Source organism: Schistocerca cancellata, chromosome 3, assembly GCF_023864275.1.
Source record: "Schistocerca cancellata isolate TAMUIC-IGC-003103 chromosome 3, iqSchCanc2.1, whole genome shotgun sequence".
NCBI lineage: Eukaryota > Metazoa > Arthropoda > Insecta > Orthoptera > Acrididae > Schistocerca > Schistocerca cancellata.
In genome coordinates this window covers 438,343-509,156 of record NC_064628.1, presented here as the reverse complement: position 1 = coordinate 509,156, position 70,814 = coordinate 438,343, and the positions used below count along the sequence as shown (strand labels likewise).

The window sequence follows — 70,814 nt, the reverse complement described above, 5'->3', positions numbered from 1 at the left end:
AAACTGAAATACTTCTGATTTCGTTCGGTAATCAAGTTTCGCCAATTTTCGTTCCAGAAAAATTTGAGGAAGTCGCATTAACGCATATTGTGTCGCTCAAGGGCAAGAGAAAGGATGAGAGATAAACGGCCATGTTGCGCAGGTACTGAAAGTCGTGCAAAAGCATGCGCTAGTGCGACCCGCCAAAAATTTGCAAAATTTCGCCGATAGTGTGGCGATGTCTGAATCCGAGTATGTTGGGTCCATAAAAAGGTAAGAAAGTCCAAATCGGTATACAACTTGAGGGAGAATATAGCAAAAACTGTGTGGCCAAGGATCCACACCGTGGCATTTCGCTTGGTGGTGGGGTAGACGACACACTGCGGAATTAATACATCATCCACAGTAACAGTTCGAGTGTCCACCCTCTGAATCAGACGAATCATATCCCTGGCGACGTCCCGAACACGGCGGAAGCGGTCACACGCAAAGCGGTCTTCAAAAGTATCGTCGGCAGGATACGTGTCACACACTCCAGACGGGATAAGATGAATGGAATGAAGTTTGGAGTTGGTAGGGAAGGTGCGATGCACCACCTAGTACCACACAGCGTGTACGGAAGCCGGGAGAACTTCATTGGCGAGGTTGTGCCACACTGCCACCCAGTTGCTGCGTGGCAATCGATACTCCCACTTGCAGCGAATAGGATTTCCGCGGAAAGCATTGCAGACAGCGCTAACCGTGTGGGCGGAGACGTCACAAAGCGTCAGGTAACTATTATCGAGAAAGTAGCGGCGCACGTAAGAAAGATAAAACGGGATGTGCAACACAGAAACAGGTGCCACTTCAGAATGAGGACGGTAACGATTAAAAACAACCGCGGTGGGACTGCAAGGCGCCTTCTGCATAACAGCAGTAATTCGCTTCCAAAAGAGGGCCGCACATTTGGCGGAAAAGTCAACGAGTCCCAACCCGCCATCGGACAGGCCCAAGGTGCAGACAGCATGCGATACCTTAAAAATCTCCCCCCTCCATAAAAACCAATAAACCACCTGTTTGATGGCGCGCCCCAACTGCTTGGGTACCGGGAGAACCTGCGCAAGGTACCATGCTCTCGCCAAGATATTTACATTTATCAAATGCACCTTTTCCCGAAGGGCCAAATTCCGGAGTGCATAGATCTTGGCAACAGCACGAATCCGATGCAGCATAGGCCGCCAATTTAATGCTTCCATCTGCTGTGGGTTCGAAGATAAAAGGATCCCTACGCAGGGTACGTGCGTGGGCAGTGAGCGGTAAAAGAACAGTTTTCCGGGTATTGATAACCGCCCCCGTAGCTTGGTTGGTCGGTTGGGTTGGGGGATGAAAGGGTTGGTTGGTTGGTTTAAGGATGAAAGGGACCAAACTGCAGAGGTCATCGGTCCCTTTTTCCAAAATACTAAAAATATCCACAGAGAATAAAAATGTTCAACAGAATAGGAGACAGACGACACAGAATAAAAGAAACATAGACAAGGACCAGACAAAACGAAATAAAATCACACGGAGTGTGACGGTGGGTGGCCGACCATAGGAACAAAAAAAAGGACAAGCCAACCACCGAAAACACTAAAAACTTAGTTTAAAACCGTAGGCCAAATGCCAGAATCAACACAAAACAATAAAATAAAACAGAAACACTCAGATTAAACAATAAAAAACCCCTGCCCGAATAAAACGTAAAAGTAAGTCAGCCATAACAGGGTCATCAGATAAAAGGGAAGGCAGCGTATCAGGCAGCGCAAATGTCTGCCTGACCACAGCTAAAAGGGGGCAGGCCAACAAAATGTGGGCCACTGTCAAAGCCGCCCCGCAGCGACATACAGGAGGGTCCTCCCGGCGCAGTAAATAACTGTGTGTCAGCCGGGAGTGGCCAATGTGGAGCCGACAAAGGACGACTGAGTCCCTGCGGTTGGCTCGCATGGATGACCGCCACACAGTCGTCGTCTCCTTAATGGCACGGAGTTTATTGGCCGTGATCCGATCGCGCCATTCAGCACCCAAAGGGCAAAAACTTATCGGCGGAGGACTGCCCGCAAATCAGTCTCTGGGAGGCCAACAGCCAGAGACGGTTGTCTCGTGGCCTCTTTCGCCAGGCGGTCAACATGTTCATTGCCCGGGATACCGACATGACCGGGGGTCCACACAAAGACCACAGAGCGGCCGCAACGCGCAAGAGTATGCAGGGACTCATGGATAGCCATCACCAGACGAGAACGAGGAAAACACTGGTTGAGAGCTCGTAAACAGCTCAGGGAATCGCTACAGATAACGAAGGACTCACCTGAGCAGGAGCGGATATACTCTAGGGCTCGAAAGATGGCGACCAGCTCAGCAGTGTAAACGCTGCAGCCAGCCACCAAGGACCATTGTTCGGAATGGTCCCCTAGAGTTAGCGCATACCCGACACGACCAGCAACCATCGAACCGTCGATGTAAACAATGCCAGAGCCCTGATACGTGGCCAGGATGGAATAAAAGCGGCGGCGGAAGGCCTCTGGAGGGACTGAGTCCTTCGAGCCCTGTGCCAAGTCGAGCCGAAGGCAAGGGCGAGGAACACACCACGGGGGTGTACGCACAGGTGCCCGGAACGGAGGTGGAACAGGGAAAAACCCAAGCCCGCAGAGTAGCTCCTTGACGCGTACGGCGATCGGACAACCCGACCGGGGCCGACGGTCTGGAAGATGGACGACAGACTGCGAGAACAGGACACGGTAATTCGGATGCCCGGGCAATCTAAAAACATGGGCAGCATAAGCAGCCAGTAATTGTTGGCGTCGTAACCGCAGTGGAGGGACACCTGCCTCAACAAGTATGCTGTCCACAGGGCTGGTGCAGAAGGCACCAGTGGCAAGTCAGATCCCGCAGTGTAGTATTGGGTCCAGCACCCGCAACGCAGAGGGGGATGCTGAGCCATAAGCCAGGCTCCCATAATCCAGACGGCACTGGATTAACGCCTGGTAGAGCCGCAACAGGGTAGATCGGTCGGCGCCCCAGCGGGTGTGGCTCAAGCATCTCAGAGCGTTTAGATGCTGCCAACACGCCTGTTTAAGCTGCAGGATATGAGGCAGCCAAGTCAACCGGACGTCGAAAACCACCCCCAAAAACCTGTGTGATTCCACCACTGAAAGAAGTTCGCCGGCAAGATAAAGCCACGGCTCCGGGTGGACAGTGCGTCGCCGGCAGAAATGCATAACACAGGTCTTGGCTGCTGAAAACTGGAAACCATGTGCTACAGCCCAAGACTGAGCCTTGCGGATAGCACCCTGTAGCTGACGTTCAACAGCTGCAATGCCAGTAGAGCTGTAATAAAGGCAGAAGTCGTCAGCATACAGGGAAGCGGAGACAGAATTTCCCACGGCCGCAGCGAGCCCGTTAATGGCTATTAAAAACAGGCAGACACTTAAAACAGAACCCTGTGGCACACCGTTCTCCTGGACGTGGGAGGAACTATAGGAGGCTGCGACTTGCACGCGGAAGGTACGATACGACAGGAAATTTCGGATAAAGATCGGCAGAGGGCCCCGAAGCCCCCATCCATGAAGCGTAGAAAGGATGTGATGACGCCATGTCGTATCGTACGCCTTCCGCATATCGAAAAAGACAGCGACCAGGTGCTGACGGCGGGCAAAGGCAGTACAGATGGCCGACTCCAGGCTCACCAGATTGTCGACGGCGGAGGGACCTTTCCGGAACCCACCCTGAGACGGAGCCAGAAGGCCCCGAGACTCCAGTACCCAATTCAAGCACCGGCTCACCATCCGTTCGAGAAGCTTACAAAGAACGTTGGTGAGGCTAATGGGGCGGTAGCTGTCCACCTCCAAAGGGTTCTTGCCTGGTTTCAGAATGGGGATAACGATAGTTGCCCGCCATTGCGACGGAAACTCACCCTCGACCCAATTACGGTTGTGAAGGTCGAGGAGCCGCCGCTGGCAGTCCACTGAGATGTGTTTCAGCATCTGGCAGTGGATGCTATCCGGTCCAGGAGCGGTATCAGGACAAGCAGCAAGGGCACTGCGTAATTCCCACTCACTGAATGGAACATTGTACGATTCTGGATGGTGGGTGCGAAACGAAAGGCTCCAACGTTCCATCCGCTCTTTAATGAAGCGGCAGGCCAGGGGGTAATTCGCAGAAGCAGAACTCCTAGCAAAATGCTCTGCCAAGCGACTTGCAATAACGTCGGAGTCTGTACAAACTGCTCCATTCAGTGAGAGTGCAGGAACGCTGGCAGGGGTCCGATAGCCGTAGACGCGTCGAATCTTCGCCCAGACCTGCGATGGAGTGACATGGAGGCCAATGGTAGACACATACCGCTCCCAGCACTCCTTCTTGCCTTGGCATATAAGGAGGCGGGCCCACGCAGGCAGCCGTTTGAAGGCGATAAGGTGGTCGATGGAGGGATGTCGCTTGAGACGCTGGAGCGCCCGCCGGCGATCTTTAATCGCTTCAGCGATCTCAGGCGACCACCAAGGCACAGCCCTCCGCCGAGGGGACCCAGAAGAACGGGGAATGGCAGATTCGGCGGCAGTAACGGTGCCGGTGGTGACCGAGTGAACCACCGCATCAATGTCATCACGAGAGAGAGGCTCAATAGCGGCAGTGGAGGAAAACAAGTCCCAGTCAGCCTTATTCATAGCCCATCTGCTGGGGCGCCCAGAAGAGTGGCGCCGTGGCAGTGACAGAAAGATTGGAAAATGGTCACTACCACACAGGTCGTCATGCACACCCCACTGGACAGACGGCAAGAGGCTAGGGCTACAGAGCGATAGGTCAATGGCGGAGTATGTGCCATGCGCCACACCTAAGTGTGTGGAGGCACCGTCATTTGAGAGCGACAGATCGAGCTGCGCCAATAAATGCTCAATAGCGGCGCCTCGACCTGTTGCCACTGACCCACCCCACAGAGGGTTATGGCCGTTAAAAGTCGCCCAGTAACAAGAAAGGTGGCGGCAATTGGGCTATCAGCGCAGCCAGGACATGCTGCGCGACATCACCCTCTGGTGGAAGGTAAAGACTGCAGACAGTAACAGCCTGTGGCGTCCACACCCGAACAGCGACAGCCTCTAAAGTTGTATGTAGAGGGACAGACTCGCTGTGGAGAGAGTTAAGGACATAGATGCAGACGCCACCAGACACCCTTTCATAAGCTACCCAGTTTTTATAATAACCCCGATAGCCACGGAGGGCGGGGGTGCGCATTGCTGGAAACCAAGTTTCCTGAAGAGCTATGCAGAAGATAGGGTGAAGGCTGATAAGCTGTCGGAGCTCAGCGAGATGGTGGAAGAAACCGCTGCAGTTCCACCGGAGGATGGTGTTGTCCATGGCTGGGAAAGGCGTGACGGGACGGGGAAGGCAGATTACGCCTCTGGGTCACCTGCTGCCTCCGATTGAGCACCTGTGCTAGTGCTTTCCATGGCGTCGGAGGGACCGGCGAGATCGAGGTCCTCAGCGGATGCTAGGATCTCCACCTCATCCTCAGACGCAGAGTTTGAAGGTTGCGGTGGGACAGGTGCCACCGCAATGTTAGGATGCTTGGGAGCCTTTTTCTTCAACTGCTTTGCACGCTGTGCCTTTGGAGGGTCTGGCTGGGAGGGCCCACCGGGTCAGTCTCAGGGATTGACGACGAGCGGGAAGCCCTATGACCAGCGACCGGTTGTTGTTTCATAAATTTGCGGGTGTCCGCTTTGGCACTGGGCAAAGCCTGGGAAGGGAGGGCCCCAAGGGACCCCTTCCTAGCTAGAGTAGCCAAAGAAGCCTCACGCTTCTCTGGCTGGGAAGGGGGGACGAATGTCCCCAATGGTTGGGGTGGTGTTGCTTCTGGAGTAGATGGAGCAACAGAGGGGGAAGTGCCCCCCACAACCAAGGGGGCTGGTTCATCCTGACATAGCTGAGAGACAACAGTACGTGACGACATGGGAGAGGATCGGACCGCTGTTGCAGCAGCGGCATAGGTGGATATCATGGGCACAGGATGTAGCCGCTCATATTTCCGCCATGCCTCGGTGTAGGTCAGGCGGTCCAGAGTCTTATATTCCATTATCTTCCTTTCCTGCTGGAAGATCCTACAGTCCGGTGAGCAGGGGGAATGGTGTTCTCCGCAGTTAACACATATAGGAGGCGGGCACATGGACTATTGGGATGGGTAGGACGGCCACAATCCCGACAGGTGATGCTGGAAGTACAGCGAGATGACATGTGCCCGAACTTCCAGCACTTAAAACACCGCATCGGAGGAGGGATATATGGCTTCACATCACAACGGTAAACCATTACCTTGACCTTTTCGGGTAAAACATCACCTTCGAAGGCCAAGATGAAGGCACCGGTGGCTACCTGATTATCCCTCGGACCCCGATGGACGCGCCGGACGAAGTGAACACCTCGTCGTTCGAAGTTGGCGCGTAATTCATCGTCGGACTGCAGAAGAAGATCCCTGTGGAATATAACACCCTGGACCATGTTGAGACTCTTATGCGGCGTAATGGTAACTGAAACATCCCCCAACTTGTCACAATTGAGCAACATCCGTGACTGGGCAGAGGATGCCGTTTTGATGAGCACAGAACCAGAGCGCATTTTGGACAAGCCCTCCACCTACCCGAACTTGTCCTCTAAATGCTCCACAAAAAACTGGGGCTTGATGACATAAACGATTCTCCATCAACCCTCGTACACACGAGGTACCGGGGTGAATGGTCTCCACTGCCTTCTTTAGCAAGACGTTCCTCCCATGGAGTGGCTAGGGAGGGAAACGATCGCTGATCAAATTTCTTCACGTTGAGGTTAGACCTCGATCGCTTAGAGACAGCTGGTGGAGGCCCACCAGCGAGAGATGATGTACCACGCTTCATTGCGGGTCATCCGCCCTGATGCCACCTACTCCGACCAAGGGCCCTCCCCACGGGCGCCACCCAGCCGCAGCAATAGCCACCTGGCAGGATGGCCATTGCCGGGAGTCCTGATGCCCCAGGGAGACGGGCATCTACTCCTTGGTATACGTGGGGAGTTAACGGCGCAGGCATCAGTAGAGCGATCCCTGTGTTGTCAGGGGGCAACAACCAAGAGGGTACATGGCGGCCCCACCACAACGGACTGGCTACCGTGCTGGATCTTAGGTGCAAAACTGTCCAAGGTCGTCGTCGCAGTTAAAAGAAACACTGCAGAGGGCAGCGTGGGAATCGCACCCAGGGACGTATCCTCGCCCAAGAGATGGAAAACGAGCGGGACACCATTGCCACGACGAAAAAGCCGGCTAAAGGTCTCAATGCACGACGGATACAGTGCACCATGTAAGGCGCCCTTCCCCAATTGGCTCGCTCTTCGGAATAATGTAGAAAGATGGAGGTCAAACCCGAGAGGGGACCATCACGTAAGGCCGAAACATTTGAGACTCCTTTCAGTCGCCTCTTACGACAGGCAGGAATACCGCGGGCCTATTCTAACCCCCGAACTCGCAGGGGGCCCCCGTAGCTTGTTCAAAGTTGTGCAGGACAACTTGCAACCTGTCAACATCGTCTAAATGTTCAATAAATACGCCAATGTCATCAGCGTATGCTTTACAAACCAATCTGGTAGTCCCCATCTGAATGCCGCGACATTCCTGACTGATATAACGGAGGAGGAGATCCAGCGCAATGGCAAAAAGCGCCATGGAAAGCGGACACCCCTGCCGCACGGAGCGACCCACACGAAAAGCAGGAGTAAGACGACCATTGACACAGATACGTGACGTAGCATTTTGCAACAGATGCGTCACTAATTTGGTAAATTTATAACCAAACCCCATGCGTACCAAAACCTGACGCAAATAAAAATGACTAATGCGGTCAAAGGCATTCTTAAAATCAACTAATAAAATCGCCGCTGTTCGTAGCCGAGCACTTTGCACATAACCAATACAGTCCCTGTAAGCAAGGATAGCGTCAAAGATATTCCGATCGCGCACCGCACACGTTTGCTGATCACTAAGTACCGCCGGCAAAATGCTTTTAAGTCGCTGAGCGACGCAGCGCGTGACGATCTTGTAATCGACATTTAATAAAGTAATCGGACGGACAGCGTCGATATGTGGCACAGCATTGGATTTGGGAACGAGCGTCACAACCCCCTCAACAAAAGCAGTTGGTACAGTCACACCATTTTGAATATCATGCACTAAATTCACTAAAATCTCACTAAAAAGATGAAAAAATTTCGAATAAAATTCCGCAGGAATCCCATCGGGACCCGGAGACTTCCCTTTGGGACTCCGACGAACGGCGTCGAGAACTTCATCAGACGTAAAGGCGTCATTTAAACGATTCCTGTCCGGGCGAGTTAAAACACGTGGTACAGCCCGCAAAAAATCTCGCAACTCGTCGGAATCCACGTCAACAGCACGGAAAAGCGAATCGAAATGTTCAAAAATATCTGTTTCAATTTCCGACTGTACAGAAGTCCGACCGCCGTTTCGCAGCTGCCAAACATTAATGCTCAAACGTTCGCGGCGTTTTCGTTCCCGGTTTAAATGGTAAATGGACAGAGGTTCCCCAGTAACAAGTCCTGCAGGCTGACTTCGGACGGTCACCCCATCACCAACGGCACGCATGTCAAGTAAAAGCTTAGCTTGAAATTGCTTCAGAGTGGGCGACAAATCGGGGTGTGACGTCACTCGCAACGCCAAGTCGCGTAAACAAGCCTGGCGGAAGCGTGCCGTCGCCTGACGCCAGCGTGCCGCCTCGCGGCTGTAATCGATGAAAAAGTTCGGAATCGCCGGCTTAGCGATCCCAACCCACCACTCAATGGTGCTGCTATGACCGCCGCGAGTCCGCACCAACCTTTGCCACATACGAGTAAAACAAGTCACGAAATGGTCGTCATTGAGTAAACTACAATTGAACTTCCACAAATTAGTACGACGAGGAACACACAAACGAGGTAACAAAAGACGACAGGAATGACTGGAGTGGTCGGAAAATACGACAGAAGTCACGTCAGCACTACAAATACGGGCAGACAGCTGTCTAGACACACAAATGCGATCGAGACGGCTACGCCCCGTACCGTAAAAATAAATGAAGTAGGTGAAGTCTGGGTGTAAAACACGCCACGTGTCGAGCAAATGAAAACTAGTGACCGAAGCACCCAGTTCGTGACATTTGTTCGGACGCGGCTCCTGATCTCTGTCGTCTAAAACACAATTAAAATCAGCCCCGACGATTAAAGAATCGACATTCCTGGATAAAAGCTGACACAAATCTCTACCATAAAATTCAGCCCTGGCCGGTTTAACATTTCCCGACGGAGCGTACACATTCACAAAGACAATGCCAAAAATGGTACAGGCAACAGCGCGACCGTTCGGTAGAATATCCACGTTAGAGATAGGTAAGCCAGAACGCACTAAAATTGCAGTGCCCGCATCATGATCAGGCGCAACATTATCAATCACAATAAAATCGGTAAAATCATGCAAAAATAAAAGCGCTTCACAAGTCACCTCTCGTAAAAAAGCGACATGACAGTTATTATTATACAAAAAATTTTTAAGAATCATAGCCTTCTGCGGAGTTCGCAACTTATTAAGATTCACTGTTAAAATGATCCACTGGCTACAGTCGTTAACCATATACAAGTAAAACAGGTAAAAAAGAAGAACATAAAAACATGCAAATGTTGAAAACACGATAAAACATAACAACGAACTAGGAGGGGGAAGGACATACAAATAGTCAGACTAATGGTGATCACCAGCCTCAATGTCCTCCGACGAATCCCGTGATTGACTAGGAGGGGGAGGGGGGGGGGGCGGTGGGGTCCCAAAACTGTGACGGCACCTTCCGTGACGGAATGCTCCACGGGGGGCATGTCAACATCCGAAGATAAAGGCAGCACCAAGTCGTGGGTGGTAGGAGGGGCACGACGTTGGTGCGAATCTTCGGCCTTTCTTTTAGTGGGAAAGGGGGAGGGTGCCACAGGCAAAGGCGGATCCACCGCCATGCCGGAATCGGTAGCAGAAGCCGGTTGGCTCAGGAAAGTTTTCAAATGTTGCACCGCGATGTCACGTTGTTGCGCTGCAGTAACGACGTCAGCCTCCAGCTGAGTGCGGGAAGAGGTCTGCTTTTTCGCCTGGCGCCTGCCGCCGTCCCCCTGAGACGGGCGGTGGCCGAGGTCTACGCCGGCGCGCGTGGCCGGCTGTCGGGAGGTCGGCTGCCCGACCGACCGAGCTTGAGGGGGGGCAGGAGAACGCGCCACCGGAGACGGACTCCGATTTTTGTCCGAAAGACCACGCGTATTGAACGAAGCAGAACTACTGGCACTACGTAAACGTGGTGTGCCAGAAGCTCGAGCAACATTCCGGTCCCTCCGCGGCTTAGGTGCAGTAAAAGCTTCACCTCCTACGACAACAGCACTGGCAGCAGAAACACTGTCGGGGACGGTAGTTGGAACAACAGCCGATTTATCGGGTTCCGTATCCGGGACAGTATGCGGAACAAATTCGGCCGACAGCGGCACGGATTCCGGTGAGGCATCGTCCACTACCGGTTTTTCAGCAACAGATACAGTTGTCGCAGCCGCGAACAATGATGGCTCAACAGGAGGTACAGAAATAGAAACAGAGTCACTATCGGGAACAGACGTATCCATGTCGTCAGCGGTGGCCGGTACAGGGGGGGCGGCCGCGATTTGCACACGTGGGGGGGGGGGGGGGGCGGAACCTAAACTTGGTGCAGCAACAGAAGCAAAACTAGGCCCACCAAAAACATCCTCACGTGGCAACTGAACAGGCGGCCTGCGTTTAGGGCAGTTTTGTCGGTAATGACCAACAGCACCGCAAAAGGAACACGTCTGAGGTTGACCACTATAGGTTTTAAAAGCACGAAGACCGTTAACTAAGAAGAAGGACGGAATATGTTGTCGTACGACCATCTTTACACTCCTCACGCCATTTTCAACCTGGAAAACATAGGCGGAGGACCACTTCTCTTTAATGACAGATAGCACAGTCCCGTACGGCCGCAAATGACGAGATATTGTGTCATTCCGGATTTGGAAAGGCAAGTTAAACACACGAACATTTCTAAGGCCAAACCCGCCATGAGAAATAGTCACGTTACTAATGCGACCGTCTAGGTGTGTAAATTTACGGACAGCATCATTAACATTGACAACGGTATCACACAATTCTGGAGTCTTTAACTTCAAAAACACGGAATTGAGAAAAGTGTCAAACTGAACACCGAGAACGTCAGCGGTCGACAAACACAATTCCTCGAGTATCCAACGATGAATTGCGAAAGCTGACGGTTTCCCGACGGAACTATCGAATTCGCATTGCACGTTATTTTGGCGTTCTTCACTATCATCATGGAAACTGTCCATAACTTACGGACTGGATGAAATGCAGCCGCTAGGCAGAAGACAGAGGACACGCGTGGCGCCGCCGGCCAAGTCGCACGCGGAAGTACTGCTCGCCCGGCACCGAGGTGTTGCCAGGCGGGCAGCCAGCCAAGTACTAACCGCGCCCGATGTTGCTTAACTTCGGTGATCGGACGAGAACCGGTGTAGTCAACATGGTATGGCCGTTGGCGTCCTTATACTGTAGCCGCACCACGGAAGAAGCATTCGCCTCTTCTCCCAACACACGCAATCGCCGCTTTCCGTGGCACATTTGACGCAAAGCAAGTAGGCGAGACACACGTCACAGCTGCTCGTTGCACCGCCTGTCATTCCTTTGGTGCGCGCGGCCTGCGACACTCGCGGGCGACGCATCTTGTAGGGCGTGCGCGCGGCCGGCCCGGCCGGCGGGGGGGCTGCGCGGGGTGCGGCAGTGTCCTGCTGGACCGGCGGAGGCTTTCTCACCTGCCTGACACGCGCCTCGCTTCCAGATATTTGCGTAATTTGCGCGGTGCATTCTCGCCTGTCGTGACTATTCCCCGTCCGTCCCGACTTTGCTCGACTGCCGCTCGCTGCCGCTCGGGTCGCGGCCCATATGACAGCACAAGCGCGAGAAACATCTGCGAGACGCGCGCGGGCCTGACCGGCGTGTCCGAGACGGACACGCCGTGGGCGGCCGTTCGGAGCTACTAGAGCGGCGCTGTGCCGTGCCATGGAAAGGTGCGAAACCAAGGACAGAAGACACAGGCGGTTCGACAAAGCATCCAAAACAATAAGCCCTGTCGTATTCCGGAACATTTTCGCCGTTTCATACTGTTTTGTTACTTCCAGAGACACTTTGGAAATCTTCCTTGGCACACTCTTCTTCAAACTGAGTTTCTTAATATCGTACCTTATGCTTATTACAACAGTTTTAAATCATTGTGGAAACATCTTTGTCACATCGCAAAGGTAGCATGAAAAGAGCCCTGGCAGGGGTAGCGACAAAAATGCAAAAAATTAAGGCAGCCAGTGTTCCCAGGCGTACTAACGTAGTTGCTCAACTTCGGTGATTAGACGAGAACGGTTGATATTTTTTTAAATTTATTTATTTAGTTAGTGGAATGTAGCACTGCTACAAAACAGTAGGCTCTGACGTATTTCCGAACGCGTCTGTCGATTCATAGTGTTTCGTTATTTTCGAGGAATTCCTGGCACTCTTCCTTCACGCATTCTTTCTCAAACTGAGATCACTACCGTAATTTCGTATCTTACGTTTAATACAGTACTTTAAAATGCTTGTGGAAGCATCTTTGTCGACACCTGAAAGTTAGTATGAAAAGAGGCCTGGCAGATGTAGCGACGTAAAAATGAAAAAATGAGATAGAGCCAACAGCACCTTTTTTTATTTTATTTTTTTTTTTTCAATGGCTATAAAGGTACTGGTGGCTCCCTCGAGGTGAATCGGTGGACGCTGGCCAACGATCGCCTTCATCGGCGAATGGCACATGTGGCAATTAGGCATTGTGGCGTTCTGGACATGGAACAAAAGGGAAAGAGTCCTCCAATGTGTGAAAAACGGAAGTTCAGAATGCCTCCCATTGATACGCAAAAAATAAAAAGAAAAGTCGGCTTCACGCCGTATCAACCGACGGTGACGACAGTCCAAAGGGAACACAAAACATTCAAACGCAATCAAGACGATGCATCCACCGGAAAGAAAAGTCATTGCTGAACACCAATAAGAAAAACTCCATTCACGTTGGAAAATGAGAAAAACATCCGGTATCACCGGCACTCAAAACGAACGAGAAGGTACGAGACGTGGCATCCTCAGAAACACACTTAAACACACGGTGGGGTGTAGTTACCGTGTACGTGAAATGTAGAATCCAGGAAGAAACTTTGAGGAAAGCGCACGCCATTTTTTTTTTCGTATCGAATTTAAACGGTCGGGCAACGAGCGTGGCAGGCAGGCGGCGGCAATGAGGGCAGGGGTCAATTATTCTGAGGCTTGGCCACAGTGTCGCCCCCACACCCGTCATCACTCATAGTGACCGTAAAACAAATAATGATTCGTATCACCGGTGTGAAATTCCACACCGACAAAAAGTCCAAGGGTGTCGAGCACAGGCACGGGACGAGATGTTTGGAGTGCTCCACAATAAAAGAAATGAAAAAAATGAAGAAAAACGCAAAACAATCACCACCAGGAATTATAACTAAAACAGCAGTAAAGAATCTCGTCACGCCACAAACGGAAAAAAACTAAGAATACGGACACACATGCCAAACAAGAAGTTCGGCAATAACGTCCAGAAAAAACTGAAAAGACTTCTGATTTCGTTCGGTAATCAAGTTTCGTCAATTTTCGTTCCAGAAAAATTTGAGGAAGTCGCATTAATGCATATTGTGTCGCTCAAGGGCAAGAGAAAGGATGAGAGATAAACAGCCATGTTACGCAGGTACTGAAAGTCGTGCAAAAGCATGCGCTAGTGCGACCCGCAAAAAATTTGCAATATTTCGCCGATAGTGTGGCGATGTCAGAATCCGAGTATGTTGGGTCCATAAAAAGGTAAGAAAGTCCAGATCGGTATACAACTTGAGGGAGAATATAGCAAAAACTGTTGGTTGGTTGGTTGGTTGGTTTGGTTTTTTTTTTTTTTTTGGTTGGGTTTAAGGGCGCTCAACTGCTGAGGTCATTAGCGCCCAGTCACTGTTGTTAGAGCACATGGAAGCTAGTAAAACTCAAGGGGACGGAGGGGACACCAGAAGAGCCCGACAAAGATGCAGACAAAATAAGTAAAAAGATTAAATGTCTTTGGACAAGCCAGTTAAAGTTATAAAACGCAGAATACGAGCAGCTGCTCGAGCGTCATCAGCTAAAACATCCGGTAAAGTAGATGGCAGGGACAGGTCAACACGAAATTGACTAAAACGGGGACACGACAATAAAACATGGCGCACTGTTAATGCCTGACCACAAGGGCACTGCGGGGCTGGGTCACCGGAGAGCAGGTAGCGGTGGCTAAACCGGCAATGCCCAATCCGCAACCTGGTCAGAAGGACCTCCTCGCGTCGAGATGGTCGGGAGGAGGTTGTCCAAGCAGTTGGGAGCGGTTTTACTGCCCAGAGCTTGTTTCCTTGGAGGGATGACCAAGCATCCCACCACAACGACACAAGCCTCTTACATACATCCCCACGAACGTCGGATGACGGGACACAATGGGAGGCTGGCCGAGGCAGGAGGACTGCAGCCTTGGCTGCAACATCCGCAGCCTCATTCCCAGGCACTCCTACATGTCCGGGAACCCACAGAAAGCTGACAGAACCACCATTATCAGCGAAAGAATGGAGGGACTGCTGTATCCGTTGAATCAAGGGATGGACCGGATAGGGAGCTCCAAGGCTCTGAAGAGCACTGAGTGAGTCAGAGCAGAGTACATATGAGGAATGGCGGTGGCGGCGGGCATACTGAACGGCCTGATGGAGAGCAAAAAGCTCGGCCGTAAAGCTGGAACATTGGTCGAGGAGCCGGTATTTAAAGGTGGCGGCCCCGACGACAAAGGCACAGCCGACACCATCGTCAGTTTTGGAGCCATCGGTGTAAATAAAGGCGTGACCGGCAAGTCGAGCACGAAGTTCGACAAACCGTGAGCAATACACTGCAGCCGGAGTACCCTCCTTCGGGAGTGAGCTGAGGTCGAGATAAATATGAACCGGAGCCTGGAGCCAAGGTGGTGTCGGGCTCTCACCCTCTCTGAAGGTGGTAGGGAGGGCTAAATCCAATTGTCAAAGCAGGCAACAGAAGCGGACTCCTGGGGGCAGCAGGGCAGACACATACAACCCGTACTGACGGTCGAGAGAATTGGCGAAGAAGGACTTGTAAGAGGGGTGGTCGGGCATAGACGACAGCCGGCAGGCATACCGACACAGCAGTACGTCGCGCCGGTAGGTCAATGGTAACTCGGCAGCTTCGGCATAAAGACTCTCGGCAGGACTAGTGTAGAAGGCTCCGGTCGCAAGACGTATCCCCCGATGGTGGATGGAGTTGAGCCGGCGTAAGAGGGACGGCCGAGCGGACGAGTAGACAAAGCTCCCATAATCCAGCTTCGATCGGACTATGGACCGATACAAGCGAAGCAGGACAGTGCGATCCGCTCCCCAAGATGAACCGCTAAGAACTCTGAAGACATTAAGGGAACGTGTACAACGGGCCGCCAAATAAGAGACATGTGGAGACCAACACAGTTTCCTGTCCAACGTGAGCCCTAGAAACTTAGTTGTGTCCACGAATGGGAGAACAACGGGACCGAGATGTAAGGATGGCGGAAGGAACGCTTTATATCGCCAAAAGTTGATACAAACCGTCTTTTCTTCAGAGAACCGGAAGCCATTTGCCACCCTCCATGAGTAGAGGCTGTCTAGACAACGCTGAAGGCAGCGCTCCAGGAGGCATGTTCTCTGGGCACTGCAGTAGATCGCGAAGTCATCGACAAAGAGAGAGCCTGAGACATTAGGTGGAATGCAATCCATAATTGGATTGATCGCGATGGCAAAAAGGGCTACGCTCAAGACAGAGCCCTGAGGCACTCCGTTCTCCTGGAGGAAGACGTCTGACAATACGGAACCCACACGTACCCTAAACTTTCGATCCGTTAAAAAGGAATCAATAAAAAGGGGCAGGCGACCGCGTAGGCCCCACCTGTGCATAGTGCGAAGGATACCTCCTCTCCAACAGGTATCATAAGCCTTCTCCAAGTCGAAGAACACGGCTACCGTTTGGCGCCTGCGCAAAAAGTTGTTCATGATGAATGTCGACAAGGTCACAAGGTGGTCAACAGCGGAGCGGCGGCGACGAAAGCCGCATTGGACATTAGTAAGTAGCCGTCGAGATTCAAGAATCCAGACTAACCGAGCATTAACCATGCGCTCCATCACCTTACAGACAAAGCTTGTAAGAGAAATGGGGCGGTAACTAGAAGGAAGGTGTCTATCCTTCCCGGGTTTGGGTATAGGAACAACAACGGCGTCACGCCAACGCATGGGGACTTGACCTTCGGTCCAGACGCGATTGTAGGTACGAAGAAGGAAGCTTTTGCCCGCCGGAGAAAGGTGTGCCAGCATCTGAACGTGAATGGCATCTGGCCCCGGAGCAGAGGACCGGGACAGTGCAAGCGCACGTTCGAGTTCCCGCATAGTAAATGGGGCATAATAGGTTTCCAGATTCAGCGAGTGGAAGGAAGGTCGCCGAGCCTCTTCTGCCTCTTTCCTGGGAAGGAAGGCAGGATGGTAATGGGCGGAGCTTGAAACCTCCGCGAAAAAGCGGCCAAAGGCGTTGGATACAGCCACAGGATCAACAAGGACCGCATTACCTGAGGTCAGGCCAGGTACCGAGGAGTGGGCCTTAATGCCCGACAGCCGGCGCAGGCTACCCCAAACGACGGAAGAGGGAGTAAAACTGTTAAAGGAGCTGGTGAAAGAGGCCCAACAAGCTTTTTTGCTGTCTGTGATGACTCTACGGCATTGCGCTCGGAGTCGTTTGTAGTCAATACAATTCGCCAACGTAGGATGGCGGCGAAAAGTGCGTAAAGCACGTCGTCGAGCGCGGATAGCGTCCCTACAAGCCTCGTTCCACCAGGGGACAGAAACGCGACGTGAAGAAGAAGTAGTACGAGGAATGGAACGTTCGGCAGCATTGATGATAACAGCCGTGAGGTATTCGACCTGACTGTCACAACTGGGAAAATCGTGGTCCGGAAAGGTCGCCAGGGATGAGTAAAGTCCCCAGTCAGCTTTCAGTATGTTCCAGCTCGAAGGACGTGGGGATGGGGTGTGGTGCAGGAAACGAACGACACAGGGGAAGAGGTCGCTCGAATAGGTGTCAGAAAGGACATACCACTCGAACCGACGGGCAATAGTGGTAGAACAGATGAAGAGGTCCAAGTGGGAGTAGGTATGAGTAGAGTCCAAGAGGAAAGTCGGGGCGCCGGTATTGAGGCAGACAAGATTGAGATGGTTGAAGACATCTGCCAAGAGTGAGCCTCTTTGACAGGATGCAGGAGAGCCCCAAAGGGGATGATGAGCATTGAAGTCGCCAAACAATAAAAACGGCGGGGGAAGCTGAACGATCAGGTGCATCATGTCAGCCCGACTAACAGCAGACGACGGTGGAGTGTAGATGGTACAAACTGAAAAGGTAAAAGCAGAAAGAGTAATGCGGACAGCTATTGCTTGGAGTGGGGTGGTCAATGGGATGGGATGGTAATAGACATCGTCCCGAACGAGCAACATGACCCCACCATGAGCTGGGATACCGTCCACAGGGGTGAGGTCATACCGCTCCGAGGTATAGTGGGTAAAGGCAATACGGTCAGTCGGGCGCAACTTGGTTTCCTGGAGTCCAAGGACGAGCGGACAGTGCAGGCGGAGGAGCAGTTGTAATTCCTTCCGATTAGATCGAATACCTCTTATGTTCCAATGAAACAACGCCATCGCTAGTCAAAAAGTCGGGGGAACAAGACGGGGGAAGAGCTGGTCACCTCGACGGTCGCGGAGGGCCAGGTTGCGAGGGAACAACGCTACAACCGACGGGAGGCGGATCCGGTTCCATCGACTCGTCGCCAGCTGCGGCCGCTGTCCCTGGTTGTGTAGGAGGGGCAGCATCATTTGCCGACGAAAGGCCAGCTGAGCGCCTGGCAGCAGAGCGTCCCGGCGAAACTGAGGACGGCCGGGAGCAGCGACTCACGGATGGAGCGTCAGACGAAACGCGCCGGGGTGGAGAGGGGGATAGAGACTTCTTCTTGGAGGCCTTCTTGGAAGGCCGAGGAGGCATAGGGATGGTGGGCTGGACCCGAAGAAGGTCCTCTCGCGCGGGGTCCGTTTTGGAACGCCGGACCTCGGAAGCTGAGGTCCGGAACATTTCCCTGATAGACGCCTGAGAAGAGGATCGCTTCTCAGGTGGCGTGGGGGGAGAAGGAGGAGGAAGGGTGGCCCCTGGGGCAGAGGGGGTGGGGGCCACGGGGGAGGAGGATTTGGAAGGGAGGGATTTGGGAGGCGGAGGCAGAGCCCCCTGATGGGCGGAGGAGGCGGAGGGGGGACAGGATAGGGGTGAGGATACCACGGAAGGAGTGGACATAACTGAGGCAAACGAAGTGGTCAATGGCACGGGATGGAGGCGGTCGTACTTCTTCCTGGCCTCAAAATAAGAGAGCCGATCCAAAGTTTTGATTTCTTGTATCTTCTTCTCCTTCTGATATGCGGGGCAGTCTGAGGATCTAGGCGAGTGGCCACCAGGACAATTAACGCACCGAGGTGGTGGGGTGCATGTATGTTCCTCACGAAGAGGACGTCCACAATCGCCACAAAGGCGCTCAGCCTCACACCGTGACGACATGTGCCCAAAGCGCAAACACCTAAAACAGCACATAGGAGGCGGGACGTAGGGTGGCACGTCACACCGGTAGCACATCACCTTTACCTTCTCTGGGAGAACGTCCCTCTCGAAGGCGAGGATAAAGGCCCCGGTGTCGATGCGACGGTCTTTGGGGCCACGCTGGACTCGCCGGACGAAATGCACGCCTCGCCTGGAGCGCCGCCGACTGCGTGGCGGAGGTGGTCTTGATAAGAACGGACCCTGAACGCATCTTGCTGAGAGCCTCGATTTCCCCGAAGATGTCCTCAATGTGCTGAACAAAGAACATGGGCTTGGAGGTGGCGAATGTCCCCCCATCGGTTCAAGAACAGACCAAATAGCGGGGGAAGTACTTCGCCCCAAGCCAGCGGGCCTGTCCCTCCTCCCATGGAGTGGCCAAGGGGGAAAGGGCAGGAGAACCAGAACTAGAAACGGTACCTTTTCTTTTGAAAGACTCGGCCGCAGAGCGACCTGATACGTGGTGACGTTTCATCTGCGAAACGTCCGCCCCGATACCACCCACTCCGACCAGGGGCTCTCCCCACGGGCGCCACCCAGCCGCAGCAAGGGCCACCTGGCAGGATGACCATTGCCGGGAGTCCTGATGCCCCAAGGAGACGGGCATCTACTCCTTGGCCGACGTGGGGAGGGTGCAGCTCAGGTATCGGCAGTACGATCCCTGTGTTGTCAGGAGGCTACAACCTAGAGGGTACATGACGACCCCACCACAACAGGCTGGCTACCGTGCTGGATTTCTGGTGCCATGGAAAGTCCATCATGATCGCTGGTGCAGATGGAGATGCACTATGGGCGGAACTTTGACAACCCATCAGGCGTTTAGGCCCAATTTGAGGAATAGTGGGTATGGTTACAACGCCGGTGCAATGCTGAGTGCCAAGGTCTTAGTGCACTTAGGACCAGTGGTACACCACGTAAGGTGTCCTTCCCCAAAAGGCTCGTACTTCTGTAGAATTTTGAAAAATGGAGGTCAAACCCCAAGGGGGACCATCACATGGAAGGCCGAAATGGTTGAAACTCCTTTTAGTCGCCTCGTACGACAGGCAGGAATACCTCGGGCCTATTCTTACCCCGGACCCGCAGGGGGGTGGTTGGTTTGGGGGATGAAAGGGACCAGACTGCTATGGTCATCGGTCCCTTTTTCCAAATACAAAGAACACCCACAGAGAATAAAACCGAGGAACAGAATAGATCACAGACGATACAGAACAAGAGAAACTGAGACAAAGACAAGACAAAACGAACTAAAACCACACAGAGTGTGTCAGTGGTTGGCCGATCACAGGAACAAAAAAAAGGAAAAGCCAACGACCGAGAACACGTTAAAAACTCAGTTTAAAACCGTAGGCCAAAGGCCAGAATCAACACAAAACAATAAAATAAAACAAACACTCAGATTAAATGATAAAAAACCCCTGCCCGAATAAAATGTAAAAGTAAGTCAGCCAAGAAGAGTCATCTGTTAAAAGGGCAGGGAGCGAGTCAGGCAGGGCGAACGACTGCCTGAGCACAGCTAAAAGTGGACAGTCCAATAAAATGTGGACCACTGTCAAAACGGAGCCGCAGCGACATAAAGGTGGGGCGTCACGTCGCAATAGGTGGCCGTGCGTCATCCATGTGTGCCCAATGCGCAGCCGGCAGAGGACAACAGACTCCTTGCGAGAGACCCGAAGGAGGAGCGCCACACACCAGTAGGCTCCTTGATGGCCCGAAGTTTATTTCGTGAAGGCAGGGCGCGCCATTCAGCGTGCCAAATGTCGAGAATTTTGCGGCAAAGGAACGCTCGCAAATCTGTCTCCAGGAGGCCAATGTCCAGAGATGGTGTACTGGTGGCCTCTTTCGCCAGGCGGTCAACATTCTCATTGCCAGGTATCCCAACATGGCCTGGGGTCCACACGAAGACCACATAGCGGCCGCAATGGGCAAGAGTATGCAGGGACTCCTGGATAGCCATCACCAGACGGGAACGAGGGAAACACTGGTCGAGAGCTCGTAAACCGATCAGGGAATCGCTACAGATAACGAAGGACTCACCTGAGCAGGAGCGGATATACTCTAGGGTACTGAAGATGGCGACCAGCTCAGCAGTATAAACGCTGCAGCCAGCCGGCAACGAACGTTGTTCGCAATGGTCCCCTAGAGTGAGCGCATAACCGACACGACCAGCAACCATCAAACCGTCAGTGTAAACAATGCCAGAGCCCTGATACGTGGCGAGGATGGAAAGAAAGCGGCGGCGGAAAGTCTCCGGAGGTACTGAGTCCTTCGAGCCCTGTGCCAATTCCAGCTGAAGGCAAGGGCGAGGCACACACCACGGGGGTGTATGCAGAGGTGCCCGGAAAGGAGGCGGAAGAGGGAAATCCCCAAGCCCGGAGAGAAGCTCTCGGACGCGGACCGCGATCGGAGATCCAGCCCTGGGCCTGCGGTCTGGAAGATGGACGTGCGACTGTGGGAAGAGTAGCCAATAATTAGGATGCCCCGGAAAGCTGAAAACATGGGCAGCATAAGAAGCCAGCAAACGTTGGCGGCGTAATCGCAGTGGAGGGACACCCGCCTCCACAAGAATGCTCTCCACTGGGCTGGTCCGGAAAGCACCAGTGGCAAGGCGTATCCAGCTATGGAGGATTGGGTCCAACACCCGCAACGCAGATGGGGATGCTGAGCCATAGGCTAGGCTCCCATAATCCAGACGGGACTGGATTAACGCCTGGTAGAGCCGCAACAGGGTAGATCGGTCGGCGCCCCAGCGGGTGTGGCTCAAGCATCTCAGAGCGTTGAGATGCCGCCAACACGCCTGTTTAAGCTGCCGGATATGAGGCAGCCAAGTCAACCGGGTATCGAAAAGTACACCCAAAAACCTGTGGGACTCCACCACAGCAAGAAGTTCGTCGGCAAGATAAAGCCGCGGCTCAGGATGGACCGTTCGGCGCCGGCAGAAATGCATAACGCGGGTCTTGGCCGCCGAAAACTGAAAACCACGCGCAACAGCCCAAGACTGCGCCTTGCGGATTGCGCCCTGTAGCTGACGTTCAGCTGCTGCTATGCTAATAGAACTATAGTAAAGGCAGAAGTCGTCAGCATACAGGGAAGCGGAGACAGAATTTCTTACTGCCGCAGCGAGACCGTTTATTGCAATTAAAAACAGGCAGACACTTAAAACAGAACCCTGTGGCACACCGTTCTCCTGGACGTGGGTGGAACTATATCAGGCTGCGACTTGCACGCGGAAGGTACGATACGACAGAAAATTGCGGATAAAGATCGGCAGAGGGCCCCGAAGACCCCATTCATGAAGTGTAGGAAGAATGTGATGACGCCATGTCGTATCGTACGCCTTCCGCATGTCGAAGAAGACAGCGACCAGGTGCTGACGGCGGACAAAGGCAGTACGGATGGCCGACTCCAGGCTCACCAGATTGTCGGCGGCGGAGCGGCCTTTACGGAACCCACCCGGAGACGGAGCCAGAAGGCCCCGAGACTCCAGTACCCATTTCAAGCGCCGGCTCACCATCCGTTCGAGAAGCTTGCAAAGAACGTTGGTGAGGCTAATGGGGCGGTAGCTGTCCACCTCCAAAGGGTTCTTGCCTGGTTTCAGAATGGGGATAATGATAGTTGCCCGCCATTGCGACGGAAACTCACCCTCGACCCAATTACGGTTGTGAAGGTCGAGGAGCCGTCGCTGGCAGTCCACTGAGAGGTGTTTCAGCATCTGGCAGTGGATGCTATTCGGTCCAGGAGCGGTATCAGGACAAGCAGCAAGGGCACTGCGTAATTCCCACTCACTGAATGGAACATTGTACGATTCTGGATGGTGGGTGCGAAACGAAAGGCTCCGACGTTCCATCCGCTCTTTAATGGAGCGGAAGGCCAGGGGGTAATTCGCAGAAGCGGAACTCCTAGCAAAATGCTCTGCCAAGCGACTTGCAATAACGTCGGAGTCTGTACAAACTGCTCCATTCAGTGAGAGTGCAGGAATGCTGGCAGGGGTCCGATAGCCGTAGACGCGTCGAATCTTCGCCCAGACCTGCGATGGAGTGACATGGAGGCCAATGGTAGACACATACCGCTCCCAGCACTCCTTCTTGCCTTGGCGGATAAGGAGGCGGGCCCGCGCAGGCAGCCGTTTGAAGGCGATAAGGTGGTCGATGGAGGGATGTCGCTTGTGACGCTGGAGCGCCCGCCAGCGATCTTTAATCGCTTCAGCGATCTCAGGCGACCACCAAGGCACAGCCCTCCGCCGAGGGGACCCAGAAGAACGGGGAATGGCAGATTCGGCGGCAGTAACGATGCCGGTGGTGACCGAGTGAACCACCGCATCAATGTCATCACGAGAGAGAGGCTCAATAGCGGCAGTGGAGGAAAACAAGTCCCAGTCAGCCTTATTCATAGCCCATCTGCTGGGGCGCCCAGAAGAGTGGCGCCGTGGCAGTGACAGAAAGATTGGAAAATGGTCACTACCACACAGGTCGTCATGCACACCCCACTGGACAGACGGCAAGAGGCTAGGGCTACAGAGCGATAGGTCAATGGCAGAGTATGTGCCATGCGCCACACCTAAGTGTGTGGAGGCACCGTCATTTAAGATCGAGAGATCGGGCTGCGCCAATAAATGCTCAATAGCGGCGCCTCGACCTGTTGCCACTGACCCACCCCACAGAGGGTTATGGCCGTTAAAGTCGCCCAGTAACAAGAAAGGTGGCGGCAATTGGGCTACCAGCGCAGCCAGGACATGCTGCGCGACATCACCCTCCTGTGGAAGGTAAAGACTGCAGACAGTAACAGCCTGTGGCGTCCACACCCGAACAGCGACAGCCTCTAAAGTTGTATGTAGAGGGACAGACTCGCTGTGGAGAGAGTTAAGGACATAGATGCAGACGCCACCAGACACCCTTTCATAAGCTACCCAGTTTTTATAACAACCCCGATAGCCACGGAGGGCGGGGGTGCGCATTGCTGGAAACCAAGTTTCCTGAAGAGCTATGCAGAAGATAGGGTGAAGGCTGATAAGCTGTCGGAGCTCAGCGAGATGGTGGAAGAAACCGCTGCAGTTCCACTGAAGGATGGTGTTGTCCATGGCTGGGAAAGGCGTGACGGGACGGGGAAGGCAGATTACGCCTCTGGGTCCCCTGCTGCCTCCGATTGAGCACCTGTGCTAGTGCTTTCCATGGCGTCGGAGGGACCGGCGAGATAGAGGTCCTAAGCGGACGCCAGGATCTTCACCTCATCCTCAGACGCAGAGTTTGAAGGTTGCAGTGGGACAGGTGCCACCGCAATGTTAGGATGCTTGGGAGCCTTTTTCTTCAACTGCTTTGCACGCTGTGCCTTTGGAGGGTCTGCCTGGGAGGGCCCCACTGGGTCAGTCTCAGGTACTGACGACGAGCGGGAAGCCCCATGACCAGCGACCGGTTGTTGTTTCATAAATTTGCGGGTGTCCGCTTTGGCACTGGGCAAAGCCTGGGAAGGGAGGGCCCCAAGGGACCCCTTCCTAGCTAGAGTAGCCGAAGAAGCCTCACGCTTCTCCGGCTGGGAAGGGGGGGACGTATGTCCCCGATGGTTGGGGTGGTGTTGTTCCTGGAGTAGATGCAGCAACAGAGGGGGAAGTGCCCCCCACAACCAAGGGGGCTGGTTCATCCTGACATAGCTGAGAGGCAACAGTACGTGACGACATGGGAGAGGATCGGACTGCTGTTGCAGCAGCGGCATAGGTGGATATCATGGGCACAGGATGTAGCCGCTCATATTTCCGCCGTGCCTCAGTGTAGGTCAGGCGGTCCAGAGTCTTATATTCCATTATCTTCCTTTCCTGCTGGAAGATCCTACAGTCCGGTGAGCAGGGGGAATGGTGTTCTCTGCAGTTAACACATATAGGAGGCGGGGCACATGGACTATCGGGATGGGTAGGACGGCCACAATCCCGACAGGTGATGCTGGAAGTACAGCGAGATGACATGTGCCCGAACTTCCAGCACTTAAAACACCGCATTGGAGGAGGGATATATGGCTTCACATCACAACGGTAAACCATCACCTTGACCTTTTCGGGTAAAACATCACCTTCGAAGGCCAAGATGAAGGCACCGGTGGCTACACGATTATCCCTCGGACCCCGATGGACGCGCCGGACGAAGTGAACACCTCGTCGTTCGAAGTTGGCGCGTAATTCATCGTCGGACTGCAGAAGAAGATCCCTGTGGAATATAATCCCCTGGACCATGTTGAGACTCTTATGCGGCGTAATGGTAACTGAAACATCCCCCAACTTGTCACAATTGAGCAACATCCGTGACTGGGCAGAGGATGCCGTTTTGATGAGCACAGAACCAGAGCGCATTTTGGACAAGCCCTGCAGCTCCCCGAACTTGTCCTCTTTTTTTTTTGTTTATTTACTATGTGCAATTTAGCACTGCTACAAAACAGTAGGCCCTGACTTATTTCAGTACTCAACTGTCGATTCGCAGTGTGTTGTTATTTTCAAGGCGTTCTATCACTCTTCTTTCGCGCATTCTTGCTTAAACTCAGTTCATTACTGTAATTTCCTATCTTACGTTTGATACACTAGTTTAAAATGCTTGTGGAAGCATCTTTGTCGCGCCTGATAGTTAGTATGAAAAAGAGGCGTGGCAGGTGCAGCGACGTAAAAATGAAAAAATGAGATAGAGCCAACAGCACGCGGTGTTCCCAGGCGGTCACCCATCCAAGTACTAACCGCGCCCGATGTTGCTTAACTTCGGTGATCGGACGAGAACCGGTGTAGTCAACATGGTATGGCCGTTGGCGTCCTTATACTGTAGCCGCACCACGGAAGAAGCATTCGCCTCTTCTCCCAACACACGCAATCGCCGCTTTCCGTGGCACATTTGACGCAAAGCAAGTAGGCGAGACACACGACACAGCTGCTCGTTGCACCGCCTGTCATTCCTTTGGTGCGCGCGGCCTGCGACACTCGCGGGCGACGCATCTTGTAGGGCTTGCGCGCGGCCGGCCCGGCCGGCGGGGGAGCTGCGGCAGTGTCCTGCTGGACCGGCGGAAGCTTTCTCACCTGCCTGACACACGCCGCGCTTCCAGATTTATGCGTAATTTGCGCGGTGCATTTGCATTCGCGCCTGTCCCCCCTCCCGTCCCGACTTTGCTCGACTGCCGCTCGCTGCCGCTCGGGTCGCGGCCCATATGACAGCACAAGCACGAGAAACATCTGCGAGACGGGCGCGGGCCTGACCGGCGTGTCCGAGACGCCGTGGGCGGCCGTTCGGAGCTACTAGAGCAGCGCTGTGCCGTGCCGTGGAAAGGTGCGAAACCAAGGACAGAAGACACAGGCGGTTCGACAAAGCATCCATCTCTTGTTGCGACGAAAGATAAATTTTTGTTTACAAATTTGCGCATGTACACTGCTACAAAACAATAAGCCCTGACGTATTTCGCAACATTTCTGCCGCTTCATACTGTTTTGTTATTTCCAGAGACACTTTGGAAATCTTCCTTGGCACACGCTTCTTCAAACTGAGTTCCCTAATATCGTATCTGTTGCTTATTACAACAGATTTAAGTCATTGTGGAAAAATCTTCGTCGCATCGGAAAGGTAGCATGAAGAGAGGGCTGGCGGGGGTGGCGACAAGAAAGCAAAATATGAAGACAGCCAGAGGTCCCAGGCAGTCACCGATCCGATTACTAACGTTGTTGTTTAACTTGGGTGACGGCTCGAGAACGGTTGATTTTTTTTTGATATATTTAGTTAGTTTTCGGAATTTAGCACTGCTACGTAACAGTAGGCTCTGACGCATTTCAAGAACACATCTGTCGATTGGTAGTGTTTTGTCATTTTCAACGAGTTCCTAGCACTCTTCTTTCGCGCATTCTTGCTCAAACTGAGTTCATTACTGTAATTTCGTATCTGACGTTTGATACAGTAGTTTAAAATACTTGTGGAAGCATCTTCGTCGACACCTGAAAGTTAGTATGAAAAGAGGGCTGGCAGGTGTAGCGACGTAAAAATGAAAAAATGAGATAGAGCCAACAGCACCTTTTTTTTTTTTTTTTAACCAAAAATATTTATTTCAGAAAAAAAAGTAAGAACAACAAATAAATCATCTCTATGGTTGTAATTTACACGTTTTCATATTAGTTTTGATCATCTGTTTATGGTATTTGTTACTCTTATTTCTTTTGTGGGACATGCTGTCCATTTTCTAATTTTCCTTTCATTATTTTCGTTTTTAAACACTTCGATAAGTTTTTCCAATATTCGTTACTGGGCGTAGTCCATTTTCATTGCTATATGTTTATGTCCAAGTTTGTTATGGCAAATAATGATACGACTGGCATTTCTCTGATGTCACAGAGTTATTCACTTGCAATGTGCATATTTGCAATGTGCATATAAAGAAACAAACAAAAAAATGAGCATAGTTATTTAGATAGTGATTACATTAAATTAAATTCATTTAACTTACATATTGCATTTAAGGCATGAAAGGATGGTAGAAACAAAAGAGGTCCGGTTTTAGTTCGGCGTTTAAGCATGCATCACATATTATTTACATGGAAAGACAGATCTGACAGTTGAAGGACGAAGGTGAAAGTAGAGATGAGTGCAAAGGATTAGTACATGTTATGACTTTGTGGCACTTAGGAAGGGAAAGAACACTTTAATATGTACCTGTTATTCCGGTGGTGATTGGGAGGTTATAGCACTGAAACACTACACTCTAGGGGGTTCACACAGATAACACTTTCTTTTTGCTGCATTTCTTAAAACACTTTGGCGCACTTCTACTTTCACTTTCATTTTGGATTTGCACTATTTTACTTTTATCACTGCACTGCACTGTCGAGGTTGCTGCGGTGCTGTGGGGAGGCTCGCTGGTGTTCACGTGCCGCCGGGGAAGACGTCGTCGATGGCTGCCTGCAGGGGTATCCGGAGGAAGTTCTGGAAGTTCTCGTCGTACCGCCTTTTCTGCTGGGCTTCCTTATGTTCCTCCCAGAGGTCCATCAGGAAGTCGACGTGGTCCGTCTGCCGCTTCGTCACGATGGCGTGGCCTGTCATGCCGAGGATCCACAGGGTTGCCAGCCTTTTCGGCCTGGGAAATGGTTTGATGTCGGGCGCAGTGATGACTGTAGGTGTTATAGCTCGCTGGTCCGTTCTATTTATTTTTGCCACCATTCTCTGGCACGTTTCCCATATGCTCACCCCGTTTTTACATGTGAAGCGGTGCTCTAAGGTGTCGACACAGTTGCATGCTTCACATTTATCTGAATCTCTCAGTTTGATTCTGGCTAATTTTTCGTTTGTTGCTACCGTCTTGTTTACTATTCGGTACCAGCTCGCCTTCACGTGCTTTGGTAGCGTGGTTTCCGTGATGTTTTTCCATATCTGTGGCCAGTTGTGATTGGGGAACTTGTTTTCTATTTTGTTTCTGGCAGGCCTTCCCCTCAGCGCCCTGTAAATTTGCCTCGCTGTCCTGTGACTGGGATTTGCCACGGTTGTCAATGCATAGCTCTTGTCTATGTAGTATTGTCTTACGTGGCAAATCTTATACGGGATGTGGCTCGTGTTTATTGGCGGTTCTTCAGATGCAGGTTTCATTCTTTTTATCAGTGCTGCTGTGATGCTTTCTGGGTTCTTCTCCTTGATTTCCAGCGTCCTTTTTAGTAGAAGCGCCGCACATTTCGTTCTTATTTCCACAAGGCCGAGTCCTCCTTCCTCTATCGGTAGCGAGCATGTTTCCTGCGCCACTTTGAAGATTTCTCTTCGCCACAGGAGGTAGTATACGGCTCCCGTGATTGCCCTAGCTATTTCTTTGGGTAAGGTCAGGATCTGTGCCAGGTAGTAGGCTTTCGATAGGATCGTTGTGTTTATGAGGTCTATTCTTTGATGTAGTGTTAGTTTCCTGTTTGAATGCACTCTCGTGAGGCCTCGTATTACATGTAGTGCGTTCCTCCAGTTGTATGTTGCCATTTTTTGTGGGCAAGGCTGCATGAAGATGCCGAGTACTTTGTGGTTCTCGACTACTTCATACCACTGACTCGCTGCATTTATCTGCTTATTCCCAATTGGCAGTAGCACTGTTTTCTTTTTGTTAATTTTTGCACCTGACGCTTCTTCAAAAGTGTGCAGTATTTCTTCCACCGTTTTTATTTCTTCACGTTGTTGGATGAAGATTCCCACGTCATCTGCGTAGGCTACGCAAGCCACTGTTTTGTCTTCCACCGTGTAGCCTGCTATGCTATTGGCGATCTTCTTCAATAGCGGGTCTAGTGCTACTGCAAATAGAGCCATTGACAGGGGGCAGCCTTGCCTCACTGACCTGTTTAGCGCTAGGTATTTTGTTGTCCAGCCGTTTATGGCTATTCTGGATTTGCCATTCTTTAGTAGTTTTTCGACGATGCTGTTGAATTTTGGTCCGAATCCTAGTCTTTTTAACGTCTTCATTAAGTAGCTGTGATCGATCCTATCGAAAGCCTTGTTGAAGTCTACGGATATTATTGCTGCTGTATTCCTGTTGGTGGCTGCATATGCTATCACGTCTCTATAGGTGGAGGTAGCGTTAAATATACTTCTACCTGGCACTGCACACGTCTGCCACGGGCTTATTGCTTTGGTCATTGCAGTCTTCAAGTTGCTTGCGAGGCATTTGGCTATTAATTTATAATCGGCATTCAGGAGCGTGACGGGACGGTAATCTTCTATTCGTCGGGCTTTTTTCTGTTTCGGTATGAGTATGATGGTCCCATCCGTGAGCCTGGCTGGTATCTCTGCTCCGCCTAAGATCTCATTTACCATCTCCGTCACTTTCCCTCCGATTATGTCCCAGTACTCGATGTAAAACTCGGTCGGGATGCCGTCGGTGCCCGGTGATCTTCCTTTGGCGCTGCTCTTGAGGACTGCTCCGACTTCATCTTCGTCGAAGGTCTCCGTCAGTTTTGTTCTGTCTGCCTCCGTTAGCATCCGTGTTGTGTTTTGCAGGATTTTTGTTACTGCTCGTTGTTTTGTTTCTTCTTTTTGGAAGAGTTGTTCGAAGTGCGTCTCTACGTGTTTTTTAATTTCTGGTTTTGTTTTGAGAGATCGCCCTTCGCCGTCGCACAGTTCCTTAATGGTCTTGCTCGCCGCCCTTTCCCTCTCCCTGTTGATGTGGTGCAGGGTAGCGGGCTCGTCCTCCACTTCGCCGTACGTTTTACTTCTTGTGATTACTCCCCTCAGTTGCTGTTGTTTGATCAGTAGCATTTTTGCTTTGATCCTCCTCACTCTAGGCAAGAAAGATGGGTCGTCTAACGGCGCATTTAGGGCGTCTTTCAGGCACTGTTGATAAAAGTCGGCAGTGTTCCTTCTCCAGAACGCTTTTTCGGCGCAGAACCGAATTAGCAGTCTTCTTAGCGCTGTTTTCGTGCGCGTAATCCACCAGTCTATTGTGGTGCTGTGCTCTGCTCTCTGCGCCAAGCAATCTTGCCACGTGGCTTCTATCTCCTTTCTCAGAGCGACGTCTTGCAGGTGGTCGGTGTTTAGCTTCCAGGAGCTTCTTCCCGCTTCCGTCTTCTCTGTTTCCAAACGGATGCTGCACTCGTAGCAGGAGTGGTCGGAAAACATGACTGGGCAGACCTCCACTCGCGATATTTTGTCTGCCAAGTCTCTGCTTACGTAAATTCTATCCAGTCTGCTTCTTCCGTTTCTGTAGAAGTATGTGAACTCTGTGAGTGCGAGATTTTTCACTCTCCACGAATCCTCCAGTTTTAAACGTTTAATGAGTTCTTGTAATTCGGCGCACACGTTTGCCACTGGGATCTGGTCCTCTTGTGCGGTCACACAATTGAAGTCACCACCAATTATGATATTGTTGTTGTTGTGTAGGATAAGTTCACATATTTCTTCGTTAAAGAAGTTGCTCCTGGCTCTCTTGTTGTTTGTGCCTGACGGTGCGTATACGTTCACAACTAACGTGCCCTCTATTTGGATCGCGGTGTTCCCAGGCGGTCACCCATCCAAGTACTAACCGGGCCCGATGTTGCTTAACTTCGGTGATCGGACGAGAACCGGTGTATTCAACATGGTATGGCCGTTGGCGTCCTTATACTGTAGCCGCACCACACAAGAAGCATTCGCCTCTTCTCCCGACACACGCAATCGCCGCTTTCCGTGGCACATTTGACGCAAAGCACGTCTTTCCACCTCGAAGGTGGCGCGGAGTGCGCGCTCGCCTCGGCGTCTCATAGGCGACTGCCGAACGTGGGTGAGACGCGCAACACAGCTGCTCGATGCACCGCCTGTCTTTCATTTGGTGCGTGCGGCCTCCGACACTCGCTGGCGGCGCACCTTGTTCCTGTTATCCGGCGCAGGGCTTGCGCGCGGCGGGGGGACTGCGCGGGGTGTTGCAGTGTCCTGCTGGAGCGACGGAGGCTTTCAAGCCTGGCTGACACACGCCGCGCTTCCAGATATTTGCGTAATTTGCGCGGTGCATTGGCGCCTGTCCCCCCCCTTCCGTCTCGACTTGTCCCGACTGCCGCTCGCTGCCGCTCGGGTCGCGGTCCATATGACAGCACAAGCGCGAGAAACGTCTGCGGGAGGCGGCGAGACGACAAAAGAATAAATTTATGATTACAAACCGAATTTGGAGCTGTACGCCGCTGCAGAAAGATAGGCAGGCGCTAACGTATTTCGGAGCATACCGCCTGATTCGTACTGTTTTGTCGTTTTCAAAGACTTCCTGGCAAACTTGGTTAGCACATTCTCCTTCAAACTGACTTAATTACTGCAGTTTCGTACCTTACGGCCGTTTAAAGTGCTCAAGGAAGTCTCTTTGTCACAACAGAAAGGTGGTATGGGAAGAGGGCTGGCAGGAGTGGCGACTAGAAAGCGAAAAATGAAGGCAGCCAGAGTTCCCAGGCGCTCACCCATACGAGTACTAACGTTGTTGCTTCACTTCGGTGATCGGACGAGAACGGAAGATTTTATTTCTTTATTTTCTTTTTTTTTTTTTTTTGTTTATTTACTTTGTGCAATTTAGCACTGCTACAAAACAGTAGGCCCTGACTTATTTCAGAACTCATCTGTCGATTCGCAGTGTGTTGTTATTTTCAAGGCGTTCTAGCAGTCTTCTTTCGCGCATTCTTGCTCAAACTCAGTTCATTACTGTAATTTCGTATCTTACGTTTGATACAGTAGTTTAAAATGCTTGTGGAAGCATCTTTGTCAACACCTGAAAGTTAGTATGAAAAGAGGGCTGGCAGGTGTAGCGACGTAAAAATGAAAAAATGAGATAGAGCCAACAGCACCTTTTTTTTTTTTTTTAACCAAAAATATTTTTTCAGAAAAAAAGTAAGAACAACAAATAAATCATCTCTATGGTTGTAATTTACACGTTTTCATATTAGTTTTGATCATCTGTTTATGGTATTTGTTACTCTTATTTCTTTTGTGGGACATGCTGTCCATTTTCTAATTTTCCTTTCATTATTTTCGTTTTTAAACACTTCGATAAGTTTTTCCAATATTCGTTACTGGGCGTAGTCCATTTTCATTGCTATATGTTTATGTCCAAGTTTGTTATGGCAAATAATGATACGACTGGCATTTCTCTGATGTCACAGAGTTATTCACTTGCAATGTGCATATTTGCAATGTGCATATAAAGAAACAAACAAAAAAATGAGCATAGTTATTTAGATAGTGATTACATTAAATTAAATTCATTTAACTTACATATTGCATTTAAGGCATGAAAGGATGGTAGAAACAAAAGAGGTCCGGTTTTAGTTCGGCGTTTAAGCATGCATCACATATTATTTACATGGAAAGACAGATCTGACAGTTGAAGGACGAAGGTGAAAGTAGAGATGAGTGCAAAGGATTAGTACATGTTATGACTTTGTGGCACTTAGGAAGGGAAAGAACACTTTAATATGTACCTGTTATTCCGGTGGTGATTGGGAGGTTATAGCACTGAAACACTACACTCTAGGGGGTTCACACAGATAACACTTTCTTTTTGCTGCATTTCTTAAAACACTTTGGCGCACTTCTACTTTCACTTTCATTTTGGATTTGCACTATTTTACTTTTATCACTGCACTGCACTGTCGAGGTTGCTGCGGTGCTGTGGGGAGGCTCGCTGGTGTTCACGTGCCGCCGGGGAAGACGTCGTCGATGGCTGCCTGCAGGGGTATCCGGAGGAAGTTCTGGAAGTTCTCGTCGTACCGCCTTTTCTGCTGGGCTTCCTTATGTTCCTCCCAGAGGTCCATCAGGAAGTCGACGTGGTCCGTCTGCCGCTTCGTCACGATGGCGTGGCCTGTCATGCCGAGGATCCACAGGGTTGCCAGCCTTTTCGGCCTGGGAAATGGTTTGATGTCGGGCGCAGTGATGACTGTAGGTGTTATAGCTCGCTGGTCCGTTCTATTTATTTTTGCCACCATTCTCTGGCACGTTTCCCATATGCTCACCCCGTTTTTACATGTGAAGCGGTGCTCTAAGGTGTCGACACAGTTGCATGCTTCACATTTATCTGAATCTCTCAGTTTGATTCTGGCTAATTTTTCGTTTGTTGCTACCGTCTTGTTTACTATTCGGTACCAGCTCGCCTTCACGTGCTTTGGTAGCGTGGTTTCCGTGATGTTTTTCCATATCTGTGGCCAGTTGTGATTGGGGAACTTGTTTTCTATTTTGTTTCTGGCAGGCCTTCCCCTCAGCGCCCTGTAAATTTGCCTCGCTGTCCTGTGACTGGGATTTGCCACGGTTGTCAATGCATAGCTCTTGTCTATGTAGTATTGTCTTACGTGGCAAATCTTATACGGGATGTGGCTCGTGTTTATTGGCGGTTCTTCAGATGCAGGTTTCATTCTTTTTATCAGTGCTGCTGTGATGCTTTCTGGGTTCTTCTCCTTGATTTCCAGCGTCCTTTTTAGTAGAAGCGCCGCACATTTCGTTCTTATTTCCACAAGGCCGAGTCCTCCTTCCTCTATCGGTAGCGAGCATGTTTCCTGCGCCACTTTGAAGATTTCTCTTCGCCACAGGAGGTAGTATACGGCTCCCGTGATTGCCCTAGCTATTTCTTTGGGTAAGGTCAGGATCTGTGCCAGGTAGTAGGCTTTCGATAGGATCGTTGTGTTTATGAGGTCTATTCTTTGATGTAGTGTTAGTTTCCTGTTTGAATGCACTCTCGTGAGGCCTCGTATTACATGTAGTGCGTTCCTCCAGTTGTATGTTGCCATTTTTTGTGGGCAAGGCTGCATGAAGATGCCGAGTACTTTGTGGTTCTCGACTACTTCATACCACTGACTCGCTGCATTTATCTGCTTATTCCCAATTGGCAGTAGCACTGTTTTCTTTTTGTTAATTTTTGCACCTGACGCTTCTTCAAAAGTGTGCAGTATTTCTTCCACCGTTTTTATTTCTTCACGTTGTTGGATGAAGATTCCCACGTCATCTGCGTAGGCTACGCAAGCCACTGTTTTGTCTTCCACCGTGTAGCCTGCTATGCTATTGGCGATCTTCTTCAATAGCGGGTCTAGTGCTACTGCAAATAGAGCCATTGACAGGGGGCAGCCTTGCCTCACTGACCTGTTTAGCGCTAGGTATTTTGTTGTCCAGCCGTTTATGGCTATTCTGGATTTGCCATTCTTTAGTAGTTTTTCGACGATGCTGTTGAATTTTGGTCCGAATCCTAGTCTTTTTAACGTCTTCATTAAGTAGCTGTGATCGATCCTATCGAAAGCCTTGTTGAAGTCTACGGATATTATTGCTGCTGTATTCCTGTTGGTGGCTGCATATGCTATCACGTCTCTATAGGTGGAGGTAGCGTTAAATATACTTCTACCTGGCACTGCACACGTCTGCCACGGGCTTATTGCTTTGGTCATTGCAGTCTTCAAGTTGCTTGCGAGGCATTTGGCTATTAATTTATAATCGGCATTCAGGAGCGTGACGGGACGGTAATCTTCTATTCGTCGGGCTTTTTTCTGTTTCGGTATGAGTATGATGGTCCCATCCGTGAGCCTGGCTGGTATCTCTGCTCCGCCTAAGATCTCATTTACCATCTCCGTCACTTTCCCTCCGATTATGTCCCAGTACTCGATGTAAAACTCGGTCGGGATGCCGTCGGTGCCCGGTGATCTTCCTTTGGCGCTGCTCTTGAGGACTGCTCCGACTTCATCTTCGTCGAAGGTCTCCGTCAGTTTTGTTCTGTCTGCCTCCGTTAGCATCCGTGTTGTGTTTTGCAGGATTTTTGTTACTGCTCGTTGTTTTGTTTCTTCTTTTTGGAAGAGTTGTTCGAAGTGCGTCTCTACGTGTTTTTTAATTTCTGGTTTTGTTTTGAGAGATCGCCCTTCGCCGTCGCACAGTTCCTTAATGGTCTTGCTCGCCGCCCTTTCCCTCTCCCTGTTGATGTGGTGCAGGGTAGCGGGCTCGTCCTCCACTTCGCCGTACGTTTTACTTCTTGTGATTACTCCCCTCAGTTGCTGTTGTTTGATCAGTAGCATTTTTGCTTTGATCCTCCTCACTCTAGGCAAGAAAGATGGGTCGTCTAACGGCGCATTTAGGGCGTCTTTCAGGCACTGTTGATAAAAGTCGGCAGTGTTCCTTCTCCAGAACGCTTTTTCGGCGCAGAACCGAATTAGCAGTCTTCTTAGCGCTGTTTTCGTGCGCGTAATCCACCAGTCTATTGTGGTGCTGTGCTCTGCTCTCTGCGCCAAGCAATCTTGCCACGTGGCTTCTATCTCCTTTCTCAGAGCGACGTCTTGCAGGTGGTCGGTGTTTAGCTTCCAGGAGCTTCTTCCCGCTTCCGTCTTCTCTGTTTCCAAACGGATGCTGCACTCGTAGCAGGAGTGGTCGGAAAACATGACTGGGCAGACCTCCACTCGCGATATTTTGTCTGCCAAGTCTCTGCTTACGTAAATTCTATCCAGTCTGCTTCTTCCGTTTCTGTAGAAGTATGTGAACTCTGTGAGTGCGAGATTTTTCACTCTCCACGAATCCTCCAGTTTTAAACGTTTAATGAGTTCTTGTAATTCGGCGCACACGTTTGCCACTGGGATCTGGTCCTCTTGTGCGGTCACACAATTGAAGTCACCACCAATTATGATATTGTTGTTGTTGTGTAGGATAAGTTCACATATTTCTTCGTTAAAGAAGTTGCTCCTGGCTCTCTTGTTGTTTGTGCCTGACGGTGCGTATACGTTCACAACTAACGTGCCCTCTATTTGGATCGCGGTGTTCCCAGGCGGTCACCCATCCAAGTACTAACCGGGCCCGATGTTGCTTAACTTCGGTGATCGGACGAGAACCGGTGTATTCAACATGGTATGGCCGTTGGCGTCCTTATACTGTAGCCGCACCACACAAGAAGCATTCGCCTCTTCTCCCGACACACGCAATCGCCGCTTTCCGTGGCACATTTGACGCAAAGCGCGTCTTTCCACCTCGAAGGTGGCGCGGAGTGCGCGCTCGCCTCGGCGTCTCATAGGCGACTGCCGAACGTGGGTGAGACGCGCAACACAGCTGCTCGATGCACCGCCTGTCTTTCATTTGGTGCGTGCGGCCTCCGACACTCGCTGGCGGCGCACCTTGTTCCTGTTATCCGGCGCAGGGCTTGCGCGCGGCGGGGGGACTGCGCGGGGTGTTGCAGTGTCCTGCTGGAGCGACGGAGGCTTTCAAGCCTGGCTGACACACGCCGCGCTTCCAGATATTTGCGTAATTTGCGCGGTGCATTGGCGCCTGTCCCCCCCCTTCCGTCACGACTTGTCCCGACTGCCGCTCGCTGCCGCTCGGGTCGCGGTCCATATGACAGCACAAGCGCGAGAAACGTCTGCGGGAGGAGGCGAGACGACAAAAGACGAAATTTATGATTACAAATCGAATTTGGAGCTGTACGCCGCTGCAGAACGATAGGCGCTAACGTATTTCGGAGCACACCGCCCGATTCGTACTGTTTTGTCGTTTTCAAAGACTTCCTGGCAAACTTGGTTGGCACATTCTCCTTCAAACTGAGTTAATTACTGCAGTTTCGTACCTTACGGCCGTTTAAAATGCCTAAGGAAGTCCCTTTGTCACGACAGAAAGGTGGTATGGAAAGAGGGCTGGCAGGAGTAGCGACTAAAAAGCGAAAAATGAAGACAGCCAGAGTTCCCAGGCGCTCACCCATCTGAGTACTAACGTTGTTGCTTCACTTCTGTGATCGGACGAGAACGGAAGATTTTTTTTTATTTACTTTGTGGAATTTAGCACTGCTACAAAACAGTAGGCCCTGACTTGTTTCAGAACTCATCTGTCGATTCGTAGTGTGTTGTTCTTTCCGAGGCGTTCTAGCACTCTTCTTTCGCGCATTCTTGCTCAAACTGAGTTCATTACTGTAATTTCGTATCTGACGTTTGATACAGTAGTTTAAAATACTTGTGGAAGCATCTTCGTCGACACCTGAAAGTTAGTATGAAAAGAGGGCTGGCAGGTGTAGCGACGTAAAAATGAAAAAATGAGATAGAGCCAACAGCACCTTTTTTTTTTTTTTTTTTTTTTTTAAACGTAATAAACTTTTATTTACAGAATAACAAATACAGTCATGAGATTCCATGGTACTTTCAATTTCAATTTCTGTTAGTTATCGAGTCTTTTTCTTTCTTTTCTGATATCTAACTTTGTTGCAATTGTCTGTTTCGTTATATTTTGTGCATTTGCAGGTTGATTTACACTGTTGCACTGATTTGTAAGTCAGTGGAGCAAAGATATTTCATTTTTCCTGTTTAATTTGCATTTTTGTTAATTTTATGGGTTGATTCAAGCACTTCTAAGTTCTAGAATTTAGGTAGAGTTATTGGTCTGGTGCCATTATGTGGCATGTAACTATTATTAGAGTTGTCTTACTGGCTAAGGCTTACATCTAGGAGGCAAAGGACAATGACAAATATGTATGAGTGAATATTATATATTATATATTTATATAGCGAAGGTGTCCATGAGATTGTGTTTGAGAGGAATAGAGCGAGAGCGGGATAGAGAGAGAGACAGAGAGACAGAGAGACAGAGACAGAGAGAGAGAGAGAGAATTAGAGTGAGAGGGCGATATGGAACACATTTGGGACATAATTAAGGAAAAACTCTATAAGTGGACAAATAAATTCTACGTAAGCTTAACATGATTAGATAGAAAATGCAGAGAGTTGTTTCTTTTGTTAGTCTACTCACATAGTCATCTTCGGTGTAGCGAGTGATGTTTCGCACATTTTTATGAACGCTACCTGGATATACGCTATATGTGTAGCCGTAGCACTCATCTAATAATATTTACACCTTTTTTTTCCGTTGCGGACACTGTGATTGCACTGCACCAATTTTACACCGCATCACTTTTAACACACAACACTTGGGGGTGTTGGAGGGTCTCTGCATCGGCGACGATGGAGGCGTGGAGGACTAGGGGGGGGGCGTGGTGTGGCGGCGGCGGCAGCGGCAGCGGCAGCGGCGGCGGCGGCGGCGGCGCCGGCGGCGGCGGCGGCGGCGGCGGCGCCGGCGGCGGCGGCGGCGGCGGCGGCAGCGGCAGCGCCGGCGGCGGCGGCGGCGGCGGCGGCGGCGGCGGCGGCGGCGGCAGCGGCGGCGGCGGCAGCGGCGGCGGCGGCGGCTGCGCCGGCGGCGGCGGCGGCAGCGCCGGCGGTGGCGGCGGCGGCGGCGGCGGCGGCGGCGGTGGCGGTCGCGGCGTGTGGGGACGGAGGGCGTCCTTGAAGGCGGCGTCCAGCGCTATCTGTAGGTAGTTCTGGAACGTCTGCCTGTAGTTGTTTTTCCGCTTGGCTCGCTTGTGTTCCTCCCAGAGATCGGTGAGGAACTGCACTCCGTCCGTTTGTTTTTTTGCGATTATGGCGTGCGCTGTCATCGCGAACGTCCACATGGTCGCGACGCGTTTGGGTCTTGGGAAACATTTTGCAGCCGGGATCGTGAGGGCTGTGGCTTCTATAGTTCGGTGGTCCGCCCTGTTCATGAGTGCCACCATTTTCCTGCATGTCTCCCATATCGCCTGACTTGTCGGACATGTGAAGCGGTGTTCCACGGTGTCGATCTCGTTGCACGCTTCGCAGTGCGGCGACTCGCGCATGCCGATGCGCGCTAGCCGCTCGTTCGTCGGTATCTTGTTGTGTACGACTTTGTACCACGTGTCTCTAGCTTCCGGAGGTATGGCTTTCTCGGAGAGATTCTTCCAGACTTGTGGCCAGTCGTGGTCTGGAAGATTCGTCTCTGTTCTGCTTCTTCCTTGTCTGCCTCTCAGTGCGCGATAGATTTTCGCTGCAGTTCTCATCTCCTTCACTGCTAGAGTGGATGTGATGTAGCTACTGTCAATTATTATTAGCTTCAAGTAGCGCATCTTGTAGGGTATTCTACTGACGTCTACCGGCGCTTCCCCGGAATCGGGTCTGTGTTCTTTCAGTAGAGACGACGTGGTACAGTCTACACTTCTGTCCTCCATTTGTAGAGCTCGATGGAGCAACAGTGCCGCGCATTTCGTCGTGACGTCTATCAGGCCCAGCCCCCCTTCTTCTCTAGGGAGAGTGCTGGTGGCTTGCGACACTTTGAGAATTTCCCGCCTCCACAGCAGGTAGTATACAGCGCTTCTTATAGACTTCCCTATTTCTATTGGTACGTTTATGACTTGGGCCATGTACCAAGCCTTCGCCAAGATCGTTTCGTTGATCAGCTGCGTTTTCTGGTCCAACGTTAGGTGTCTGTTGGCGTGGGTCCTGACGAGCCCTCTGGTGGTGTTCAGGATGTTCCGCCAGTTCTCTGCGGCCATTTTGAGTGGACAAGCCTGCAGCTGAACACCTAGGACTTTATATTTGTCGGTCACCTGGTACCATGGTCTGGCCTCTCTCAGTTTCCCGTTCCCTATCGGGAGCAGCACTGTTTTGTTAGGGTTGATTTTCGCCCCAGATGCCTTTCCAAAGGATTCAATTATTGGGAGGACGCTGTCAATGTCCTCCTTTCCGTCCGCAAAAATGCTCAAGTCATCGGCATATGCCATACACGTTACTTTAACGTCCTGTAACTTGTAGCCGTTGATGGTGGCGGCGAGCTTCCTGAGGACTGGGTCGAGGGCTACCGTGAATAGTGCCATCGACAGTGGGCACCCTTGCCTCACAGATTTCCCCAGTTTTATCGGCTTAGATGTCCAGCCATTTACAGTGACTCTTGACGTGGCATTTGTTAACATGTTTTTGATGACTTGAGCAAATTCGGAGCCAAATCCTAGTCTTGCCAAGGTCTTCAGCAGGTACCGGTGACCGATCCTGTCCAATGCCTTTTGGAAGTCTATAGAGATGATCGCTGCAGTCGCTCTGTTGGATGCGGCGTGGGCTATAACGTCTCTGTACGTGCAGACGGCGTCGAAGATGTTTCTGCCTAACACTGCACATGTCTGCCATGGGCTGATTGCTTTTTTGAGGGCGAGCTTCATATTTTCCGCGACGCATTTTGCTACTAGCTTGTAGTCCGCATTTAGGAGGGTAATTGGGCGGAAGTCTGTTAACGTTTTTGGCGCCTTATTTTTCGGTATCAGAGTGATGGTCCCTTCCAGGAACGGAGGTGGTATCTCCTTCCCGTCCAGAATTTCGTTGACAATTGCTGTTATTATTCCACCTACTTTGTCCCAGCAGGTGGCGTAGAATTCTGACGGTAATCCGTCCGCTCCTGGAGCTTTGCCGTTGGCGCAGGTGTTGAGGACGGCTCTGACTTCATCCTCAGACACGGCCTCCGTCAGCAAGGCGCGATCGGTGTCGTTCAGCCGTCTGCGCGTTTCTTGTAGTATTCTTGCTGTTTCTGCGTCATCTGGTACCTCTCCCTTGAAGAGTTCAGAGAAGTGCTCTTCTACGTGACGCATCATGTCCCTCCTAGTTGTTATTTTGCGGCCAGCTGCGTCGCTAAGCTCCCTTACAGTTCTGTTTTGTGCCCTCTCCCTCTCTCTATGCAGGTGGTGCAGTGTGGCAGGTTCATTTTCAGTGGCGCCGTGAGTCTGGCTGCGGACAACGACGCCTTTCATTTGTTGGCGCCTGATATTCAGTAGTCGCGCCTTTATACCTCTAACTCGCGTGAGAAGCAGGTCGTCGTCTGGAGGACAGTTAAGCGCGTCCTTCAGACACTGCGTGTAAAAGTCTGCCGTGCTCTTCCTCCAGAAAGCCTTTTCCGCACTGTGCCTTATCAGCGTCTTCCTTATGTGTGGTTTCCCAGATGCGACCCACCATTGGGTGGTGGAAGGATATTGTTGTCGCGTCTGTAGACTTTCTTCTAGTGTGAGCGCTATCTCCTGCTGTAGTTTGGCGTCACTTAGATGTTCTGTGTTAAGTTTCCACGCTGATCTTCCTCCTGATATTTTATTCGTTGGCAGCTGGAGCTTGCAAATGTAGGCACAGTGGTCGGAGAAGATCACAGGGCAGACTTCCACACGTGATACTGAGGCGGCCAACTCTCTGGTCACATAAATCCTGTCAAGCCTGCTTCTTCCGCGGTTGTGGAAGTACGTGAATTCTGTTGTGTTGGGGTATAATAGACGCCAAGAGTCGCGTAGATTCAGTTTTCTTAAGAGTTCCTGCAGCTCCATGCACAGATTAGGTACCGGGACTTGATCTTCCGGAGCAGACACGCAGTTGAAATCGCCTCCCAGCACAACATTGCTGTTGTTGCGTGGAAGGAGTGCACAAATATCTTCATTGAAGAACTGGCATCTGGCCCTCTTGTTTTCTGTGCCTGACGGCGCATAGATGTTTACAAAGTAAGTCCCAGCTATTTTGATTGCTATTCCACGGCCGTCAGTCAGGGTCTTGATGTCCTCTGTGTCGATTCCATTCCTCACCATTACAGCAGTGCCAGTTCTCGTTTCTGCGTCAATGTTCGTGAAGACGTCGAATCCCGGTACTTGTTCCAAGTCCGTGGTGACGACTTCTTGTAATATCGCTACATCGGCAGCTCGGTGCTGCAGGAACTCCGTGAGGGCGTCTATCTTTACAACCGAATTCATTTTATTGACATTACACGTGATGACGTTATAGCCAGAGCGTTCCTGCATTTAAGCGCTATGTGGAGGCGGGAGTTGAACTTGCTGTGGGCGGTCCGGCCGTAGGACTAGGTCCTCCGGTTCGGTGGCTTGTTTCCGCGCATTTTCGGGCGAGATGTCCGACGCTTCCCCGTCGGAGGTCTCCATCCTCTCGTCGTTTGAGCTGCTGCTGCGGCTTCTCCGCCTGTTACGCCGCCTTTTGGCTTTGGACGCCGGTTGCGGCTGCTCGTTAGACTCCTTCGGTTCGTCGTCGGACTCCTTCAAGATGCGGGCGAGTTTGGTCACCTGCTTCTTGATGGCGATCTCGCGCGCCTCGGTGTACGAGGTGGGCGTGGCCTCTGCGCTGGGCCCGGCCTGCTGGCTGCCGTGAATGACAGCCTCAGCTGACGGCTGGGCGGGCGCGGCGGCGTGCGTGACCTTCAGCCGCCGGGCGGCGGGGGAGGGGGCGGCCGCCGGCTCGGCCTCCATTGTGGTCTCGTTGTCCGAGTCGGGGCTCAGGTGCCGCTTCTCCCCTGCGCTGACCGCGGCGGCCGCCGCTGGGGCCGGTGTTGCCGACTGGGCGGCCTCGGCTGGCGCGGCAGCCACCGCTGCTTCCGCTACGGCAGGCTCGTCGTTGGCGCGCGGGCTCTGGCCCGACAAAATTCCGGCGTAACTAGCCGCCTGCTCCGCTGCGTTGTCCGCGTTTTCGCGCGGCAGCTGAGCCACTCTCTTATTTTTGGGGCAGCTGCTCCTCATGTGTTCAGTCGAACTGCAGATGGAGCACGTCGGTGGTTGTCCGCTATATTGGACAACACCTCTGTGTCCTCCTATTACAATAAACGACGGCACGTGTTTTCGTAGGACCATCCTGACGGACCTAACACCAGAGTCCACCTTATACCGGTGCCCGGTCCCCCAGAAGTCTCTCGTTACAGAGAGAACCTCACCGTACAGCTTGAAGTAGCGTGCAACTTCCTCGTTTGGCACCTCGAATGGGAGGTTATACACCTTTATGTTCCTCACGCCGTGTCCGGCGTACGTGATTTTTACATCGCTGACGCGGCCATCTCTGTGTTTAAATTTTCTCACACCACCGCTTACGTTCACAAGCGTCTCGCATCTCACGTCCGTTTTCAACTTCAGAAAGAGGCTAAGCAGCGTGAAATCAAGCTGCAACCCCTCTAATTCGTCCTCCTGAATTTTAAGTTCGTGAAACATCCATTCCTCGATATCAAACGAGGACGGCCGTTCGTGTTCACGATCAAACGCGCACTGAATCGTCGTACTTGAGCGATTGAACGTTGTCATTTTTTTCGTAGGGCACTCACCAAATCGTTGAAACACGAAACACGATCGCCTACGGCGAAACGGCTACGGCTGGCGCGGCGCGGGAGCCGGCAGGCGGCGGGCGCGGGCGCGGCGCGGTAGGATGTCGGGCGGCGACGGCTCGGCGGCCGGTAATCCTCGGCTACCTGGGACGCACAATAGCGAGCGGCACACGTGTTGCCAGGCGGGCAGCCAGCCAAGTACTCAAAATGAGATAGAGCCAACAGCACCCGGTGTTCCCAGGCGGTCACCCATCCAAGTACTAACCGGGCCCGATGTTGCTTAACTTCGGTGATCGGACGAGAACCGGTGTATTCAACATGGTATGGCCGTTGGCGTCCTTATACTGTAGCCGCACCACACAAGAAGCGTTCGCCTCTTCTCCCAACACACGCAATCGCTGCTTTCCGTGGCACATTTGACGCAAAGCACGTCTATCCACCTCGAAGGTGGCGCGGAGTGCGCGCTCGCCTCGGCGTCTCAGAGGCGACTGCCGAACGTGGGTGAGACGCACAACACAGCTGCTCGGTGCACCGCCTGTCATTCGTTTGGTGCGTGTGGCCTCCGACACTCGCTGGCGACGCATCTTGTTCCTGTTATCCGGCGCGGAGCTTGTGCGCGGCCGGCCGGGCGGCGGGGGGGACTGAGCGGGGTGTTGCAGTGTCCTGCTGGAGCGACGGAGGCTTTCAAACCTGGCTGACACACGCCGCGCTTCCAGACATTTGCGTAATTTGCGCGGTGCATTGGCGCCTGTCCCCCCCTTCCGTCTCGACTTGTCCCGACTTTGCTCGCTGCCGCTCGGGTCGCGGTCCATATGACAGCACAAGCGCGAGAAACGTCTGCGGGAGGAGGCGAGACGACAAAAGACGAAATTTATGATTACAAATCGAATTTGGAGCTGTACGCCGCTGCAGAACGATAGGCGCTAACGTATTTCGGAGCACACCGCCCGATTCGTACTGTTTTGTCGTTTTCAAAGACTTCCTGGCAAACTTGGTTGGCACATTCTCCTTCAAACTGAGTTAATTACTGCAGTTTCGTACCTTACGGCCGTTTAAAATGCCTAAGGAAGTCCCTTTGTCACGACAGAAAGGTGGTATGGAAAGAGGGCTGGCAGGAGTAGCGACTAAAAAGCGAAAAATGAAGACAGCCAGAGTTCCCAGGCGCTCACCCATCTGAGTACTAACGTTGTTGCTTCACTTCTGTGATCGGACGAGAACGGAAGATTTTTTTTTTTATTTACTTTGTGGAATTTAGCACTGCTACAAAACAGTAGGCCCTGACTTGTTTCAGAACTCATCTGTCGATTCGTAGTGTGTTGTTCTTTCCGAGGCGTTCTAGCACTCTTCTTTCGCGCATTCTTGCTCAAACTGAGTTCATTACTGTAATTTCGTATCTGACGTTTGATACAGTAGTTTAAAATACTTGTGGAAGCATCTTCGTCGACACCTGAAAGTTAGTATGAAAAGAGGGCTGGCAGGTGTAGCGACGTAGAAATGAAAAAATGAGATAGAGCCAACAGCACCCGGTGTTCCCAGGCGGTCACCCATCCCAGTACTAACCGGGCCCGATGTTGCTTAACTTCGGTGATCGGACGAGAACCGGTGTATTCAACATGGTATGGCCGTTGGCGTCCTTATACTGTAGCCGCACCACACAAGAAGCGTTCGCCTCTTCTCCCAACACACGCAATCGCTGCTTTCCGTGGCACATTTGACGCAAAGCACGTCTATCCACCTCGAAGGTGGCGCGGAGTGCGCGCTCGCCTCGGCGTCTCATAGGCGACTGCCGAACGTGGGTGAGACGCGCAACACAGCTGCTCGATGCACCGCCTGTCTTTCATTTGGTGCGTGCGGCCTCCGACACTCGCTGGCGGCGCACCTTGTTCCTGTTATCCGGTGCAGGGCTTGCGCGCGGCGGGGGGACTGCGCGGGGTGTTGCAGTGTCCTGCTGGAGCGACGGAGGCTTTCAAGCCTGGCTGACACACGCCGCGCTTCCAGATATTTGCGTAATTTGCGCGGTGCATTGGCGCCTGTCCCCCCCTTCCGTCACGACTTGTCCCGACTGCCGCTCGCTGCCGCTCGGGTCGCGGTCCATATGACAGCACAAGCGCGAGAAACGTCTGCGGGAGGAGGCGAGACGACAAAAGACGAAATTTATGATTACAAATCGAATTTGGAGCTGTACGCCGCTGCAGAACGATAGGCGCTAACGTATTTCGGAGCACACCGCCCGATTCGTACTGTTTTGTCGTTTTCAAAGACTTCCTGGCAAACTTGGTTGGCACATTCTCCTTCAAACTGAGTTAATTACTGCAGTTTCGTACCTTACGGCCGTTTAAAATGCCTAAGGAAGTCCCTTTGTCACGACAGAAAGGTGGTATGGAAAGAGGGCTGGCAGGAGTAGCGACTAAAAAGCGAAAAATGAAGACAGCCAGAGTTCCCAGGCGCTCACCCATCTGAGTACTAACGTTGTTGCTTCACTTCTGTGATCGGACGAGAACGGAAGATTTTTTTTTTTATTTACTTTGTGAAATTTAGCACTGCTACAAAACAGTAGGCCCTGACTTGTTTCAGAACTCATCTGTCGATTTGTAGTGTGTTGTTCTTTCCGAGGCGTTCTAGCACTCTTCTTTCGCGCATTCTTGCTCAAACTGAGTTCATTACTGTAATTTCGTATCTGACGTTTGATACAGTAGTTTAAAATACTTGTGGAAGCATCTTCGTCGACACCTGAAAGTTAGTATGAAAAGAGGGCTGGCAGGTGTAGCGACGTAAAAATGAAAAAATGAGATAGAGCCAACAGCACCTTTTTTTTTTTTTTTTTTTTTTTTTAAACGTAATAAACTTTTATTTACAGAATAACAAATACAGTCATGAGATTCCATGGTACTTTCAATTTCAATTTCTGTTAGTTATCGAGTCTTTTTCTTTCTTTTCTGATATCTAACTTTGTTGCAATTGTCTGTTTCGTTATATTTTGTGCATTTGCAGGTTGATTTACACTGTTGCACTGATTTGTAAGTCAGTGGAGCAAAGATATTTCATTTTTCCTGTTTAATTTTGCATTTTCGTTAATTTTATGGGTTGATTCAAGCACTTCTAAGTTCTAGACTTTAGGTAGAGTTATTGGTCTGGTGCCATTATGTGGCATGTAACTATTATTAGAGTTGTCTTACTTTCTAAGGCTTACATCTAGGAGGCAAAGGACAATGACAAATATGTATGAGTGAATATTATATATTATATATTTATATAGCGAAGGTGTCCATGAGATTGTGTTTGAGAGGAATAGAGCGAGAGCGGGATAGAGAGAGAGACAGAGAGACAGAGAGACAGAGAGAGATAGAGAGAATTAGAGTGAGAGGAAGATATGGAACACATTTGAGACATAATTAAGGAAAAACTCTATAAGTGGACAAATAAATTCTACGTAAGCTTAACATGATTAGATAGAAAATGCAGAGAGTTGTTTCTTTTGTTAGTCTACTCACATAGTCATCTTCGGTGTAGCGAGTGATGTTTCGCACATTTTTATGAACGCTACCTGGATATACGCTATATGTGTAGCCGTAGCACTCATCTAATAATATTTACACCTTTTTTTTCCGTTGCGGACACTGTGATTGCACTGCACAAATTTTACACCGCATCACTTTTAACACACAACACTTGGGGGTGTTGGAGGGTCTCTGCATCGGCGACGATGGAGGCGTGGAGGACTAGGGGGGGGGGGCGTGGTGTGGCGGCGGCGGCAGCGGCAGCGGCAGCGGCAGCGGCAGCGGCAGCGCAGGCGGCGGCAGCGCCGGCGGCGGCGGCGGCGGCGGCGCCGGCGGCGGCGGCAGCGTCAGCGCCGGCGGCGCCGGCGGCGGCGGCGGCGGCGGCAGCGGCGGCGGCGGCGCCGGCGGCGGCGGCGGCGGCGGCGGCGGCGTCGGTGGCGGTCGCGGCGTGTGGGGACGGAGGGCGTCCTTGAAGGCGGCGTCCAGCGCTATCTGTAGGTAGTTCTGGAACGTCTGCCTGTAGTTGTTTTTCCGCTTGGCTCGCTTGTGTTCCTCCCAGAGATCGGTGAGGAACTGCACTCCGTCCGTTTGTTTTTTTGCGATTATGGCGTGCGCTGTCATCGCGAACGTCCACATGGTCGCGACGCGTTTGGGTCTTGGGAAACATTTTGCAGCCGGGATCGTGAGGGCTGTGGCTTCTATAGTTCGGTGGTCCGCCCTGTTCATGAGTGCCACCATTTTCCTGCATGTCTCCCATATCGCCTGACTTGTCGGACATGTGAAGCGGTGTTCCACGGTGTCGATCTCGTTGCACGCTTCGCAGTGCGGCGACTCGCGCATGCCGATGCGCGCTAGCCGCTCGTTCGTCGGTATCTTGTTGTGTACGACTTTGTACCACGTGTCTCTAGCTTCCGGAGGTATGGCTTTCTCGGAGAGATTCTTCCAGACTTGTGGCCAGTCGTGGTCTGGAAGATTCGTCTCTGTTCTGCTTCTTCCTTGTCTGCCTCTCAGTGCGCGATAGATTTTCGCTGCAGTTCTCATCTCCTTCACTGCTAGAGTGGATGTGATGTAGCTACTGTCAATTATTATTAGCTTCAAGTAGCGCATCTTGTAGGGTATTCTACTGACGTCTACCGGCGCTTCCCCGGAATCGTGTCTGTGTTCTTTCAGTAGAGACGACGTGGTACAGTCTACACTTCTGTCCTCCATTTGTAGAGCTCGATGGAGCAACAGTGCCGCGCATTTCGTCGTGACGTCTATCAGGCCCAGCCCCCCTTCTTCTCTAGGGAGAGTGCTGGTGGCTTGCGACACTTTGAGAATTTCCCGCCTCCACAGCAGGTAGTATACAGCGCTTCTTATAGACTTCCCTATTTCTATTGGTACGTTTATGACTTGGGCCATGTACCAAGCCTTCGCCAAGATCGTTTCGTTGATCAGCTGCGTTTTCTGGTCCAACGTTAGGTGTCTGTTGGCGTGGGTCCTGACGAGCCCTCTGGTGGTGTTCAGGATGTTCCGCCAGTTCTCTGCGGCCATTTTGAGTGGACAAGCCTGCAGCTGAACACCTAGGACTTTATATTTGTCGGTCACCTGGTACCATGGTCTGGCCTCTCTCAGTTTCCCGTTCCCTATCGGGAGCAGCACTGTTTTGTTAGGGTTGATTTTCGCCCCAGATGCCTTTCCAAAGGATTCAATTATTGGGAGGACGCTGTCAATGTCCTCCTTTCCGTCCGCAAAAATGCTCAAGTCATCGGCATATGCCATACACGTTACTTTAACGTCCTGTAACTTGTAGCCGTTGATGGTGGCGGCGAGCTTCCTGAGGACTGGGTCGAGGGCTACCGTGAATAGTGCCATCGACAGTGGGCACCCTTGCCTCACAGATTTCCCCAGTTTTATCGGCTTAGATGTCCAGCCATTTACAGTGACTCTTGACGTGGCATTTGTTAACATGTTTTTGATGACTTGAGCAAATTCGGAGCCAAATCCTAGTCTTGCCAAGGTCTTCAGCAGGTACCGGTGACCGATCCTGTCCAATGCCTTTTGGAAGTCTATAGAGATGATCGCTGCAGTCGCTCTGTTGGATGCGGCGTGGGCTATAACGTCTCTGTACGTGCAGACGGCGTCGAAGATGTTTCTGCCTAACACTGCACATGTCTGCCATGGGCTGATTGCTTTTTTGAGGGCGAGCTTCATATTTTCCGCGACGCATTTTGCTACTAGCTTGTAGTCCGCATTTAGGAGGGTAATTGGGCGGAAGTCTGTTAACGTTTTTGGCGCCTTATTTTTCGGTATCAGAGTGATGGTCCCTTCCAGGAACGGAGGTGGTATCTCCTTCCCGTCCAGAATTTCGTTGACAATTGCTGTTATTATTCCACCTACTTTGTCCCAGCAGGTGGCGTAGAATTCTGACGGTAATCCGTCCGCTCCTGGAGCTTTGCCGTTGGCGCAGGTGTTGAGGACGGCTCTGACTTCATCCTCAGACACGGCCTCCGTCAGCAAGGCGCGATCGGTGTCGTTCAGCCGTCTGCGCGTTTCTTGTAGTATTCTTGCTGTTTCTGCGTCATCTGGTACCTCTCCCTTGAAGAGTTCAGAGAAGTGTTCTTCAATGTGACGCATCATGTCCCTCCTAGTTGTTATTTTGCGGCCAGCTGCGTCGCTAAGCTCCCTTACAGTTCTGTTTTGTGCCCTCTCCCTCTCTCTATGCAGGTGGTGCAGTGTGGCAGGTTCATTTTCAGTGGCGCCGTGAGTCTGGCTGCGGACAACGACGCCTTTCATTTGTTGGCGCCTGATATTCAGTAGTCGCGCCTTTATACCTCTAACTCGCGTGAGAAGCAGGTCGTCGTCTGGAGGACAGTTAAGCGCGTCCTTCAGACACTGCGTGTAAAAGTCTGCCATGCTCTTCCTCCAGAAAGCCTTTTCCGCACTGTGCCTTATCAGCGTCTTCCTTATGTGTGGTTTCCCAGATGCGACCCACCATTGGGTGGTGGAAGGATATTGTTGTCGCGTCTGTAGACTTTCTTCTAGTGTGAGCGCTATCTCCTGCTGTAGTTTGGCGTCACTTAGATGCTCTGTGTTAAGTTTCCACGCTGATCTTCCTCCTGATATTTTATTCGTTGGCAGCTGGAGCTTGCAAATGTAGGCACAGTGGTCGGAGAAGATCACAGGGCAGACTTCCACACGTGATACAGAGGCGGCCAACTCTCTGGTCACATAAATCCTGTCAAGCCTGCTTCTTCCGCGGTTGTGGAAGTACGTGAATTCTGTTGTGTTGGGGTATAATAGACGCCAAGAGTCGCGTAGATTCAGTTTTCTTAAGAGTTCCTGCAGCTCCATGCACAGATTAGGTACCGGGACTTGATCTTCCGGAGCAGACACGCAGTTGAAATCGCCTCCCAGCACAACATTGCTGTTGTTGCGTGGAAGGAGTGCACAAATATCTTCATTGAAGAACTGGCATCTGGCCCTCTTGTTTTCTGTGCCTGACGGCGCATAGATGTTTACAAAGTAAGTCCCAGCTATTTTGATTGCTATTCCACGGCCGTCAGTCAGGGTCTTGATGTCCTCTGTGTCGATTCCATTCCTCACCATTACAGCAGTGCCAGTTCTCGTTTCTGCGTCAATGTTCGTGAAGACGTCGAATCCCGGTACTTGTTCCAAGTCCGTGGTGACGACTTCTTGTAATATCGCTACATCGGCAGCTCGGTGCTGCAGGAACTCCGTGAGGGCGTCTATCTTTACAACCGAATTCATTTTATTGACATTACACGTGATGACGTTATAGCCAGAGCGTTCCTGCATTTAAGCGCTATGTGGAGGCGGGAGTTGAACTTGCTGTGGGCGGTCCGGCCGTAGGACTAGGTCCTCCGGTTCGGTGGCTTGTTTCCGCGCATTTTCGGGCGAGATGTCCGACGCTTCCCCGTCGGAGGTCTCCATCCTCTCGTCGTTTGAGCTGTTGCTGCGGCTTCGCCGCCTGTTACGCCGCCTTTTGGCTTTGGACGCCGGTTGCGGCTGCTCGTTAGACTCCTTCGGTTCGTCGTCGGACTCCTTCAAGATGCGGGCGAGTTTGGTCACCTGCTTCTTGATGGCGATCTCGCGCGCCTCGGTGTACGAGGTGGGCGTGGCCTCTGCGCTGGGCCCGGCCTGCTGGCTGCCGTGAATGACAGCCTCAGCTGACGGCTGGGCGGGCGTGGCGGCGTGCGTGACCTTCAGCCGCCGGGCGGCGGGGGAGGGGGCGGCCGCCGGCTCGGCCTCCATTGTGGTCTCGTTGTCCGAGTCGGGGCTCAGGTGCCGCTTCTCCCCTGCGCTGACCGCGGCGGCAGCCGCTGGGGCCGGTGTTGCCGACTGGGCGGCCTCGGCTGGCGCGGCAGCCACCGCTGCTTCCGCTACGGCAGGCACGTCGTTGGCTCTGGCCCGACAAAATTCCGGCGTAACTAGCCGCCTGCTCCGCTGCGTTGTCCGCGTTTTCGCGCGGCAGCTGAGCCACTCTTTTATTTTTGGGGCAGCTGCTCCTCATGTGTTCAGTCGAACTGCAGATGGAGCACGTCGGTGGTTGTCCGCTATATTGGACAACACCTCTGTGTCCTCCTATTACAATAAACGACGGCACGTGTTTTCGTAGGACCATCCTGACGGACCTAACACCAGAGTCCACCTTATACCGGTGCCCGGTCCCCCAGAAGTCTCTCGTTACAGAGAGAACCTCACCGTACAGCTTGAAGTAGCGTGCAACTTCCTCGTTTGGCACCTCGAATGGGAGGTTATACACCTTTATGTTCCTCACGCCGTGTCCGGCGTACGTGATTTTTACATCGCTGACGCGGCCATCTCTGTGTTTAAATTTTCTCACACCACCGCTTACGTTCACAAGCGTCTCGCATCTCACGTCCGTTTTCAACTTCAGAAAGAGGCTAAGCAGCGTGAAATCAAGCTGCAACCCCTCTAATTCGTCCTCCTGAATTTTAAGTTCGTGAAACATCCATTCCTCGATATCAAACGAGGACGGCCGTTCGTGTTCACGATCAAACGCGCACTGAATCGTCGTATTTGAGCGATTGAACGTTGTCATTTTTTCGTAGGGCACTCACCAAATCGTTGAAACACGAAACACGTTCGCCTACGGCGAAACGGCTACGGCTGGCGCGGCGCGGGAGCCGGCAGGCGGCGGGCGCGGGCGCGGCGCGGTAGGATGTCGGGCAGCGACGGCTCGGCGGCCGGTAATCCTCGGCTACCTGGGACGCACAATAGCGAGCGGCACACGTGTTGCCAGGCGGGCAGCCAGCCAGCCAGCCAAGTACCCGGTGTTCCCAGGCGGTCACCCATCCAAGTACTAACCGGGCCCGATGTTGCCTAACTTCGGTGATCGGACGAGAACCGGTGTATTCAACATGGTATGGCCGTTGGCGTCCTTATACTGTAGCCGCACCACACAAGAAGCGTTCGCCTCTTCTCCCAACACACGCAATCGCTGCTTTCCGTGGCACATTTGACGCAAAGCACGTCTATCCACCTCGAAGGTGGCGCGGAGTGCGCGCTCGCCTCGGCGTCTCAGAGGCGACTGCCGAACGTGGGTGAGACGCACAACACAGCTGCTCGGTGCACCGCCTGTCATTCGTTTGGTGCGTGTGGCCTCCGACACTCGCTGGCGACGCATCTTGTTCCTGTTATCCGGCGCGGAGCTTGTGCGCGGCCGGCCGGGCGGCGGGGGGGACTGCGCGGGGTGTTGCAGTGTCCTGCTGGAGCGACGGAGGCTTTCAAACCTGGCTGACACACGCCGCGCTTCCAGACATTTGCGTAATTTGCGCGGTGCATTGGCGCCTGTCCCCCCCTTCCGTCTCGACTTGTCCCGACTTTGCTCGCTGCCGCTCGGGTCGCGGTCCATATGACAGCACAAGCGCGAGAAACGTCTGCGGGAGGAGGCGAGACGACAAAAGACGAAATTTATGATTACAAATCGAATTTGGAGCTGTACGCCGCTGCAGAACGATAGGCGCTAACGTATTTCGGAGCACACCGCCCGATTCGTACTGTTTTGTCGTTTTCAAAGACTTCCTGGCAAACTTGGTTGGCACATTCTCCTTCAAACTGAGTTAATTACTGCAGTTTCGTACCTTACGGCCGTTTAAAATGCCTAAGGAAGTCCCTTTGTCACGACAGAAAGGTGGTATGGAAAGAGGGCTGGCAGGAGTAGCGACTAAAAAGCGAAAAATGAAGACAGCCAGAGTTCCCAGGCGCTCACCCATCTGAGTACTAACGTTGTTGCTTCACTTCTGTGATCGGACGAGAACGGAAGATTTTTTTTTTATTTACTTTGTGGAATTTAGCACTGCTACAAAACAGTAGGCCCTGACTTGTTTCAGAACTCATCTGTCGATTCGTAGTGTGTTGTTCTTTCCGAGGCGTTCTAGCACTCTTCTTTCGCGCATTCTTGCTCAAACTGAGTTCATTACTGTAATTTCGTATCTGACGTTTGATACAGTAGTTTAAAATACTTGTGGAAGCATCTTCGTCGACACCTGAAAGTTAGTATGAAAAGAGGGCTGGCAGGTGTAGCGACGTAAAAATGAAAAAATGAGATAGAGCCAACAGCACCTTTTTTTTTTTTTTTTTTTTTTTAAACGTAATAAACTTTTATTTACAGAATAACAAATACAGTCATGAGATTCCATGGTACTTTCAATTTCAATTTCTGTTAGTTATCGAGTCTTTTTCTTTCTTTTCTGATATCTAACTTTGTTGCAATTGTCTGTTTCGTTATATTTTGTGCATTTGCAGGTTGATTTACACTGTTGCACTGATTTGTAAGTCAGTGGAGCAAAGATATTTCATTTTTCCTGTTTAATTTTGCATTTTCGTTAATTTTATGGGTTGATTCAAGCACTTCTAAGTTCTAGACTTTAGGTAGAGTTATTGGTCTGGTGCCATTATGTGGCATGTAACTATTATTAGAGTTGTCTTACTTTCTAAGGCTTACATCTAGGAGGCAAAGGACAATGACAAATATGTATGAGTGAATATTATATATTATATATTTATATAGCGAAGGTGTCCATGAGATTGTGTTTGAGAGGAATAGAGCGAGAGCGGGATAGAGAGAGAGACAGAGAGACAGAGAGACAGAGAGAGATAGAGAGAATTAGAGTGAGAGGAAGATATGGAACACATTTGAGACATAATTAAGGAAAAACTCTATAAGTGGACAAATAAATTCTACGTAAGCTTAACATGATTAGATAGAAAATGCAGAGAGTTGTTTCTTTTGTTAGTCTACTCACATAGTCATCTTCGGTGTAGCGAGTGATGTTTCGCACATTTTTATGAACGCTACCTGGATATACGCTATATGTATAGCCGTAGAACTCATCTAATAATATTTACACCTTTTTTTCCGTTGCGGACACTGTGATTGCACTGCACAAATTTTACACCGCATCACTTTTAACACACAACACTTGGGGGTGTTGGAGGGTCTCTGCATCGGCGACGATGGAGGCGTGGAGGACTAGGGGGGGGGGCGTGGTGTGGCGGCGGCGACAGCGGCAGCGGCAGCGGCAGCGGCAGCGCAGGCGGCGGCAGCGCCGGCGGCGGCGGCGGCGGTGGCGCCGGCGGCGGCGGCAGCGGCAGCGCCGGCGGCGGCGGCGGCGGCGGCGGCGGCGGCGGCGGCGGCGGCAGCGCCGGCGGCGGCGGCGGCGGCGGCGGCGGCGTCGGTGGCGGTCGCGGCGTGTGGGGACGGAGGGCGTCCTTGAAGGCGGCGTCCAGCGCTATCTGTAGGTAGTTCTGGAACATCTGCCTGTAGTTGTTTTTCCGCTTGGCTCGCTTGTGTTCCTCCCAGAGATCGGTGAGGAACTGCACTCCGTCCGTTTGTTTTTTTGCGATTATGGCGTGCGCTGTCATCGCGAACGTCCACATGGTCGCGACGCGTTTGGGTCTTGGGAAACATTTTGCAGCCGGGATCGTGAGGGCTGTGGCTTCTATAGTTCGGTGGTCCGCCCTGTTCATGAGTGCCACCATTTTCCTGCATGTCTCCCATATCGCCTGACTTGTCGGACATGTGAAGCGGTGTTCCACGGTGTCGATCTCGTTGCACGCTTCGCAGTGCGGCGACTCGCGCATGCCGATGCGCGCTAGCCGCTCGTTCGTCGGTATCTTGTTGTGTACGACTTTGTACCACGTGTCTCTAGCTTCCGGAGGTATGGCTTTCTCGGAGAGATTCTTCCAGACTTGTGGCCAGTCGTGGTCTGGAAGATTCGTCTCTGTTCTGCTTCTTCCTTGTCTGCCTCTCAGTGCGCGATAGATTTTCGCTGCAGTTCTCATCTCCTTCACTGCTAGAGTGGATGTGATGTAGCTACTGTCAATTATTATTAGCTTCAAGTAGCGCATCTTGTAGGGTATTCTACTGACGTCTACCGGCGCTTCCCCGGAATCGGGTCTGTGTTCTTTCAGTAGAGACGACGTGGTACAGTCTACACTTCTGTCCTCCATTTGTAGAGCTCGATGGAGCAACAGTGCCGCGCATTTCGTCGTGACGTCTATCAGGCCCAGCCCCCCTTCTTCTCTAGGGAGAGTGCTGGTGGCTTGCGACACTTTGAGAACTTCCCGCCTCCACAGCAGGTAGTATACAGCGCTTCTTATAGACTTCCCTATTTCTATTGGTACGTTTATGACTTGGGCCATGTACCAAGCCTTCGCCAAGATCGTTTCGTTGATCAGCTGCGTTTTCTGGTCCAACGTTAGGTGTCTGTTGGCGTGGGTCCTGACGAGCCCTCTGGTGGTGTTCAGGATGTTCCGCCAGTTCTCTGCGGCCATTTTGAGTGGACAAGCCTGCAGCTGAACACCTAGGACTTTATATTTGTCGGTCACCTGGTACCATGGTCTGGCCTCTCTCAGTTTCCCGTTCCCTATCGGGAGCAGCACTGTTTTGTTAGGGTTGATTTTCGCCCCAGATGCCTTTCCAAAGGATTCAATTATTGGGAGGACGCTGTCAATGTCCTCCTTTCCGTCCGCAAAAATGCTCAAGTCATCGGCATATGCCATACACGTTACTTTAACGTCCTGTAACTTGTAGCCGTTGATGGTGGCGGCGAGCTTCCTGAGGACTGGGTCGAGGGCTACCGTGAATAGTGCCATCGACAGTGGGCACCCTTGCCTCACAGATTTCCCCAGTTTTATCGGCTTAGATGTCCAGCCATTTACAGTGACTCTTGACGTGGCATTTGTTAACATGTTTTTGATGACTTGAGCAAATTCGGAGCCAAATCCTAGTCTTGCCAAGGTCTTCAGCAGGTACCGGTGACCGATCCTGTCCAATGCCTTTTGGAAGTCTATAGAGATGATCGCTGCAGTCGCTCTGTTGGATGCGGCGTGGGCTATAACGTCTCTGTACGTGCAGACGGCGTCGAAGATGTTTCTGCCTAACACTGCACATGTCTGCCATGGGCTGATTGCTTTTTTGAGGGCGAGCTTCATATTTTCCGCGACGCATTTTGCTACTAGCTTGTAGTCCGCATTTAGGAGGGTAATTGGGCGGAAGTCTGTTAACGTTTTTGGCGCCTTATTTTTCGGTATCAGAGTGATGGTCCCTTCCAGGAACGGAGGTGGTATCTCCTTCCCGTCCAGAATTTCGTTGACAATTGCTGTTATTATTCCACCTACTTTGTCCCAGCAGGTGGCGTAGAATTCTGACGGTAATCCGTCCGCTCCTGGAGCTTTGCCGTTGGCGCAGGTGTTGAGGACGGCTCTGACTTCATCCTCAGACACGGCCTCCGTCAGCAAGGCGCGATCGGTGTCGTTCAGCCGTCTGCGCGTTTCTTGTAGTATTCTTGCTGTTTCTGCGTCATCTGGTACCTCTCCCTTGAAGAGTTCAGAGAAGTGTTCTTCAATGTGACGCATCATGTCCCTCCTAGTTGTTATTTTGCGGCCAGCTGCGTCGCTAAGCTCCCTTACAGTTCTGTTTTGTGCCCTCTCCCTCTCTCTATGCAGGTGGTGCAGTGTGGCAGTTTCATTTTCAGTGGCGCCGTGAGTCTGGCTGCGGACAACGACGCCTTTCATTTGTTGGCGCCTGATATTCAGTAGTCGCGCCTTTATACCTCTAACTCGCGTGAGAAGCAGGTCGTCGTCTGGAGGACAGTTAAGCGCGTCCTTCAGACACTGCGTGTAAAAGTCTGCCATGCTCTTCCTCCAGAAAGCCTTTTCCGCACTGTGCCTTATCAGCGTCTTCCTTATGTGTGGTTTCCCAGATGCGACCCACCATTGGGTGGTGGAAGGATATTGTTGTCGCGTCTGTAGACTTTCTTCTAGTGTGAGCGCTATCTCCTGCTGTAGTTTGGCGTCACTTAGATGCTCTGTGTTAAGTTTCCACGCTGATCTTCCTCCTGATATTTTATTCGTTGGCAGCTGGAGCTTGCAAATGTAGGCACAGTGGTCGGAGAAGATCACAGGGCAGACTTCCACACGTGATACAGAGGCGGCCAACTCTCTGGTCACATAAATCCTGTCAAGCCTGCTTCTTCCGCGGTTGTGGAAGTACGTGAATTCTGTTGTGTTGGGGTATAATAGACGCCAAGAGTCGCGTAGATTCAGTTTTCTTAAGAGTTCCTGCAGCTCCATGCACAGATTAGGTACCGGGACTTGATCTTCCGGAGCAGACACGCAGTTGAAATCGCCTCCCAGCACAACATTGCTGTTGTTGCGTGGAAGGAGTGCACAAATATCTTCATTGAAGAACTGGCATCTGGCCCTCTTGTTTTCTGTGCCTGACGGCGCATAGATGTTTACAAAGTAAGTCCCAGCTATTTTGATTGCTATTCCACGGCCGTCAGTCAGGGTCTTGATGTCCTCTGTGTCGATTCCATTCCTCACCATTACAGCAGTGCCAGTTCTCGTTTCTGCGTCAATGTTCGTGAAGACGTCGAATCCCGGTACTTGTTCCAAGTCCGTGGTGACGACTTCTTGTAATATCGCTACATCGGCAGCTCGGTGCTGCAGGAACTCCGTGAGGGCGTCTATCTTTACAACCGAATTCATTTTATTGACATTACACGTGATGACGTTATAGCCAGAGCGTTCCTGCATTTAAGCGCTATGTGGAGGCGGGAGTTGAACTTGCTGTGGGCGGTCCGGCCGTAGGACTAGGTCCTCCGGTTCGGTGGCTTGTTTCCGCGCATTTTCGGGCGAGATGTCCGACGCTTCCCCGTCGGAGGTCTCCATCCTCTCGTCGTTTGAGCTGTTGCTGCGGCTTCGCCGCCTGTTACGCCGCCTTTTGGCTTTGGACGCCGGTTGCGGCTGCTCGTTAGACTCCTTCGGTTCGTCGTCGGACTCCTTCAAGATGCGGGCGAGTTTGGTCACCTGCTTCTTGATGGCGATCTCGCGCGCCTCGGTGTACGAGGTGGGCGTGGCCTCTGCGCTGGGCCCGGCCTGCTGGCTGCCGTGAATGACAGCCTCAGCTGACGGCTGGGCGGGCGCGGCGGCGTGCGTGACCTTCAGCCGCCGGGCGGCGGGGGAGGGGGCGGCCGCCGGCTCGGCCTCCATTGTGGTCTCGTTGTCCGAGTCGGGGCTCAGGTGCCGCTTCTCCCCTGCGCTGACCGCGGCGGCAGCCGCTGGGGCCGGTGTTGCCGACTGGGCGGCCTCGGCTGGCGCGGCAGCCACCGCTGCTTCCGCTACGGCAGGCACGTCGTTGGCTCTGGCCCGACAAAATTCCGGCGTAACTAGCCGCCTGCTCCGCTGCGTTGTCCGCGTTTTCGCGCGGCAGCTGAGCCACTCTTTTATTTTTGGGGCAGCTGCTCCTCATGTGTTCAGTCGAACTGCAGATGGAGCACGTCGGTGGTTGTCCGCTATATTGGACAACACCTCTGTGTCCTCCTATTACAATAAACGACGGCACGTGTTTTCGTAGGACCATCCTGACGGACCTAACACCAGAGTCCACCTTATACCGGTGCCCGGTCCCCCAGAAGTCTCTCGTTACAGAGAGAACCTCACCGTACAGCTTGAAGTAGCGTGCAACTTCCTCGTTTGGCACCTCGAATGGGAGGTTATACACCTTTATGTTCCTCACGCCGTGTCCGGCGTACGTGATTTTTACATCGCTGACGCGGCCATCTCTGTGTTTAAATTTTCTCACACCACCGCTTACGTTCACAAGCGTCTCGCATCTCACGTCCGTTTTCAACTTCAGAAAGAGGCTAAGCAGCGTGAAATCAAGCTGCAACCCCTCTAATTCGTCCTCCTGAATTTTAAGTTCGTGAAACATCCATTCCTCGATATCAAACGAGGACGGCCGTTCGTGTTCACGATCAAACGCGCACTGAATCGTCGTATTTGAGCGATTGAACGTTGTCATTTTTTCGTAGGGCACTCACCAAATCGTTGAAACACGAAACACGTTCGCCTACGGCGAAACGGCTACGGCTGGCGCGGCGCGGGAGCCGGCAGGCGGCGGGCGCGGGCGCGGCGCGGTAGGATGTCGGGCAGCGACGGCTCGGCGGCCGGTAATCCTCGGCTACCTGGAACGCACAATAGCGAGCGGCACACGTGTTGCCAGGCGGGCAGCCAGCCAGCCAGCCAAGTACCCGGTGTTCCCAGGCGGTCACCCATCCAAGTACTAACCGGGCCCGATGTTGCTTAACTTCGGTGATCGGACGAGAACCGGTGTATTCAACATGGTATGGCCGTTGGCGTCCTTATACTGTAGCCGCACCACACAAGAAGCGTTCGCCTCTTCTCCCAACACACGCAATCGCTGCTTTCCGTGGCACATTTGACGCAAAGCACGTCTATCCACCTCGAAGGTGGCGCGGAGTGCGCGCTCGCCTCGGCGTCTCAGAGGCGACTGCCGAACGTGGGTGAGACGCACAACACAGCTGCTCGGTGCACCGCCTGTCATTCGTTTGGTGCGTGTGGCCTCCGACACTCGCTGGCGACGCATCTTGTTCCTGTTATCCGGCGCGGAGCTTGTGCGCGGCCGGCCGGGCGGCGGGGGGGACTGCGCGGGGTGTTGCAGTGTCCTGCTGGAGCGACGGAGGCTTTCAAACCTGGCTGACACACGCCGCGCTTCCAGACATTTGCGTAATTTGCGCGGTGCATTGGCGCCTGTCCTCCCCTTCCGTCTCGACTTGTCCCGACTTTGCTCGCTGCCGCTCGGGTCGCGGTCCATATGACAGCACAAGCGCGAGAAACGTCTGCGGGAGGAGGCGAGACGACAAAAGACGAAATTTATGATTACAAATCGAATTTGGAGCTGTACGCCGCTGCAGAACGATAGGCGCTAACGTATTTCGGAGCACACCGCCCGATTCGTACTGTTTTGTCGTTTTCAAAGACTTCCTGGCAAACTTGGTTGGCACATTCTCCTTCAAACTGAGTTAATTACTGCAGTTTCGTACCTTACGGCCGTTTAAAATGCCTAAGGAAGTCCCTTTGTCACGACAGAAAGGTGGTATGGAAAGAGGGCTGGCAGGAGTAGCGACTAAAAAGCGAAAAATGAAGACAGCCAGAGTTCCCAGGCGCTCACCCATCTGAGTACTAACGTTGTTGCTTCACTTCTGTGATCGGACGAGAACGGAAGATTTTTTTTTTATTTACTTTGTGGAATTTAGCACTGCTACAAAACAGTAGGCCCTGACTTGTTTCAGAACTCATCTGTCGATTCGTAGTGTGTTGTTCTTTCCGAGGCGTTCTAGCACTCTTCTTTCGCGCATTCTTGCTCAAACTGAGTTCATTACTGTAATTTCGTATCTGACGTTTGATACAGTAGTTTAAAATACTTGTGGAAGCATCTTCGTCGACACCTGAAAGTTAGTATGAAAAGAGGGCTGGCAGGTGTAGCGACGTAAAAATGAAAAAATGAGATAGAGCCAACAGCACCCGGTGTTCCCAGGCGGTCACCCATCCAAGTACTAACCGGGCCCGATGTTGCTTAACTTCGGTGATCGGACGAGAACCGGTGTATTCAACATGGTATGGCCGTTGGCGTCCTTATACTGTAGCCGCACCACACAAGAAGCGTTCGCCTCTTCTCCCAACACACGCAATCGCTGCTTTCCGTGGCACATTTGACGCAAAGCACGTCTATCCACCTCGAAGGTGGCGCGGAGTGCGCGCTCGCCTCGGCGTCTCAGAGGCGACTGCCGAACGTGGGTGAGACGCACAACACAGCTGCTCGGTGCACCGCCTGTCATTCGTTTGGTGCGTGTGGCCTCCGACACTCGCTGGCGACGCATCTTGTTCCTGTTATCCGGCGCGGAGCTTGTGCGCGGCCGGCCGGGCGGCGGGGGGGACTGCGCGGGGTGTTGCAGTGTCCTGCTGGAGCGACGGAGGCTTTCAAACCTGGCTGACACACGCCGCGCTTCCAGACATTTGCGTAATTTGCGCGGTGCATTGGCGCCTGTCCCCCCCTTCCGTCTCGACTTGTCCCGACTTTGCTCGCTGCCGCTCGGTTCGCGGTCCGTATGACAGCACAAGCGCGAGAAACGTCTGCGGGAGGAGGCGAGACGACAAAAGACGAAATTTATGATTACAAATCGAATTTGGAGCTGTACGCCGCTGCAGAACGATAGGCGCTAACGTATTTCGGAGCACACCGCCCGATTCGTACTGTTTTGTCGTTTTCAAAGACTTCCTGGCAAACTTGGTTGGCACATTCTCCTTCAAACTGAGTTAATTACTGCAGTTTCGTACCTTACGGCCGTTTAAAATGCCTAAGGAAGTCCCTTTGTCACGACAGAAAGGTGGTATGGAAAGAGGGCTGGCAGGAGTAGCGACTAAAAAGCGAAAAATGAAGACAGCCAGAGTTCCCAGGCGCTCACCCATCTGAGTACTAACGTTGTTGCTTCACTTCTGTGATCGGACGAGAACGGAAGATTTTTTCTTTATTTACTTTGTGGAATTTAGCACTGCTACAAAACAGTAGGCCCTGACTTGTTTCAGAACTCATCTGTCGATTCGTAGTGTGTTGTTCTTTCCGAGGCGTTCTAGCACTCTTCTTTCGCGCATTCTTGCTCAAACTGAGTTCATTACTGTAATTTCGTATCTGACGTTTGATACAGTAGTTTAAAATACTTGTGGAAGCATCTTCGTCGACACCTGAAAGTTAGTATGAAAAGAGGGCTGGCAGGTGTAGCGACGTAAAAATGAAAAAATGAGATAGAGCCAACAGCACCTTTTTTTTTTTTTTCAGCACGTTTTTTTTTTTTTAATAACGGGCCTCCCATCTCCCCTTATAGCCCGGCCGTGTCGCTCTCCACAAAATGCCTTCTATTGGCGAGCTTCATGAGCTATAAAGGTGCTGTTGACTCCATGTCCCACGACGAACGGACGAAAAAATCAGTATCCCCCGTTGGTGTCCTTAAAACGGTCGACGTCCGTCGGGAAAAAGCGGCAAGAGCAAAAAAAATCCATAAGCCAGCAATCTTCTGCATGGATACAATGACTCCGCCAGGGAAACAAAATCCAGTAGAAAAAAACCACGTCCTTAGTGTCACTATTACCGGGAAAGTTCCACACCAGTAAAACTGAGGGGTAAAGTCCATCAGGTGGACAAGTGAAACGAAAAGGAAAAAAAACAAAAAAATGAAAGTCACTGCGTGGTAACACTAGTGAAAAATTAAAAATATCACTGCCGCCACATGGGAGACCTACAGGAGAAAACCAGTGCTCTTAAATAAAAGTGCCGATGTCCACAGCATAAAAATCAGAAACAAGAAAAAGGTAAACTGTACCGGAAATAAAAAAATACACAAATAAGAAAAAAAAGAGTTCCTCCGAGTACACGTATTTCCATAAATGTTCGTTCCTTGAAAAACACAGCTTGAGCGGTCAAAATAGAATAGTATACCAAATCGTCATAAACATGTTAAGCATCCACCGACATCCGGGAAAAGGCATGAGCAAGTGCAACCTTCAAAAAATTTGCAAAAGTAGCACGATAGCCAGGCAAAGCTTCAGTTTGTTCATGCTGAGTCCATAAATAGGTGAGAAAGTCCAATTCAGTAGTTAGTTTCAGGTTAAACATCGCAAAAACGGTATGACCCAGGAGCCACACCGTAGCATTCTTCTTAGTATTCGGGTAGGCGACGCATTGAGGAATTAAAGCATCGGTCGGCAAGACTGAACGCGTATCCACTCGATTGATGAGGCGAATCATATCTCTGGTGGCATCCCAAACACTGCAAAAATGTCCACACACGAAACGGTGTTCAAGAGTATCTTCCGCATCACACAATTCGCAAGCTCCAGACGAGATGAGGTTGATAGAATGGAGCTTCGCATTCGTAGGGAAGGTACGATGCACAACCTTGTACCACACGGCGTGTACAGAGGGAGGAAGAACACGGCTGGCAAGATTTTTCCATACCGTGACCCAATTATACCACGGTAGCCGATACTCCCACTTACAACGCACAGGTGATCCACGGAAAGCAGAAACGACGTCGCAGACTCGAAGGCTGGGAACGTCACAGAGCGCGAGGTAGCTGTTGTCCATATAGTAGCGACGCACATAATTAAGAAAAAAGGGAATGTGCGAGACATTCACCGGCGCCTCCACTGATAGAGGACGATACATACTAAAGACCGCCGCAGTGGTTCCGTTCGGGGCCCTCTCCATAACAACGGTGGTCCGTTTCCAAAGGAGAGCAGAGCACTTCGCGCGAAGATCTACTAGACCCAAACCACCATCTGTCGGGCTGAGAGTACAGGTGTCATACGAGACTTTAAAAATGTCACCTCGCCATAAAAACCAATACACCGCCTGCTTGAGGGCACGTTCCAACTGCCGAGGCAGTGGAAGGACCTGCGCGAGGTACCACACCCTGGCCAGAATGTTAGTATTGATCAAGGCGACCTTGTCACGAAGCGCCAACGTGCGAGCCGCATAGATCTTGGCAACGGCGCGCACCTTATGCAGCGTGGACCGCCAATTGAGCGCTTCCATCCGTTGTGGATGAGAAGAAAACAGCACGCCCAGGACTTTGTGCTGTTCGCGGACACAGAACCAGCTCCGCTGTATGGACCGTGCGCGGGGTGTAAGAGGCAAACAAACAGTCTTAGCTGGGTTGACAACGGCACCTGTGGCTTTTTCAAAGCGTTGCAGTGCGCCATATAAAGTGTCAACGTCATCAGAATGGCCAAGAAAAACACCAAGATCGTCGGCGTATGCCTTGCAAATGAGTCGGTGCGTCCCTATCTGAATGCCGCGGCAGTCGCGGCCGATAATTCGCAGCAACGGATCTAAAGCTACAGAAAAAAGGGCCATTGAAAGGGGACACCCCTGCCGCACCGAGCGCCCAACACGGAAAGCTGGCGTCAAGTGGCCATTGACACCAACACGTGACGTCGCATTCTGTAAAAGATGCTTTACCACAGTCGTAAACTTAAAACCGAAGCCCATCCGCACAAGAACCTGGCGGAGGTACACATGGCTAATGCGGTCGAAAGCATTTTTAAAATCAATTAAGAAGATGGCAGCTGTCGGCAGCCTCGCACTTTTAACAAAACCGATACAGTCGCGATAGGCGAGGACGGCATCAAAAATGTTTCGACCCTGCACAGCACATGATTGACTATCACTGAGGACCGACGGTAAAACAACTTAAAGGCGTTGAGCCACGCAGCGCGTCACAATCTTAAAGTCGGCGTTCAGTAAAGTGATCGGCCGAACAGCGTCAATGCAGGGCGTCGCAGTCGATTTGGGAACCAATGTCACGACCCCCTCCTCAAACGCAGCAGGGATAACAGCACCATCCCGAATTTCATTTAAAAGGGCCACAAAAACATCACAAAAAAGATCATAAAATTTCAGATAAAATTCAGCAGGAATGCCGTCGGGACCAGGCGATTTACTTTTAGGGCTTCGTCGGATAGCATCGTACAGGTCGTCAGGTACATAAGCAGCATTCAAATGCATCCTATCCGTACGAGTTAAAACATGAGGTATAACTTGTAAAAAATCCCGCAACGCATTACAGTCAACATCCAGCGCACGGAAAAGGGAACTAAAATGAGTAAAAACATCCCGCTCAATGTCGGACTGGACAGTAGTCCGTCTACCGTCGCACTGTTTCCAGGTACCGATGTGCAGACGGGCGCGCCGCCTCCGTTCCCTGTTCAGATGATAAAGCGACAAAGGTTCGCCATCCACCACCCCCGCAGGCTGGCTGCGGACGACGACACCGTCACTAACAGCACGCAAATCAGCGAGAAGCTTACGCTGGAATTGCTTAAAAGCGGGCAGCAAGGCAGGCTGTGACGTCACGCGCAGCGCGAGGTCTTGCAAACACGCCTGATGGAAGCGGGCGGTAGCACGACGCCAACGAGCCGCCTCGCGGCTAAAATCCATCAAAAACCGCCTGATCACCGGCTTGGCCTCCCCGACCCACCACTCCAGCACACTACAGTCACCTCGCTTAGCCCCGAGCAATTTCTGCCACAGATTGGTAAAACACGTCACAAAATGGTCGTCATTCAATAATGCACAATTAAATTTCCACAAATTCTTTCGTCTGGGAACACAAAATCTAGGCAATAAAAGCTGACAAAGATAACCGGAATGATCAGAAAACAGTACGGGAAACACTTCCGTGCGGCAAATACGGGCAGAAAGCGGGGCAGAAACGTAAATTCTGTCCAAGCGGCTGTGCCCCGTGGGATAAAAATGAGTAAAATGCGTAACATCAGGGTTTAAAACACGCCACGTATCAACGAGCTGAAAACTGCGAATCAAGTCGCCGAGCTCGCGACAAATGTTAGGACGAGGCACCTGATCAACAGCATCTAAAACGCAATTAAAATCGCCGCCTACAACTAAAGCATCCACATTCCGGTGTAACAGCGCACACAATTCTTGCCCATAAAAAACAGCCCTCGCCGGCTTGTCGTTCCCAGACGGAGCATAAACGTTAACAAATACAACGCCCAGTATAGTGCAACTAACGGCACGACCATTAGGTAAAATAGCAACATTTGAAATAGCGAGGTCAGAACGCACTAAAATGGCAGTTCCTGTACTGTGATCCGGTAAAACATTGTCAATAACAGTAAAGTCACTAAAATCGTGTAAAAAGACAAGGGCATCACGCGTCACCTCTTGTAAAAACACAACATGGCAGTGGTGATCACGTAAAAAGTCCTTAAAAGCCAGTATCTTACACGGGTGACTCAATTTGTTAACATTAATGGTGACAACATTCCACTGGCTAAAATCGTAAGTCATAGACTCACACAATTAAAAGACACACACAAAAGTAAAACACACATAAAACACGGGATGTGCAGCTGCGCGACAGAGGAGGGGGCACACAGGACACACACTACGTCTCCCCACCCCCCACAACATCCTCCGCCCACTCCGAAGGCGCGAAGGGGGAGAGGGGCGGCTGGGTGGCAGTAGCCGTCACGCCAGAAGCGACCGACACAGAATCCTTAACGGACATCTCCACGTCGGAAGAAGGCACCGGCACGCGGTCGTGAATAGATGGACCAGCGCGACGACGGTGTACATCCTCAGCCTTCCGTTTAGTCGACAGAGATGCTGCGGTCACAGCCGAGACTGTGTCGGGCGCTAAAACAGGCACGTCTACAGAGGCGGGTTGACTTAACACAGTCCGCAGATGGCGAACAGCAACGTCACGTTGCTGCGCTGCAACACTCAGATCAGCTGACTGTGCGTGGCGAGAGGAGGCACGCTGCTGTTGTTGTTGTTGTTGTTTGCGCGGCGGCTGACGCCCGGAGCCGGCAGCCTGAGGCGGCCGTAGCTCCACGTCGAGGTCGCGCCGCGCGGCGCGGCGTTGCGACGCCCAAGAAGAGGCGGGGGGGCGCCCTACTGGGGACGGACTACGGTCACCTCGCGTTAAACCCCTGTCGTAGGAAGGGGAGCTACTGGCACTGCGGAAGCGTTGCCTACTGGAACTTCGAGAACGAGCTTCATCCCGCTGTGGTTTTGGTTCCACAAAAACATCGCTCGATTCCGCAACAGGAAGAGGCTCAGAAACGTCAGAGGGTGCAACGACGGGTGCAGGCACAGAAGGAGAGGGCTCCGCCTGCGACACAGTAGGTGCAACAGAGTCCGAATTAGGGCGCGAAACAACATCGGTTACCGACTGCGGCACGGAGTCAGAGACTGTCTCCGACACAACAGCACCCCCAACCGATTGAACAACAGCAGGCACGTTTTCCGAAACCGTGGACAAAGATTCCTGTCCGGTAGTCGCAACAGCAGAGACACTATGATCAGCAGACACATCCATCGCTTCCGCGGCGGCAGCAAGATTAACATCTGCCGCACGCCGCGCGGGCGCGGGGGGGGGCGGAACCCAAGACCGTTGCGGCGACGGAAGCAAAACTAACTCCTGGCAAATCGGCCTCAAGTGGTAGCTGAACAGGCCGTTTTCGCTTCGGACAATCCTGCCTATAATGTCCAACACCATTACAAAAGGAGCAAGTTTGTGGCTGGCCACTGTACGTAACAAACGCACGGTGACCGTTGACCAAAATAAAAGACGGAATATGCTGCCTAACCACCATCTTAACACTGCGCACACCGTTCTCGACTTGAAATATATACGCAGACGACCATTTCTCCTTCACGACAGATAAAACAGTGCCATATGGCCGCAAGTGACGAGAAATAGTGTCATTACGTATTTCAAACGGAAGGTTAAATATCCGTATATGTCGAAGACCAAAACCAGCGTGAGACACAGTGACATTACTAATATTTCCGTTAAGGTGTCGAAATTTGCGAACACCGTCATTAACAGAAACTACAGCATCACACAGATCGGAAGATTTGAGTTTTAAGAACACAGAATTTAAGAACGTATCGAACTGAATACCGAGTACGTCATTAGTAGACAACAACAAATCCTCAATTAACCAACGATGGATCTCAAAAGCCGAGGGTTTCTCGACGGAACGTTCAAATTCACACTGAACATTGTTCTGTCGCTCTTCACTATCATCGTAAAGAATATCCATTACTTACAGTTCAGTAGAAAGAAAGCCACGTGGCAAAGTAAGCAGACGACACGCGAGGCGCCGCCGGCCAAGTCGCACAAGGAAAACACTGCTCGCTCGGCACCGAGGTGTTGCCAGGCGGGCAGCCATCCAAGTACTAACCGGGCCCGATGTTGCTTAACTTCGGTGATCGGACGAGAACCGGTGTATTCAACATGGTATGGCCGTTGGCGTACTTATACTGTAGCCGCACCACACAAGAAGCGTTCGCCTCTTCTCCCAACACACGCAATCGCTGCTTTCCGTGGCACATTTGACGCAAAGCACGTCTATCCACCTCGAAGGTGGCGCGGAGTGCGCGCTCGCCTCGGCGTCTCAGAGGCGACTGCCGAACGTGGGTGAGACGCACAACACAGCTGCTCGGTGCACCGCCTGTCATTCGTTTGGTGCGTGTGGCCTCCGACACTCGCTGGCGACGCATCTTGTTCCTGTTATCCGGCGCGGAGCTTGTGCGCGGCCGGCCGGGGGGGACTGCGCGGGGTGTTGCAGTGTCCTGCTGGAGCGACGGAGGCTTTCAAACCTGGCTGACACACGCCGCGCTTCCAGACATTTGCGTAATTTGCGCGGTGCATTGGCGCCTGTCCCCCCCTTCCGTCTCGACTTGTCCCGACTTTGCTCGCTGCCGCTCGGGTCGCGGTCCATATGACAGCACAAGCGCGAGAAACGTCTGCGGGAGGAGGCGAGACGACAAAAGACGAAATTTATGATTACAAATCGAATTTGGAGCTGTACGCCGCTGCAGAACGATAGGCGCTAACGTATTTCGGAGCACACCGCCCGATTCGTACTGTTTTGTCGTTTTCAAAGACTTCCTGGCAAACTTGGTTGGCACATTCTCCTTCAAACTGAGTTAATTACTGCAGTTTCGTACCTTACGGCCGTTTAAAATGCCTAAGGAAGTCCCTTTGTCACGACAGAAAGGTGGTATGGAAAGAGGGCTGGCAGGAGTAGCGACTAAAAAGCGAAAAATGAAGACAGCCAGAGTTCCCAGGCGCTCACCCATCTGAGTACTAACGTTGTTGCTTCACTTCTGTGATCGGACGAGAACGGAAGATTTTTTTTTTATTTACTTTGTGGAATTTAGCACTGCTACAAAACAGTAGGCCCTGACTTGTTTCAGAACTCATCTGTCGATTCGTAGTGTGTTGTTCTTTCCGAGGCGTTCTAGCACTCTTCTTTCGCGCATTCTTGCTCAAACTGAGTTCATTACTGTAATTTCGTATCTGACGTTTGATACAGTAGTTTAAAATACTTGTGGAAGCATCTTCGTCGACACCTGAAAGTTAGTATGAAAAGAGGGCTGGCAGGTGTAGCGACGTAAAAATGAAAAAATGAGATAGAGCCAACAGCACCCGGTGTTCCCAGGCGGTCACCCATCCAAGTACTAACCGGGCCCGATGTTGCTTAACTTCGGTGATCGGACGAGAACCGGTGTATTTTTTTTTCTTTTTTTTTTCTTTCTTTTTATTTTTCTTTTTTTTCTTCTTTTATTTTTTCTTTGTTTTTTTTATTTTCATTTTTTTTTTGTTTTTCTTTCTTTCTTTCAAGTTGATTAAACTTGGAACCTCATCCTTTTACTCAGTTACTCTCTTTCTGTAACTTTCTTTATTTTATTTCTTTTTTTTCCCAAAAATGATCTTATGTATAATAGTTTACAGGTCGGCGCATGACAAAAGATAGACAAATAAATGAAGACTGGTTATATTTTCCAGCAGACACTAACTACATATATCTAAACTTATTTTTGAGATAACTGCATGTATGACGCAAGAAGGAGATCAGTGTAAGTATCATCAAAACTCAATTGCAAAACTGAAAGACAATTGATGCAAATAAGATGGCCTCGGACACATCTTATAGTTGTTTCGCATACGCGTGATGCAATGCAGATGATAAGAAATTGGCAAAATGTTCTTTGTGTTTATTACTATTTTTGATCTTAGAATATTGGTCCCAAATATGAGTCAAAAAGGTGAGTGCATCGTGAATTTGCCGGTCGATAAGGGCGTAGGCAGTGTGGCCCAACAACCACACAGCAGTATTGTGTTTTGCACGTGGGAAGTATTTAAAATCCGGTACAATGACACTATCAACTGAGACGTGCGCCGGCGTAGTTCGCGTGATGAGAGCCACCATTAACTGGCAAGTCCTCCACACGTCGGAAACAGCTTGACATTGCAGGCGGTGTTCTCTGGTGTCAAGCACGCCACACCTGCCACAGTTGGGGGAGGCGAGAAGCTGAATGTCGGCTAAACGCTGATTGGTGGGCAGTGTGTTGTTGACTAGTTTGTACCACAACGCAGACACATCGGACGGCAGAAGACTGCTATTGACATTTGACCACACTTGCTTCCAGTTTACGGTAGGTAAGCGGACTTCCAATTTACTAATGGGAGGTTGTCCCATCAATTCAATATAGAGCTGCCGTGCAGTCCTGTGTGGATCTGTGGCCGTACGGAGGACGTAGCTTCTATTTAGGATATACTCTCGTACAAAGGACATACGGTAAGGGATGTTGGCCACCGATACTGGGGCGCTTTCAGATTCTGGCCGATAGATTTCCAGCAGGGATGCTGTCGATCCATCGGGAAAGCCGGCCTGCATTTCAGCGGTGCGGTTGACGAGCAACGCTGCACATTTGCGACTGAAGTCTACTAGCCCGAGTCCTCCACGTGACGGGTCTAAGACACAAACTGTTGCTCGCACTTTAAAAATTTCGTGACGCCAGAGTAACCAGTATACTGCTTGAGATATAGCGCGTCCTATTTGTTTCGGCACGCTAAGCAACTGAGCCATATACCACGCCTTAGTGAGGATAAAGGAATTGATTAGCTTGACTTTCTGGTGCAAGTTAAGGTGCCGGGTTGCGTGGCTTTTGCAGAGGCCCTTAATGGAGTTGAGAATTCTTCTCCAATTTCGTGCTTGCATACGCTGCGGGCACGCGGTTATGTCTAGACCCAATACTTGGTGGTCTCTCACGACTCTGTACCATGGGCGGACAATATCGGTGGCTAGCAGACCCAGTGGGAGAAGAACAGTTTTAAAAGTATTTATCGCTGCTCCAGACGCACATTCATACTGGTGAAGGGAGGCGCGTATCGAGTCTATGTCTGCTGTGTGGTCAAGGAAAGCGCCTACGTCATCTGCGTATGCCACACATTTAATGGAAGCATTGTGTATCTGTACTCCTTTTGA

At 51.6% G+C, this 70,814-nt stretch overlaps 6 non-coding genes and 4 pseudogenes across 6 annotated transcripts; all 10 read right to left on the bottom strand.

The window, feature by feature from the left end:
* Positions 1-11,472: 11,472 nt before the first annotated feature.
* On the bottom strand, positions 11,473-11,590 carry LOC126177295 (5S ribosomal RNA; annotated as a pseudogene).
* Positions 11,591-25,465: 13,875 nt separating this feature from the next.
* On the bottom strand, positions 25,466-25,584 carry LOC126178088 (5S ribosomal RNA). Its single transcript, XR_007536004.1, has one exon. It is a non-coding gene; the product is annotated as a 5S ribosomal RNA (ribosomal RNA).
* A 5,158-nt stretch (positions 25,585-30,742) lies between these two features.
* LOC126177281 (5S ribosomal RNA) lies at positions 30,743-30,859 on the bottom strand (annotated as a pseudogene).
* A 5,123-nt stretch (positions 30,860-35,982) lies between these two features.
* On the bottom strand, positions 35,983-36,099 carry LOC126177280 (5S ribosomal RNA; annotated as a pseudogene).
* A 7,236-nt stretch (positions 36,100-43,335) lies between these two features.
* Positions 43,336-43,454, bottom strand: LOC126177669 (5S ribosomal RNA). Its single transcript, XR_007535842.1, has one exon. It is a non-coding gene; the product is annotated as a 5S ribosomal RNA (ribosomal RNA).
* Positions 43,455-44,630: 1,176 nt separating this feature from the next.
* On the bottom strand, positions 44,631-44,749 carry LOC126178359 (5S ribosomal RNA). Its single transcript, XR_007536264.1, has one exon. It is a non-coding gene; the product is annotated as a 5S ribosomal RNA (ribosomal RNA).
* Positions 44,750-51,900: 7,151 nt separating this feature from the next.
* Positions 51,901-52,017, bottom strand: LOC126178670 (5S ribosomal RNA). The gene has a single exon (XR_007536552.1). It is a non-coding gene; the product is annotated as a 5S ribosomal RNA (ribosomal RNA).
* Positions 52,018-59,169: 7,152 nt separating this feature from the next.
* LOC126178484 (5S ribosomal RNA) lies at positions 59,170-59,286 on the bottom strand. The gene has a single exon (XR_007536380.1). It is a non-coding gene; the product is annotated as a 5S ribosomal RNA (ribosomal RNA).
* A 1,175-nt stretch (positions 59,287-60,461) lies between these two features.
* On the bottom strand, positions 60,462-60,580 carry LOC126177551 (5S ribosomal RNA). Its single transcript, XR_007535831.1, has one exon. It is a non-coding gene; the product is annotated as a 5S ribosomal RNA (ribosomal RNA).
* A 7,093-nt stretch (positions 60,581-67,673) lies between these two features.
* On the bottom strand, positions 67,674-67,791 carry LOC126177299 (5S ribosomal RNA; annotated as a pseudogene).
* Positions 67,792-70,814: the final 3,023 nt, after the last annotated feature.